General features: G+C 36.3%; 1 protein-coding gene and 2 long non-coding RNA genes across 3 annotated transcripts; 2 read left to right on the forward strand and 1 right to left on the reverse strand.

Moving 5' to 3' along the window:
• The first annotated feature begins 17,812 nt into the window (after positions 1-17,812).
• LOC128028739 (uncharacterized) lies at positions 17,813-20,659 on the forward strand. Its single transcript, XR_008187240.1, has 3 exons — positions 17,813-18,077; positions 18,447-18,512; positions 19,423-20,659. It is a non-coding gene; the product is annotated as an uncharacterized LOC128028739 (long non-coding RNA).
• Positions 20,660-39,634: 18,975 nt separating this feature from the next.
• LOC128028744 (uncharacterized) lies at positions 39,635-41,371 on the forward strand. Its single transcript, XR_008187244.1, has 3 exons — positions 39,635-39,685; positions 39,814-39,883; positions 40,590-41,371. It is a non-coding gene; the product is annotated as an uncharacterized LOC128028744 (long non-coding RNA).
• Positions 41,372-53,661: 12,290 nt separating this feature from the next.
• On the reverse strand, positions 53,662-63,707 carry LOC128028885 (olfactory receptor 51I2-like). Its single transcript, XM_052616202.1, has 3 exons — positions 62,812-63,707; positions 53,935-53,977; positions 53,662-53,724 (listed from the first exon to the last, which is right to left on the reverse strand). The coding sequence occupies exons 1-3, from the start codon at positions 63,705-63,707 to the stop codon at positions 53,662-53,664; spliced, it is 1,002 nt and encodes a 333-aa protein (XP_052472162.1).
• Positions 63,708-72,089: the final 8,382 nt, after the last annotated feature.

Below are 72,089 nucleotides of genomic sequence, written 5' to 3' on the forward strand. Positions count from 1 at the left end.
CATGGTTATGTCCAGTATCAGTGCAGCGAACCAGACCGTAAACTCCTTGAAACCACTGTTTACTGTCTTCTGTTTACAGCAATAACAACAGACATGCTGTGGGAGGTTAGCTCCTCCAATGACAGCCTAACCACGAGTAAAACCCCACCATACATGATACCCTTATGCCTTGTGTTAACTGTGCTGGCTTACGCCATCACCATACCAGCTGACCTGCTACAAATACACCTGGCCAACTCTCTGGATAGTGCCATCCTACTGCACGTCAACCCCAAACAGAGAGAAGTGAATGTGCTCCTGAACCAACCCATCAGAGAGTCAAGCCAGGTCTACAGACCTAAAGACATTGTCAGTGTCAGGATGTGGAAAAGCAACACCCACACCAAGACACACATTCCAGATGTGGTGGCTTACCACGACAGCGACACACAGCTGTACCGGGCCCCAAACAGGCACATGTGTACTTTGACCAAAGACATTCATTATCTCTGCCTTAGCAAACCCTTCCTCAGACACAACGCTGAAGGAATCTGCGAGTTGCAACCCTGGGTCAGCGATACGCGCTGTCCTGCCGAAGCCAAGCCTCGTACACAAGTCACAGAAACGCAAGCAGAGATTCTGGGTAACAGATGGCTCGTCAACACTCCTGTGCGCTCAGCTACACTGACCTACGACCAGCATTACTCCCGTCGACACAGCCCTCCAAGCACTGTCTCGACAGCCCGTTCTGAACCCGTCATCTGCGGTCCGAGCTTAGACTGCTGCCGACACTGCACGGTGCATCTCCACTGTCATTGGTCACACCCTGACACTTGGCGTGACCTTCATCCTATGCAGGATACTCAACGAGATGCAAACCTCTACAGCCAAATTCACGACAACTGTGGCTGGAGGTCTCCGATGGAACCCCCGGAAAGGGGGTGCCAAGTCAAAGACAACACCAAACCTCATCAAGCTGAATCCTCAGCTCCAGGAAACACCTGCCATCATGATCCACTTGCTACATGACCATCACGATTCACCTGTCATCTGCCCATCCTGATAATTGCCGTCCGATGATGTCCACACAGAGACTTCATCTGACGAAAAGGGGGAGGTGTAACGCATATGCAGGTCATCGATTCATCGGTTAAATCCAGGCATATAACATGAAACCTTTTTACACTAAATGCCTGGCCTGGCGCCAGCCTGGCTGGACTTAAATTATTTACGATACCCGTGCGAGCCTCAAAGGAGACACTAAACCCCCAACATTCCACACACACAAAAAGAAACCTTTTTAAAGTTCCTTACTTTCGTCATTTTATTATTAATATGTATTTTGAATGTTTGTGTATTGCATAAAAATGGTTAGTCCTGTGTAAATGGTTAAAGTTCCTGACTTATAAATTGGAAATGTGCCTCCTAGTTAATGTTCTCAAATAGAACCATAGGTTGTAACTCTACTCCGTTGCAGCTCATAAAACTTTATGACCCCACTGGGAGACAGGACAGGAATGCTATCTCTTACAAAAAGAATGGTAAAATGTACTCAGACGTAGTCTAAAGGTATATAGTATTGTTTTGTTGGTGCATTGATATGTTTCCCATATAAATTGGGACTATCTGCAATTTATTAGCGTGTGTTAATCTTTAAATGTGTGTAATTCTGCATTGGAATGTAACTTCGTGTTGCTATCAGTTAAATATGTACTGTTTGGTGTTTTTGGAATTGTCATGTTGTGACCCAACTATTCCCCTGTTTAAAATGTGTGTAAAGTCTATTAATCTTGAATTAAGAACTTGCTAGAATATCACTGCTGAAATCTAACAAGCCCCAAAGTTAGTAGGGTGCACAGCAAAATCCCCAGTGTTAATTTAACACTCTTGAGTGTGGACTCATATAAACACTAAAGCAGTGTTAAAACTAACACTGAAGCAGAGTTGAAGTTAATGAGATAATTAAGAAGTTAATTGAGTTATGATTGACCATTATTGAAGACACCTGATGTTAACAAGCAGAATCACCGAACGAGAAAATCACAATTTGTGTATCACCATTATAGTGGTCAATGTTTGCTTTAGTTGGGATCTTGACCCTTCAGTTATTATCTTTAGATTTTATGTGGCTGTGGTGACTGAATTATATCATACAGACAGACCACAGCAAAGGCAATCATGTGTGCCATTGATTGTGATTTGAGCTATTTGTTAAAGAGTGACCTGAATGCCTGAGTTTAAGTTTCTTTACTGCATACATAAATTAAGTGAAAAAGTAAAGTAAGCAACCCAGCATTTCTGACATAGTATGACATGTTTTTAATAGTTAGTTCTACGTAAAAAAAAAAAAAAAAAAACTTTTGTTTGGACACACAGACATCAGGAATCAGCGTGAGCATCACAACAACGGTGACCATCAAAAAAGCTTGTTGTAGCCAATAAAAACTCATCCATGGCTCCCATCATGCATTGCGGCATGAATAAATTATGAGCTGAACTGTCTTTTTAACTTTTTATTCTAACTATATTTTATTTTTGCTGTTTTTATGTTCATTTTTTTTGTATCTAGTTTTGTGATGTTCAGAGTTGGTCTGTTTATCTGAATATGTTGTTTGTCACCGTTGTTGAGATTCCTACATTGATTATTGTTATCTGTGTGTGCTTAAATTAGAATTCTTTAATAAAAAAAAAAATCAGAATCACTTGCAAGAGATACCTACAAAATGTATAGAAAATACAGATTTTTTCATTGTGGAATCAAAGCTGTGACAATCAATAATAGAAGTTTTACTTTGAGAAAAGACTGTAAATGAGTTCAGTGATTCATGTCAAACAACGATTACATTAAAACATAATCATCAACACGCGATGATTTTTGCTCTTGGTTTGTCAAACAAACTTTAAAAGTAAAAAGTTACAAGCCAAGATCCCAGCTAAAGCAAACACTGAACACTATAATGGTGATACACAAATTGTGATTTTTCTCATTTGTGATTCTGCTTGTTAACATCAGGTGTCTTCAATAATGCTTAATCATAACTCAATTAACTTCTTAATTATCTCATTAACTTCAACTCTGCTTCAGTGTTACTTTTAACACTGCTTAAGTGTTTATATGAGTCCACACTCAGAGTGTTAAATTAACACTGGGGAGTGTTAAATTAACACTGGGGATTTTGCTGTGTGGGTGTTTCCACAGAGACAAAGGAACTTTTCCCCGCTTCAGATCGCGGACGTTCATTGGTTGTTCACGCGAACATAGGCGTGAACCATCCCAAGCCATGAGAGCCGACCGAACAAGGTCCACTCTCTCGCTTCCTTCTCACACATGCTGCTCTCCTGTCGACCCTCGTCGCTCCCACGAGTCCCTCATATCGCCGTCCCCCTCAGCACAGCACATTCTCATAGCTTCTTCGGAAGCTTTCATTTTCGTTGTTTTGTTTTGTTTTCTTTACTAAGTTTATTCAACTATTCGTCTCTCCACACAAGGAAGACGAATTCTGGAACATTGTTTGTTGAACCTTTCAAATACCGCGCGATTCCGCTGCAGCCCCGGCCAGAAGACAAAGGACCACGCTGCTCCAGCACAGCTCACACGCGCATCAAACGGTCTCCGGCACACGCACGTTGTTTTCAAAAAGGATCAGCGCACAAAGCATCACAAAAAGACCACGCTTACGCACGCTGGGCCATGAAAGATTCTTTCTCTATGGAGATTTAAATGCTGCTTAAAGTGTGTCTATGATTTGAGTCATTGTTGGCTTCCAAAAAGTCACTGTCTATGATTTTCTTACCCGAGCTCATTCTGTGATCTCTTTCTCTTTCTCTTTCTCTTTCTCTTTCTCTTTCTCTTTCTCTCTCTCTCTCTCTCTCTCTCTCTCTCTCTCCCTCTCTCCCTTATTTGGATTCCGTTATGTCTTGTACAAAGTTTACTGTCTGTATTGTCGTACGCATATTTACTCTGTGTGATTTGTAGTTTGATTTATCATTAGTCAATTATTAAAAACCCATATATTCATGATTGCCTTGGCCTCCACCCCACTCACATTACGAGTCACTGAGATGTCTGATCTTTAGCTACAAACTTTAAATTTAGAAACTAAATTTATCATAATGATAGGATAATGTTTTCATGGCCAGAGAATATTTTCCTTGAATTATAAGAAGTGATAACTTTATTGAAATTTGATACGTTAATCTGCCAGCCGTTTGCGGGACAAACCACTGTTTGATTTGCAGTAATTTACAGTAAGAGATATCACTATAATTGATATGAAGAATGGAATATTGACATATTGACAATTGAGCTATTATTCATAATCAATATAATTTAGTGTAACTGTCATATGAGATATATATATTAATCAAATTCCCTATATATCATTTGAGTTAATTATTATGTACAACCCATTGTTGTTACACAAACAACTTTTAAGAAATTCATCAGATAGTATTTAAAATGCTGGAAATACTTTACTGAAGAATTATAGGGCTGCATTAATCAACAATGTAACTTTATCTCAGTAATTCAGGAATAACAAGTCTTTGCTTGTCCACCATCTTTATAACTCAGTTATAACAGCCAATTAAAATCTGACTTTAACATTTTAGGGGTCAAGAGCCCAACAAAAGCAAACACTGAACACTATAATGGTGACACCATGAAAATAGTGATTTTCATCTTCGTTGATTCTGCATGTTAACATCAAGTCTCGTCAATAATGGTCAATCATCCCTCAATTAATCAGTTAATTATCTCATTAATTTTAACTCTGCTTCAGTGTTAATTTAACACTCCTATTTTGACACTTTCACACTCTTGAGTGTGGTCTCACATGTACTCCCAGCAGAGTTAATTTCACTCAGATTTTTTTGCTCTGTAGAACTACATGTATGTGTACAATTAGGCATGGAAATGAACTATAATATTTTATATTAGGCATAGTGTCCTGCACATTAATCTAACTTCAAATTTTAAATATATAATTTAAAACTATCAAAAATACCTACCAAAAAATAAATAAATAGCATTTGTTACATATCCCTAATCTCTAATCCTACATTTTAACAGAAAATTATGTTTAAAATCCTGCAGAAATATTTTTATTTTGCATTTTTGTGTACAAACATTCTGTCTGTGATTTAAATACATTTATATAAAAATAAATCTATAACATTTGAGATGAAACACACATTTTAGTCATGACCCCATATTATCACTCCTGTTACACTAACACATTCTCCTTTCTCAAAAACTGGGAAAAATACACAATACACATTTTCAACATGATATTGCAACATGTGGATCTTCTGAAGGCAATTAAATGACCTAAAGTATGTTTTCACATTTTCTTTTTGGTATATTTGATGGTATTGTAATGATGACTGGTAGCAGCAATCATAACATCCCTTAGCAAAAAGTAGTATACTTCAAGTTTATTTTATAAAGTCTACTTAAGTAAAGTTCAAGTATACTTTTATGTAGCAAGTATACAAAGTGTTCCAGTGTTCTAGCCCACATACCAACATTGTGTCGGCCCAGATCCGGCCAACATCTGGCACCCGTGGAAAGATGATCTGGCAATGAATGATGGCACTTGGGTGGACCACTTCAGTTTGCCAGATTTGAGCCTCAAGCAGGCCATAGCAATGCCACGTCAGCCAAGAGTAAAGAAAGTAACCAGAGATCCAGCAGTATTATAACAAACAATTAAAATCTATTAACAAATATGAGCTCAAAAATCTTAACCTATGTTGACACACACACGGATATAAACTATCAGCACATGATTCTCAATAACGGTGACACTCAAAAATATTTAGATAAAGTGATTAATTCAGAACTTCACTGAAAAGCTGCTAAGGCACAACAAAACAACAGCGAAAAAATAAGCAAATATTTAGAATTAAACATTATAATAGGACAATTCAGATGCATAATTTATTCATGTTGCAATGCATGCTAGGAGTTTTGTACTATGCAAGTACCCAGAATGCATTGCAGCAAGGTACATATGATTGTCACCATTGTTGAGATTCATGTGCTGACTGTTGATGTCTGTGTGTATCATCATAGATTGACCTTTTCATGCTCGTTAAAATCTTCTAACTTATTGTTGTAATATTGCTGGACCCCATGCTGCAGAAAAGCATAGTTTGAATATATTAATAAAATAATTGTTACATAAAAGAAAGCAAATCAGCCTGTTTCATGCCGATTATAAAATCATCAACTGACAACCACAATCACCTGACCTCAATTCTCTTTAGCTTTTTTTGATGCCGCAAATGTGTTTAACAAACACACCATCACAGCAGCTGAAAAAGACAAAATATAGAATAAGAATTAAGAGCGCAACTAATGGAAACACTAATCACTGTTATGGTGACACACATTAGAGTTAAACCTCTGTTAATTCTCAATAAAAACTTTTGTAGATGTCTAACAGAAATAAAGTCAATCTGGTTAGTAATAAGTGAAGCTGGTAATGCAGTTTGTGGTGAGATCTCCAGAGATTTAATGTCTTCTTTTATCTTCAATTGATTTCATCTAAGGTTGTGGCTGAAGTCAGTTGTAGTTCTTGTGTTTCTGTTTACCTCTTTTTCTGTTCTTTTCTTCCCTTCAGTGATTCTGCTTGCTAACAGGCTTATTAAGGCTGAAATTACTTCATATTTAATTTATACAAAGGTTTTGTTGCTCAGATAAGGTCCAGTTCCTGTTAATGTCTTTACTCTTGGCTGACATGTGGCATTGCTATGGCCTGCTTGTGGCTCAAATCTGGCAAACAGGAGTGGTCCGCACAAGTGCCATCATTCCACACTGCATGTGGGCCACATCATATTTCCACGGGTGCCAGGTGTGGGCCAGATCTGGGCTGACAAAATGTTGCTATGTGGGAGTAGTATACTTGTAAGTGTACTGTTTAATACTCCTTGGGACTAAATCGGCCCACTTTCTAGTATATAAAATATACTTTTAAATATTATTTAAACATAACAGTAGCAAACTTTGAGTACACAACTAGTTTACCTCTATGTTTGTAGTATGTACTGCAATTATAATAAAAGTGAACTTGATTTGCTGATAGCTTACTAATTAAATACTTATACTTATACTTCAAGTATACTCATAAGTTTTCTTTAAGTGAAATTTATATCGTCACATAAAACATACATAAAAAATGGTGAAATGCATGGCAGTACATGTATTGCCTGCTTCACTTATTACTAACCAGTTTGCGTTTGTTTCTGTCAGATGTCTACAGAAGTTATTTTTGAGAATTTACAGAGGTTTAGATGTTGATGTTTTATTTGAAAATGTTTGGTCACCATTATTGTGATCAGTGTTTGCTTTAGTTGGGTAGTTTGACTCTTGGCTTAGTAAGTTTGTGGTTCCTGTAATAGTGTTTACCAAAATACATAATTTGTTATAAAAGGAGCCATATACAAAGATAAGGTGGTAGAGTTTTTATCACCATGAAGAATAAATATTTTTATCGTCATTGATCCAAAGTGGTTATTTATTATTAATGAACAATATTCAAGAGACACTACTTCCTTCCCTCAGATCAGACATTCAGAATTTTTATTTTTAAATACATTTTGGGGGAAAAAGCTTTTGAGACACATAGACATCAATAATCAGTATATGAATATCAACAATGGTGAAATGCTTCATGCAGCAATGCATGCTGGGAGCCACCATAGTATAAAACATATGGCTCCCAGCATGCTTGCCGCATGAAGCATGTCACCATTGTTGAGATTCATACACTTATTGTTGATCTGTGTGTGTGTCAGCGTAGATTTTACTTTTTATCCTTTCAATCATTCTTTGCTGAGATCTTGAGATATTTAATGTGCTGCCATGCATTTCACCCATTGTTGCAGTGTGGTGCTTATTCCAACCAAAATTTTACATCTGTCTGATGTCGGAGTTTGGCGTCAAACAAAGTTGGGTTTAGTTGTCAACCCGACTTTAATTTTCAACCAAAATATGACGTCTGACTGACGTTGGATTAGTTGGAGTCCAACGTCTTCCTGATGTCAAATTGATGTAATGTGCCTGGTGGGTGATGTTTCTTTTTCTTCTTCACTTGTGTATTTCTGAAAATTTTGTACAGAAGATGCATACTAGTACCCTCTACAATAAAACAATGAAAATGCAGATTCTAGGATTATAGCTCAAATATATTTAGACTTTTTGTAGGTATAAGTCAAGTATACTTAAACGCAATTTTAAGTATATTTCTGAGAAGTACATAAAAAGTAAACTAAAGGTATACTTTCCTATTTTTAGTTTAAAAGAAGTATACTAATAGCACACTTGAATAAACTTTTTTCGTAAGGGATATGTTCCTGTTGTCTAAATTATTTCTTATATGTTATTTGTTTATTTAAAAAATAAAAAATTTTTTGGTAAATTACTAGGATTTGCTGAGTATCTTCAAAATATTAGTATATACCCCATGTGGCTGTATTATGTATTTGCCCATTTTAATTTTGTAATAGGAGTGAGTGGAGTCCTTTGGTGTGTTTTAAGCCGATTCTTGAAGATGGCTAAGGACTCAGCTGTCCGGATTGAGTTGGGGAGGTCATTCCACCAGGAGGGAATATTTAATTTAAAAGTCCGTAAAAGTGACTTTGTGCTTCTTTGGGATGGCACAATCAATCGACGTTCAATTCGTTCAAGTGTTTTTGCAATGAAAGGAAGAAGGGAAACTGGTCTGTAATTCTCTAAAAGAGATGGATTGAGGTTGGGTTTCTTAAGTAGCGGAGTTATACGTGCCTGTCTAAATGATGAGGGAAAAACACCAGTGTGGAGGGATGTGTTGATGATGTGAGTGAGTGCAGGTACAACTGCAGGAGAAATGGCTTGAAGAAGATGAGATGGAATAGGATCAAGTGGGCAAGTTGTAGGGTGATTAGAAAGGATGAGTTTTGAGACCTCTGCCTCAGAGAGTGAAGAGAAGGATGTAAATGAGTGTAAGTTTGCTGGTGATATGAGCTTGACTGATTGTGGTGTGGAAAAATGTGCACTAATGTGTTTAATTTTATTAATGAAAAACGCTAAGTCGTCAGCTATTAGAGATGAAGCAGGAGGGGGAGGAGGAGGACAAAGAAGTGAGGAAAATTTTTTAAAAAGCATGCGAGAGTTAGACAAATTGTTAATTTTGTTATGGTAGTATGTTATTTTAGCAGTGGAGACATTAGCAGAGAAAGAAGATAGTAGTGACTGATACACAATAAGGTCAGTAGTATTTTTGGCCTTACGCCATACCCTTTTAGCAGCTCTAAGTTTAGAACGGTGTTCGCATAGAACATCAGATAACCAAGGGGCAGAAGGGGTGTTACGGGCTGGCCTGGAAGATAAGGGGCAAACAGTGTGTAAACAAGATGTAAGAGTGGAGCAGAAAGCATCAGTAGCACTGTTAGCATCCAAAGATGCAAACAGTTTAGGGGAAGGAAGTGAAGATGAAACCATAGCAGAAAGCCGGGAGGGTGAAAGTGTGCATAGGTTATGTCGAAAGATGACATGGGGAGGGGTAAGTGAAGTGTCAGGGACCATGTTGAGGTTAAGAGTGAGGAGGAAGTGATCCAACGTGTGCAGTGGAATAACCAGAATATGATCAGTAGAGCACTGTCGTGTATAAATAAGGTCCAGTTGGTTCCCTGATTTGTGAGTAGCAGTAGTTGACACTCGGTTGAGATCAAAAGAGGCAAGCAGAGAGGTTGAGAGCAACACATCTAATTCATCGAAAGAGTTACCCAGTGGTCCTGGGGGTCGATAGACAACTACAAAATGTATTTTGTAAAATGTAAAAGGGTAGGTAACAGTAACTTAATGAGATTCAAAGGAGTTGTTGATACCCAAAGATGGTAAAGGATTAAATTTCCATTCATTAGAGATGAGCAGACCAGTACCTCTACCTCTTCCAGTCAAACGGGGGGAGTGGGAATATATATATATATATATATATATATATATATGTAAAAATGCAACCATAAAAGATCACAGCACAAGCTATTCAAAATATAGGAAAAACACCTGTAAAAAAACAAAACAAAAAAACAATCAATACCAAAAATCCTTTTCGGTAAAAAAATTACATTTAAATTTTAATGAATAAATAAATAAATAATAATAATATTAATAATACAATCAGAAGCTACTGCAAACAAGTATATTTGATTTATCAATTATTTTTCATTAGAGAATTCCCTAATTTTATAAATTGTAAGAAATAAAAAAGCTACAATTTGAGTCCAGAAACCCATCATGTAACTGTAAGAGTTAAAAATATCTGTGCATGTATTTGTACGGACTCTGACCCAAAGACTCAGAGGGATGAACTAATCATTTCATGATGTCTTGATGTCTTGTCTAGTCTGACCACGAAGGTGACTCGATTAGATGCACATGTTCTGCTGCTTAAAATAATTTTGGGTATTTCTTGATGATGTAAGGAATAAGTCACACTTGTTAGGTGTTACTGACATTCTTAGAAAGTACTACATTTAATTAGTACTCAAGGTCTTAAGCTTATTAGCGAAACCCACTCCTACAAATGTCAATGCAAAAATGAAGGAGAAAGTGAAACTTCAAATACACCATCCAAATGCGAAAGGTGATGCAACAGATGACCTACCATTAAGCCAGTTACAGCAAAGCACAGGTACAGCAAAGCATCATTCAAATAATCAGACATTCATCAAAAGAAATAAAAGACATAGTAACATTTTTTATTTTTTTTTGGCAAAACGTTTTGCCGAAAATATCCCTATTGGCGAATATGGAGCCGATATGAATTTTTTACAAAACATATAATGCTAATTACAACCAGCTGCGGCCTGCAGATCGAGGTGGGGCACAGTGTTTTTAGCTTTTTAAACAACATACTCCGTCCTACACCAACTACGCACACATTTCCTAGCATGTATGTATATGAGAGGCGATCGAACCAATCAAAGTAGGTATGGGAGGGGCAACACGAAGTTGTCCAAATCACACAGAACCACGTAAGATGTCAAAACGAGATTTTGTTGGGCTACATTTGAAAATGCATACCCCTTTAAATAGGCACTTAATTTCAATAAGTGCTAACTTAAAGGGCTAGTTCACCCAAATATTAAAATTATGTCATTAATAACTCACAATCATGTTGTTCCAAACCCGTAAGACATCCATTCATCTTCAGAACACAGTTTAAGATATTTTAGATTTAGTCTGAGAGCTTTCTGTCTCTCCATTTAAAGTGTTAGTATGGAATACTGTCCATGTCCAGAAAAGAAATAAAAACATCTTCAAAGTAGTCCATGTGACATCAGAGGGTCAGGTAGAATTTGTTGAAGCATCGAAAATACATTTTGAATGAAATAAAGATATTGAATGAACAATTGACTCGTTCACAGCAGAAAGCAGATTTAATGCTTACAATGTTATTAGTTTGGAATGTGATAGGGAAAAAAGTTTACACACAATATGCCAGTTTGAATCTCTCCTGTTATTGAATTTTTTTATAGGCTATATTATGAACATAACATTTCAAACATACTGAAATACTTTATCCATGGAGTGAAGGCGGTGGTGTTTCTGGTATCAGTGAGCTCGGATCGGAGTGAATATTAAATGCTCTGAGCGCGCGGAGGGGAAGTTGTTACTGCTTCACTCTCACAGACTCTGCTGCCGAGTGAGAGAGATGTTTCACCCGACTAAATCAAGACGACTGCAGCAGCACAAGCACAGCATATCTGCCAAAAATCAACCTGCAGCAATGCTCGTTGCTCGGCTCGCCAAGCCTTACTTTTGTAGGTCGCATAGCAGTAAATAATACGATGAGATGATCATGCAGTCAATACAGATATTTAATAAAAACATTAAAAACTAGCAGGGCTGTAACATAAACTATTAAAAAATGCACGCCAGGTCTACACCGGACACAAGTGGCGTGATCCGACAAAAGACAACAGAACCCAGTGATGGATACACTGGACAAGATCCCCATCAGTGAACTGATGCTCGTTCTGTTTATGACGAAATGTACTGATACTGTGTTCAGATGATTTTACAGTATAGTGTGATGTCATCAAGTTTAGACACACTTTTAGTGCAGTGGGGCACAGATGACAACTCTCGCGTCCAGTGTAGATACAGACAGTGACTGCTTTATTTACAAATAGGTTATATAAGAAAAAAAAAAAAACCTTTGAAAAATGTCTTTGTCATTTGAATATTGATTTTATTTTAATCAAAAATGAGTTTTTTTATAGGCAATATGCTATAGCCCAGCACTAAAACTAAAAGCAAGTAAATAAGGCTCCCTTTAAAATCACTTATGTCTTATGTTGTCAGTTAATGAAGCTCTTTTTTTACATGTGCATTTTGTTGTTTATAATGAGAGAACATGAGTTTAATCATGAGGACGGTCTATTAAACTAGTCATTTTTTAGAGTTTCAAAGATTTAGCAAAATTGTGCAGGTTTAATTTATTTGTTTCTTGTTTTAGGCTAATAAGCATTAATAATTTGAACAAAATTATACAGAGCATTAACATTCAACAATTTCTTAATCAGTTTACAGACAAATATCTTTTTTCAAAAAAGTTATCTGTCAAAATAAAGGACAGGTAACAAATAACAAAAAATGCATGTTGTTTTATTAAAGGAATTTTAAAATATAAATTAAATTCAGCAAGAAACAAAGTTTGTTTGTTTTAAGAGAAACGTTCAAAATGTGCAGAGCAGTGGGGCGCGAGGACTGCAATTGAGAACCGCTTCTTTACGGGAAACACAGAATATACAGAACACTGGCGCAAGGCTGCTCACAGCGCTTAGTCACGTGTTGCGCCAGAACCGTTTTTGGAACCGAAAATTGCTCATGGTTCCGGTTCTTTGGTTCTGGTTAAATCTTCTCACATAAGATTTAACCAGTGAGTTTAGGTATGTTGGTGCCGTGCCAGTGGTCGTCTTGTATTCAAGCATCAGTACCTTGAATTTGATGTGAGCGGCTACTGGTAGCCAGTGTAACCTGATGAGGAGAGGAGTAACGTGAGCTTTTTTTGGCTTATTGAAGACAACCCTTGCTGCTGCATTCTGGAGAGAACAAGAGCTTGGACAAGAAGTTGGGTGGCTTGCTCTGATAGGAAGGGTCTAATCTTCCTAATGTTGTATAAGACAAACCTGCAGGACCGGGTCCTTGTAGCAATGTGGTCTGTGAAGCTTAACTGATGATCCATCATTACTTCTAGGTTTCTGGTTGTCCTCAAAGGAGTAATGGTTGACGAACCCAGCTGTATAGAGAAGTTGTGATGAAGCAATGGGTTAGCTGGAATCACCAGGAGTTCTGTCTTCGTAAGGTTAAGCTGAAGGTGATGGTCATTCATCCAGCTGGAAATGTCACTCAGACAGGCTGAAGTGCGAGCAGCTACTGTCGGGTCATCTGGTTGGAATGAGAAGTAGAGATGGGTGTCATCAGTATAGCAGCAGAGGTGGGACTTTCAAGTCACAAGCAAGTCTTCAAGTCATATTCAAGTCCTCAAAGGGTTAAAGTTAAAGAGATAATTAAGTGACTAATGAAATGATGATTGTGCATTAGTGATGAACATCTGCGGTTAACAATCAACATCACTGAAGTAAAGAGAAACACAAGAACTACAACTAAATTTAGCCACAGCCTTCAACTGAAAAAAAATAGTAAAAGAAAAAAAAACCACTATGCCACCATAATTGTGGTCAAGGTTTGTTTTAAGTAGTGTCTTGACCCTTCTACCAATTCAAACCAATTTGATTCAAAACAATTGCAATATTGTTTTTGCAACAAACATGTATGCATTGCTGAGTCGACCCTTGCAGTAACAAATGATCTTATGCTTTTTCTGCTTATAACTCATGATGACAGAACATCATGAAATGGTGTCTATCTTTGGATAGTAGACTGACACTCAGCCATTACTGAACTGAAGTAAAAAAATCTCAATGTTGAAAGATAAAAAGGAGACTGTCAGTTCAGGTTTTAAGACAAACACACTTATCACACGATCCTTAACAGTGGTGACAATTTTATAATTTGTATAATTTATGCTTGTTCTTGATGTCTGTGTGTGTCTACAGTGTATAGTTTTTAAAATTTAGTATGCACTTAATAGATTTAAAATTCACTTACTGTAATTTTTTTCCATAGTGTAGTTTTACTGGGTTGATTATGCAAAACTTAAGTAGAACTAATGTCAATTTGATTGAATGACCATTTATCACATACAGATTAATTTCTTCTCTCTGCTTTACAGCACCTCATGCAATGCTACATAAAGAGATCTAACACGACAGTCAAGGGTCAAGAGCCCAACTAAAGCAAACACTGATCTCCATTATGGTTGCATCACTTTAACCAATAAAACATCAACATCTGATCATCTGTAGTTCTCAATAACAACAGGTGTTCATCACTAATGCACAATCATCAAATTATCTCATTAATTTTAACCCTTTGAGGACTTGGGATATGACTTGAAGACTTGCTTGTGACTTGAAAGTCCCACCTCTGCATAGCAGTGATAAGAAAAGCCATGCTTCTGAATGACAGATCCTAATGGCGTCATGTAGATGGAGAAGAGAAGTGGTCCAAGTACTGAGCCTTGAGGAACCCCAGTAGCAAGGTGTTTAGACTTAGAAACATCACCCCTCCAAGACACACTGAATGATCTGTCAGAGAGGTAGGACTTAACCCACAGGAGTGCGGTTCCAGAGATGCCCATCTTTCTGAGGGTGGGCAGGAGTGTCTGGTGATTAACAGTGTCAAAAGAAGCAGACAGGTCCAGTAAGATGAGTACTGAGGATTTTGAAGCTGCTCTTGCTAGTCGCTGGGCTTCAGTAACCGAGAGCAAAGCAGTCTCAGTTGAGTGGCCACTTTTGAAGCCAGATTGGTTTCGGTCCAGGAGGTTGTTCTGTACAAGGAACATAGAAAGCTGGTTGAACACAGCTCACTCAAGTGTCTTTGCAATGAATGGAAAAAGGGATACCGGTCTGTAGTTTTCAAGAAGTGCTGGATTTAGAGATGGTTTCTTGAGCAGTGGGCTTACCCAAGCCTGATTGAATGCTGAGAGAAATGTTCAAGAGTGAAGAGAGGAGTTGATAATGTAAGTAAGTGAAGGTATGACTGAAGAAGAGATCGCTTGAAGGAGGTGAGTGGGGATCGGATCAAGTGGACAAGTAGTAGGATGATTGGACAGGAGAAGTTTGGAAACGTCCATCTCTGAGAGTGGGGAGAAGGAGGAGAAAGAGTGTGCGTCGGTCATTGTGAAGTTGTCCTCAGTCTGCGGAGTCGAGAATTGGTCACTGATGGTTCTTGTCTTATTTGTGAAGAAAACTGCAAAGTTGTCCGCTGGAAGAGTCAATGGAGGAGGTGGTGGCGACGGATTAAGAAGAGAAGAGAAAGTCTTGAAGAGTGTCCGAGCGTCACAACAGCTGTTAATTTTGTTGTGGTAGTAGGATGTTTTAGCCGTGAAGACATTTGCAGAGAAGAAAGAGAGGAGAGACTGATACACACTGAGGTCGGTAGAGTTTCTTGATTTCTACCATTTCCTCTCTGCAGCCCTGAGTTTAGAACGATACTCACGGAGAACCTTAGACAGCCAGGGGGCAGATGGGGTGGTGCGTGCTGGTCTAGTCAACAGTGGGCAAAAGTTGTCCGAGCAAGATGATAAAGTAGAGCAAAGAGTGTCTGTAGCACTGTTTGTGTCCAGAGCTGAAAACCGAGAGAGTGCAGGAAGCGAGGATGAAACCACAGAAGATAGGCGAGATGGAAAGAGTGAGCATAGGTTCCGTCGAAAGGAGACTTGCGTTGGAGTGTGAGCCGCTTCAGGAGTACGTGATAAGTTAGCAGTAATGAGGAAGTGGTCTGAGGTGTGCAGTGGAGCAACTGAAGAGTTGTCCACAGAGCAACAGCGCGTGTAGATGAGGTCCAGTTGGTTGCCTGATTTTTGAGTCGCCGTAGTACTTGCTTGAGATCAAATGAGGTGAGCAGAGTTTTGAATTCAGCAGCCTGGGGTTTATCTAGGTGGATGTTGAAGTCATTAAGCAGTACCAGAGGAGTACCATCTTCAGTAAAGTTTGATAGCAGCACATCCAACTCCTCCAAGAAGTTTCCCAATTGCCCTGGGGGATGATAAATGACCACAAAGTGGATATTAACAGGGTGGGTTACAGTAATGGCTTGTGATTCAAATGAACCAAATTTCCATTCTTTTGATATAAGGAGACCAGTACCTCCACCCCTCACAGTGGTACAAGGAGTGTGGGAACAAGTGAGATTAGTGGAGAGGGCTGCAGGGGTGGCAGTGTCTTCAGGTTTGATCCAAGTCTCAGTCAGTGCCATGAGGTTGAGACCGGAATGAGTAGCAATAGAAGAAATTAAGTCTGCTTTGTTAACTGCAGACTGGCAGTTCCAGAGACCAACTGGAATAGAGAGAGTAGTAGTAGAAGTCAGAGGGTCAGGCCATAGGTTTGTCAGACAGGCCTTCCTGCATTTTACGTAGCATGCTCTTCGAGTGTTAGTAGTGATAGCAGAGATCTGAAAGCACATAGTGACTACAAGTGTAAGAAATATTTGAGAACAAGGTATACAAACAGTAAAGAAAGATGAAAAATAGCAATACTTAAGTGCCCTGTCGATGTCCTTGCTCGGTGGAGTCGTGCAGGTAGAGTCGATTGTCTTTACACTCGTCCGTCTTCACACTCGTCGATTCACGAGGGCTGCCGCGGTGAAACCTAACGCTTTTGTATTTGCCTTAATACCTGTGATTGAAGTCAGCTGGTCACTTTTCACTATTTAGCAGATCGAAACTGGGCAATCCCGCGAATGGCAAATGCAAAACCAAGCACCACTTTCAGCACGTATTTACCAGGGTAAGACACAATTTAAACCAAAAACTTTCCTAGCAATGACGATCACACAGTAGTCTAATGAGAAAACAAAACAAAACACTTCTGACAAGTGCTTTCAAAACAGCGAATTAACTACTTTCTCTGGCTTTGGCCATGCCTCACTGTTAAGCAGATCGAAACAGGGCAGTCCCGCGATAGGCAAACGCAAAACAAAGCGCCACTTTCAGCATGTATTTACCAGGGTAAGACACATAAAAATTAACCCTCTGAAGTCGATTAACGCATATATGCGTTTTGATTCATTTTTTCCTGATAACCCCGAAAAGAACTTAAATTACACTTTCAGTTTTAATCATACAGATAAGAGCAATACATCAATCGAATCTATAAAGGGTCTACTTTTTTTTGGATACAGACATAATAACAACAAAACTTTGTGCACTTATAAAATAAAGATAACAAACAAGGTGCGCTGTCTGCAGCTTTTGTCTGCGCTGATCTTCTTTTACAAACACGTCATTAACCCTCTGGAGTCTAAGGGTATTTTTGGGGCCTGGAGAAGTTTTGTCATGCCCTGACATTTGTGCTTTTTCCAGTTTCTTATAAATATCTAAATGGGTAAAGTCTAATCTCACTGTAATCAGCACAAACTGGGTTATAATAATATGTGAAATGCATTTATGTACATGATTGTGTTTTTGAGAAAAATATTATGCGTGGTAAGTGAAAAACTAAAAATGTTAAAACACTTGAAAAGGCCATAAAACACATAAAGAACAATGGTTCCCGGGATTTTTGAGAACTGGAGCTTGTAGCCTAGAATTTTTCTTTCTAAATTATGTGAAAATCATCTTGTTTACTCACTCACAGAAAACAATATATTGATTTAAATTTTCGAACACACTTTTTGTTGGTAAAAGTCATATGTGAGTAGGCGTCAACTACCATGAATATCATTAGCCGCGTCCGAAATCGCATACTTCCATACTATATAGTAGGCGAAAAACAGTATGCGAAGCAAGTAGTATGTCCGAATTCTCAGTATTCGAAAAACAGTAGGCGAGATGTACCCGGATGGCCTACTACTTCCGGCCGAATTCCGTAGTATGCATAGGATGGACACTTCTCTATCCCATGAGGCACCGGGAGAGGGCTCGTCATACTCATATTCGAAAATAACGGAAAATCGGAGGATCGTGACGCCGCTGTTTTGAAGTGTAAGTACCTTATGGATAAACGCTGTTCATTGTGGTTAAAGTGTACTTGTTTAACATAATCCAAGTAAACGACTGATTTGTTAAAGCTTTACACATTGTAAACTGATGAGACTGTTTTGTAAATTGAGTTTAAAAATATGTTTAATAATCATTATCAATCAGAGGCTGTGCCTCAGCTTGTTAAGGCTGCTTTCTACAGACGGCTCGTTAAGTAATTTAATGATATAAAATTACAAAATTTTAAGTAATTGAAACGAGTTAATTTACATTTTACTAGTGTTGATATTTTGATAAAAAAAATGTTGGTTAACTTACAAGGCATAAATCATCAGTAATGTGTAATGTGTAAATCCTGTTCTGATGTTACAGAGACTGATGAACACAATCTTGTTCTCATCCACTGATGAAACCCTATTCACTGGAAAGCATAATTCAGTAAGTATATAAATTAAAATTAATCTTAACTACACACACTCTTTACATGTATTTATGTTAGGATCATCACTGATTTATGCTGTTTTTTTATATTATAATATGAATTTCCAGGTATTTCCAGTTGCTATTTTGTCAGTTGCAAAGTACTTAATAGCAAATAACTTTTGAAGCAGTTGTGTGCACTGATTTTGTAGCAGTTTCCAGTTGTTGTTTTTTTTTAACATCTGAAGAATGTTGTCTTGAGAATGGGTGCCACACTTTAGAGAAATACCCATACAAATTATTCTCTTTATGTATTTATTTATTTATTTTTCATTTCTACATGGATAAGAGCACAAAGCTTCAGACAAAACCATATTAACATTTTCATAAAGTAGTATAATAGAGCTTAAAGCAACAGCAAAAGGGAATTTCTTAAGACGTTTCTATAATAATGTCAGGAAAATAAACTTCAGCAGCTTCATTTCAGTAACTGTAGATGAGGACTTTAAATTTGGGTATCAAAAATGAGTGAAAAAAAGTGGAATTAAAAAATATAACCCAGGGATAAAGTAATACATATTTTAAAATTAAACTTGTAAATATGTTGGTATGATATGTTATGTGATATGTTTCTAGATTTTCAAATTGTAAAATTTTCATTTTCAACTGTAATATGAATTCCCAGTTATGAGTGTAATATATTTATGTGTATATATAAATACACACACGTTTAAATTTAAATACTTACATGTGTATTTATACATATTTATGTGATTTTATAGTATTTATATTTCTTAAATAACTAATATATGTATATCTTGATTTGACAGTCTTAAAATGACCTTCACAACTTACACAAGCTTAAACAATAGCACTATGAGAACATGAACTGATTCACAGAGGCTTAACCTGTTCGACTGTCCTACAGGTAATCTGCTCTTGAAGAGCTGCACACGGTCGTCTGCTGTGACACAGCTGTGGTCCGTTTGTCCCACACATGCTCTCCTGTGCTGACTTCTGTGTTTTGGGGTTCCAGTGTATCATCGTCATGATCCTCCACAACTTCTGGATCAGCAATGTCCGCATTCAGAAGACGGAGGTTGTGGAGCACTGCACAGCATGCAACAACATCTGACACAAAGGCAGGACTCACTTCCAGGGCCTTGAAGAAGAAGATGGAGCACAGCTGGTCTTCATCATCTGAAGGCTCTCTCAACAATGTTCTGTGCACGAGCATCATTGGTATTGAATCAAAGCTGTGCAGGATTGTGTTCAGACTCTCTGTCTGCTGTGATGAGGCAGATGAACACTCACACAAGGATACCCACCATCTCCCAGGATGTGTTTTCCTCCAGGTGGATAGGCCTCCAGAGTTCTTCAGCACCCTGGCATCATACACAGACCCGGGATACTCAACAAAGATATCAAGGTACTTACCATGGTGGTGACCTGCAGCTGAACAGAATGAAACCACTTCCTGTTGAAATAACATTGGGCTTCACTTGCTGGAGGTTCAGTTTGTATGTGACAGCAATCTATTGTTCCAGCTACCAGAAGAAAAGCTGCTTCCACTGCCTCCAGGTCATCTGTGGTGGAGAAGGCAATCAGCCTCCTCAAAATCCCCATGACAGACCTGCTCATTCTGTGCACAATGTTATGCAGCTCTTGGATGTCAAAGGCCAGTGACAGCAGCCTGTATGATGCTGTTCACAGTCTGTAAATATGTAGTTTTTGTTTTTTAGAATAAAATTTCAATAGGTTACACATTTTTTTGCTGATATATCTATATCTAACTATATATATTTATATATGTGTGTATATGGTCTATAATGTATATATTATGTATGTATTTATGTATATATTGTGATGTGTGTATTTATGTGTATATATGTGTGTGTGTGTGTGTGTATTTGCCTAAGCATTCATTCAAGTTTATTAATTTATGTTCGTTTTGTGTAATTTTATTTGTATTTATTAATTACAATAAATTACTTTATATCCTTACATAAAATCAGTCTGTCATTCTGTTCACAGCTGTAGCTGCTGTTATTCTGAGGTAGAAAATTAAAAGCTAAATTTATATTTAGTAAAGGATTTACAAGCTGTCAACGAAGGCATGATCTGCGAACAGCTGACCGACGCCTGCTTTGAATTGTTAATTCAAACGACATAAAAACACAGACGAAAGCGGTAAGAAAAACGAAAAACATCACCGATGTTCGCTCAGTAGATTGGGCTCTTTAAATTTACGCGCTGTTGTGACGACGTATGTCACGTGACAATGTCAACATGGCGGATGTAGTACGTCCGAATTCCATTCATACTACCCACATTCATACTATATAGAACGTACTTTTCTAACGGTCGAGTAGTACGTTCAAATTCAAATGTAGTATCCAGTACGCAGTATTCGATTTCGGACGCAGCTCTAGTGATTTACACCTGAGAAGACAAAGGCCCACATAATGAGCTGCATAATGAGCCTCTCATTCAGCTGTGCCACTGTGAAGAGTTACAAGAAAGAATGTGAGAACAAAATAAAAGTATATAATTTTATGTTTGTAGTTTATTAAGAATATATTTAATATTCCCACAACATAATTTAATATCCACTTGGGGGAGCAGTTAAACAGTTTATTAGAAAAAAATCAAAGGTGACTTTCAAACAAATTGTTTGGCATCATTACTCCAGTCACACAATCCTTCAGAAATCCTTTTAACAATCTTATTTTCTTAAAAAAAAAAAAAAAACATTTATTGTTATTATTATTATCATTATTATTAATGTTGAAAAGAGCTGAGAATATTTTTCTGGGTTTTTAGGGGGAATAAATTGAAAGAAAAGCATTGTTTTTACATTTGTTACAGTTATCTATTTTTTACATTTATATTATTTACATCAAGCTTTTAAATTGTATAGTATTGTATATTGTTATTGAAACTTCATAATATTTCACTTGATTATACATTTAGTCAGGAATTAGTCTGACTAGTCTAACTAGTAAAATGTTTACATGTTATGTGTAAACTAGTACAAGTATTTAAATAAATACGAAAGAGACTTACTCATGTTTATGATCTCTGCTGAATAAAGTGCTTCATTCTTTTTTTTTCTAAGGAAATCCATTTCTCAAATCCTCAACCACATCACATCTTTTTGGGGTGATTTATGTCTTATTCCTCTCATCGTGAAGCAAAAAGTAAAATAAATAAACTTGAAAAGCCTGCATGCTTTTTCTTCTGTGTGGGCGTATTCAAGCCGCGCGCTTCAGTTTGAATCTGAATAGAGCATCACAGTCCCACCCACAGCCCGAGAGAGCTCTGGTGCCATAAGTAAATTTCCCATTCATTTCTCCTATTGACTTTCGGAAAAATCCGTATCTAAAGAGTTTTAGAGCATGCTACGGCTGAACTCGTAAGCATACAACATATAATTTCGAGTGAAAAAAGTAAGAGAAAATCCAAAAAAAGTCAAAGGTACAAGACTATGTACATATTTTCATTTCCGAGCAAAGGAACTACTCATCCCATAAACCACCACGCCCCATTGAATTTGACTGAAGCCACAACCGCAAACGAGGCAACGAGCCTTTTGAGCGACTTCCAAATCTGATGACGGCCGCTCACGCGAACTTTTTCCCCCAGTGAATTTTATTTTATATAGTGAATGTAGTTTATTTACAATCGTGTAAATAAATAGTGTTTTATATAGGTATTGTGTATTGATTTTTATATTTATCATCGTGTATTTTATATTGTGTGCGTGTGTGAAAGTGGTTAACAATAAAGTCAGCAACATGGTGCAGTGCTTTGTACCTGACTGCAATCACCGCTCAGTCGTCAACACGTCGTTGCCATTAGACAAATGTTCAGTAAATGCACAAAAAGGTATGCCTAGACTAAATATTGTTTTGACAGTGGCATTATAAAATGCTTGATATGACTCATACCATATGAAGTCTACAGTAGCCTAGCTAAGTTACTAACCTCCCTGCAAAACTCTCATGGCAGCCAAGGAGATCATGATTGCACTGATAAGTCTACCGTGCAAAAATATGGCTTACTTTATCACAGAATATCTGTTTTCGGCGGCACTTGTCTAGTTTAAAAATAGACATGTCAAGATATCTCTCTCATGTCTCTTCGTTGAGTATTCATGGAGTTACAGTTCATTTTAATGACGTGTTTGTCAAAGAAGATCAGCGCAGACAAAGGCTGCAGACAGCACAACTTGTTATCTTTATTTTATAAGTGCACAAAGTTTTGTTGTTATTATGTCTGTATCCAAAAAAAGTAGACCCTTTACAGATTCGATTGATGTATTGCTCTTATCTGTATGATTAAAACTGAAAGTGTAATTTAAGTTCTTTTCGGGGTTATCGGGAGATAATGACTCAAAACGCATATATGCGTTAATCGACTCGAAAGGGTTAAAATTAACTGTAACTCCGTGAATACTCAACGAAAAGACATGAGAGAGATATATATAGAAAATTTGACATGTCTAGCTTTTTTATTAAAACACTACAAACTGCAAAGTTTAATTTTAAATGACATCAATCGACATCAAATCCAGTTGATCACAGTTCATTCTTTCTTCCCCTTCTATGAACTTAAAACTCCAATGTGTTTCCTGCAGCCAAAAAACAGTCCTGGGAGCAAAATCCTGTACAAACATCCGAGTAAAAGCCCAGAAGTTCACCACGTCGTCCTCTTCCCCTGTACCCTGGTGGGTATGACTTGAAAAGGTCTCTGCACTGCAAGCATTCCCTTATGATGTACATCTGACGGAACTTGTTCCGGTAGACGGGAGAGAAATTCTTCCAGTTGACTACAGAAAAAATACAGGAAAGAGAAATAAAAAAATTTAACTGCCTCATACTATAAAATTCAATTGGAGAATGTGCATTGAACAGGGCGAAAAAATTCTTACTGTCTAGCCAAACATAGTGTGCTGCTTTCTGAAAAACTTCTCGAGTGACCACATCCCTAAAACATCTGCACACCAGCGAAAGTCTCAAATTTGCAGTGTCACCCTTTGACAATATAACTTCACGAAGGATTTTGGAAAGGATTTCCAGGGGAAGCTGTTAAAACAAAAACATATATTTATACTTGTATATAAAAGTTATTAAAAATTATATAAACACTGACTACAGACAACCATAGTTTAAACAAACCTGACAGATTGTTGTCACAACTGCGTACTCTGAATAAGAAAAAAAAAGAATAATATTATTTTATAATACTAATAATAAAATATTAATATATACAGTACTTTGCATAAGTCTTAGGCATGTTAGTATTTTCAAAATGGTTCTAAGCCAATTATTTATATCTTTTGCTGTACTGTGTCAGTAGGAAATATCGATATTTAATGCTGATGTTAACTGATAGCTATATATGAAATGATCCGCGATGCTAACCAATATGGTACTTGTACATAATCCCTTCAATTTCATAACTGAACAACTATGTAGCTGTAACAACTAGAAAAAAAAAAAACATCTCTGCATTTACACACATATGTAATTATTAGTTCTTAAAGGGGGGGGGGGGGGTGAAATGCTCGTTTTCACTCAATATCCTGTTAATCTTGAGTACCTATAAAGTAGTACTGCATCCTTCATAACTCCAAAAAGTCTTTATTTTTATTATATTTATAAGAGAAAGATAGTCTGTACCGATTTTTCCCGGAAAAACACGAGTGCCTAGAGGCGTGACGTGTGGGCGGAGTTAAAGAATCACGAGCGCCAGTAGGCTTTTGCGTTGAGAGCATGTGGAAGCTGTGACACAGATCCAGAGGCTGAAATTTAACAAGAGCAGCATCAGCAAAGGCAGTATGCTATGTGGTATGTACTGAAACTGTATATATTTGCTTAGCGGTTTTGGAAAATGACTAAGTTCCACTTTATGTCGTCTTTTTTTTTTTATTTTTTTTTTTAAGCTTTACACATGGAAAGTGCAGTTTGATGACAACATCGCATGTTGTTTACTTGATGTGCTTATGCGCTGATAGCTAAGTTAACAACACAGAGATATTTGAAGCAGTTTTACTCACTGCATGTGGTTCCAACACACAATCGTGACCCTTTTCCGTTGGGACTGCATTATCCTTCAGAAATAAACGATGTGCAATCCGAAATGCAGGGAACAAACAAAAACACTTGCACAACTCTGTTGATGCTCTGTAAAAATAAACTCCATCCACTGGTCCCTTAATGCTGTTTCTCTTTTGGTAATCTGTGCAGGGTTGTCTTGCCCTGGCAACCAAAAACACACTTCTTTTGTGACTTTTAAAAACTCAGTATGCATGAAATAGCATTTCACCCCCCCTTTAATGAATGTATGTGCACAAATAACCTGGTTCGCTGGACTGTGCCTGAAGACATTGCCTTTTGAATGGTGAAGCTCCTTGTGGTTGAGCGCTAAAAGAAAAAATGACAAGAGGTAGGTATATTGGAAGATATAGTACAAAGTAATGTTTCATGTAAGAACATTCAAACAGCTACATACATTTTGTAATGATAATAGTAATTGGAACCAGGTGTGATTTTGGTGATATATGTCTGAACATGTGCAGTATGGGGCAGATGCCCTGAGAGTGTGCGTAGTGACAGCACGTCACAGTTGTAACCGCTAATAAACACCAGCGTTACCTTTCAGTTGTGAAGGTGTTTTTATTTAATGAACTCACAAGATCATTACATGGTGTCAGAAGTGGGATTTGAACCCACGCCTCCATCTGGAGTTGGGTTGTACATCTACAAATTAAGACTGGATTGTACATCTACAAATTAATGATTGCACAATTGACTGTAAGCTGGATACAGGAGCTCAAATTAATATAATGCCTGAAGTGGAGTTTAACAAGTTGAAACCAAGGCCAAAATTGCACCCTGTTAAAGTAAAAGTAACTGGATATTCTGGAACAGATATACCAGTGAAAGGAAAATGTGTTGTGAAAGTGCAATATAAGGATAAGACGCATCATTTGTCATTTGTGGTGGTGCCAAAGGACGTTCCAGCACATTTAGGCTGGGCTACATGTGAGAGATTGAATTTGGTGAGAAGAGTGCTAGTTGTGGAAGAGACCAATAATAATGAATATGACTCCATCTTAAGAGAATATGAGGATGTGTTTAAAGGCTTGGATTGTTTGCCAGGAGTGCAGTAGATGAAACTGTCCCACCAGTTGTCCATCCATGTCAAAAAGTACCGTTTCCACTTAAACATCAATTAAAGGAAGAACTGGACAGAATGGAGAGTCTGGGTGTAATCCGGAAAATTGATGAGCCCACGGAATGGGTTAGTTCCTAGGTAATTGCTGATAAAAAGAATGGAAAGTTGAGGATTTGTCTTGATCCCAGAGATTTGAATAGGGCTATTAGGAGAGAGCATTTTAAGCTTCTGAAACGTGAAGAGATTATGGCACAATTTGCAAATGCTAAATATTTCAGCAAACTTGATGCATCTTCATGATTTTGGCAGATGAAGTTGGATGATGTTAGCTCGAAGTTATGCACTTTTAATACACCACATGGAAGATATTGTTTTTTGAGGCTTCCTTTTGGAGTTGCTTCAGCTCCTGAGGTATATCATAAAACTGTACATATGATATATGAACACATGGATGGTGTGGATACATCAATGGATGATATAATTGTTTGGGGAGCTTCAAAAAAAGAGCATGACGCAAGGCTAAAGAAAGTTTTATAAGCAACAAGAAGTGCAAATTTGAAGTTGAACAGAGAAAAGTGCCAATTTGGAGTAACAGAGATAACTTTTCTTGGTGATATTGTCAGTAGTGAAGGAGTGCGACCAGATCCCATGAAGGTTTCTGCAATTGAACATATGCCTAGACCACAATGTAAGAAGGATGTACAGAGGTTCATGGGGATGCTGAATAACATGAGTAAATTTATCCCTAATCTGTGTGAAAAAAATAGCACCACTGAGATGGCTGATAGAAAAAAAAAATTATTGGGAGTGGAGTTATAGTCAAGAATCTGCATGGCAAGATTTGAAGGTGATTTTAACAAAAGAGCAGATTTTGAAATTTTATGATCCTGAACACTCCATTAAAATTTCAGCTAATGCCTCACAGACAGGACTGGGAGCAGTATTGCTTCAGAATTATGATGGAGCCTGGCAGCCTGTTGCATATGCCTCGCGTTCAATGAATGATGTGGAATGCAGTTATGCACAAATTGAAAAAGAATTGCTTAGCATTGCCTTTGCTTGTGAGAGGTTTCATCAGTTTGTGGCAGGACAATCCGTTTATGTGGAGACTGATCATAAGCCATTGATTGCATTGTTTAAAAAATCGTTGAACAACTGCCCTTTAAGAATTCAAAGGATGATGATTAAATTACAACGTTATGCATTAACTGTGTGTCATACACCAGGTAAATTAATGTTTGTGGTGGACACCCTGTCCAGAGCTGTTGAACTAACTTCTTCATTTTGTGGAAAATTGACTGAGGATATTCAGGTATATGTGAACATGGTTCTGGAAACCTTGCCTGTCGATCACTCCAAGTTGAAGTTAATTGGTAAAGAGACGGAACGAGATCAAGTGCTCCAACGGGTGAAACAGTATGTTATGGATGGTTGGCCGGATAAAAAAAAAAAAAGCTTGTGTTGCAGAGGTGTACGAGTTTTGGAACTGTAAGGCTGAAATGTCTGTTTGTGGTGACATTCTGTATAAAAGAAATAAAATAGGGATTCCCAGAAGTCTCAGGGATAAGATGTTGGAGAAAGTCCATGAAGGCCATTTAGGCATTGAGAAGTGTAAGAAGAGAGCTCGTGAGGTCATGTATTGGCCTGGAATCAATCAAGATATTATAACTGTTGTATCAAAATGCCAGACGTGTGTTAAACATCAATATAATAATCCAAGAGAGCCTCTACAATCACATGCAGTACCTGAAAGACCATATCAAAAAGTAGGTGCGGACATCTTTACATGTCATGGAAAAAATTACCTTTTGGTTACTGACTATTACTCCTTGTACCCTGAGGTGTGTATGTTAAGTACAACTACAGCAGAAAATGTTATCTCATGCTTGAAGTCAATCTTTGCTCGACATACATCAACACATGTTGTTTGGGAGGGTTTCAAGAAAAATTCTCCTAGCTCATCCAAAAACAAACTAAAGCATATTCAGTTATCAGACACGACTGGAGCTTCAAATGGGACTGGCTTCTACACAGCAAAATCCCCAGTGTTAATTTAACACTCTTGAGTGTGGACTCATATAAACATTAAAACAGTGTTAAAAGTAACACTGAAGCAGAGTTGAAGTTAATGAGATAATTAAGAAGTTAATTGAGTTATGATTGACCATTATTGAAGACACCTGATGTTAACAAGCAGAATCACCAAACGAGAAAATCACAATTTGTGTATCACCATTATAGTGGTCAATGTTTGCTTTAGTTGGGATCTTGACCCTTCAGTTGTTATCTTTAGATTTTATGTGGCTGTGGTGACTGAATTATATCATACAGACAGACCACAGCAAAGGCAATCATGTGTGCCATTGATTGTGATTTGAGCTATTTGTTATAGAGTGACCTGAGTTTAAGTTTCTTTACTGCATACATAAATTAAGTGAAAAAGAAAAGTAAGCAACCCAGAATTTCTGACATAGTATGACATGTTTTTAATAGTTAGTTCTACATAAAAAAAAATAATCTTTTGTTTGGACACACAGACATCAGGAATCAGTGTGAGCATTACAACAATGGTGACCATCAAAAAAGCATGTTGTAGCCAATAAAAACTCATCCATGGCTCCCATCATGCATTGCGGCATGAATAAATTATGAGCTGAACTGTCTTTTTAACTTTTTATTCTAACTATATTTTATTTTTGCTGTTTTTATGTTCATTTTTTGTATCTAGTTTTGTGATGTTCAGAGTTGGTCTGTTTATCTGAATATGCTGTTTGTCACCGTTGTTGAGATTCATATGTTGATTATTGTTATCTGTGTGTTCCTAAAATTAGAATTCTTTAATAAAAAAAAAAATCTGAATCACTTGCGAGACATACCTACAAAATGTATAGAAAATACAGATTTTTTCATTGTGGAATCAAAGCTGTGACAATCAATAATGGAAGTTTTACTTTGAGAAAAGACTGTAAAGGAGTTGAGTGATTCATGTCAAACAACGATTACATTAAAACATAATCATCAACACACGATGATTTTTGCTTTTGGTTTGACAAACAAACTTTAAAAGTAACAAGTTACAAGCCAAGATCCCAGCTAAAGCAAACACTGAACACTATAATGGTGATACACAAATTGTGATTTTTCTCGTTTGTGATTCTGCTTGTTAAAATCAGGTGTCTTCAATAATGCTTAATCATAACTCAATTAACTTCTTAATTATCTCATTAACTTCAACTCTGCTTCAGTGTTACTTTTAACACTGCTTCAGTGTTTATATGAGTCCACACTCAGAGTGTTAAATTAACACTGGGGATTTTGCTGTGTATGATCAGATGAAACTAAAAATGAGCTTTTTTGCAGTAAACACTCAAGATGGGTTTGGTGAAAATGGATAAAAAGTACCCCATGTGTACAATGAAATATAGAGCTGTATTTTTGATGTTGTGGGCCTATATTTCTGCTGGAGGTCCTGGACATCTTGTTTAGACACATGGCATAATGGATTCTATTAAATACCAACAGATAAAAAATCAAAAAGTGACTGACTCTGTTAGAAATCTTATAATGGGCCATGTTTGGATCATTCAACCGTACAATAATCCAAACACAAACCTCAAAAACAACACCGAAATGGGTCACTGAGCTCAAAACCAAGCTTCTGCTATAGCCATTCCAGTCCTCTGACCTGAACGCTACAGAAAATGAGAGGAGTGAACTGAAGAGGAGAAGCTGGGAATCTGAAGGGTCTGGAGTGATTCTGGATGAAGGAATGGTCTCTGATCTCTTGTCAGGTGTTCTCTAACCTCATCAGGCATTATAGGAGACAGTTTTGAGCTGTTAAACTGGCAAATGGAGGTTTAAAAAATAATTAAATAAAAGGGTGCCATTAATTGTGGCCAATGTGTATTAGAGAAAAACATTTATTTCATAATGATATTTCCCCCCATTTTAAATTCTTATTATCCAATGAAAGGATACATTTTTTGAATTTTTCAAATAAAACATCAAAAGGATTATCAATGCTGAATTTTCACAGCCTTATTTGATCATATTTGCCAAGGGTGCCAATATTTGTGGGCATGAGTGTAAGCAAATACATTTAGATTCATTAATATCTTTATATATTTATATATCTAGCTATACACTTTATATATCTATAAACATATATACAGTGATAATACATTACCCAAAATGATCTTTCCATTCCAATCAAACTGTAATTCAGTGTTCTCGTCAGTAAGCTTTCTTAACTGCTTCACAACCTTATTGTTCCGTGCAACATTTTTATGGTGCAAAATGTTTCTTGCAAGGAAAATGTGGGATGATGGTTTCATCATGTTCAGGAAGTAGTTCTTTTTCTTCATATCTGAAAAGAGTTGCTCTGCTCTCTGGCTGTTTATCTTTCCTGCAAGTTCCGGGACCAAGCCAGTCTTCCTCAAGGAATCCTTAAGATCCTTACTATTATTTTGATGGAAAACATCACATAAAACATAATGTTCACATGAAGCAGTAACAGGGTGACCATCTTGACCAGCTGGTTCTTTTCGGTGGTTGAGCCATGGCAAACTGACTTCCAATTCATTTTCAGATGCCTTCTTGATATTTTCCTCCGATGGATGCAGTAATCAACCTTCAAAAAGATGAAAGAATTTTTCTGAACGATGGTTTGCATGTGAGGCCAGACCCCTTGGGTAGTCGTACACCGTAACATTTGGTACATGTTTCCATGAAAGCAGGAGGTCAGCATAATCGTGAGGGCTCTCTGCTCTGATATTAAATTTCACAGAGTACACAACTCCACACGGGCAGGTTATAACAGCCCAGCCACCTAAAGTGAAAGACATGTCAACTCAAAATCCACGAATACTCAATAAGTTTGTATCTATACATTTCTATCAAATTTTAAAATCGACAAAATCACTTCACATAAATTTGAAGAAATTTAAACAGCAAAATGGTTATGTAAACAATAAGTTTTATCGATATTTTTTATGCCACCCTAATTCACAATTGTACAGTTCAACTTACAAGATCCACCCCACACTTTTTCAAACGCCTTGTTGTAGGTGACTCTATTTGACATCCTTTCTTTAAGTCGGATGATTAAATCCATCTTAGATCCTTTATTATCTATTCCACACCCCTTACATAGGGCCCTTATTTCCTCAGTCTAGCCAAAAAGAAAAATGGCAACAAAATTATTATACACACTGAAAAAAGAAATAAGTAAATTTACTCATGTAGTAAGTACAATTTTCACCTATCATGTGTTCCCGGGGAATCAAACCCCCAAACTTGCACTTGCTAATGCAATGTTCTACCACTGGGCTACAGGAACACTTCAAGAGCTTGTGAAAAATAAGTGAAAATTTCACTTACTTACTTTTTTATTCTGGAAAAGTTTTTACACTAATAAAAAACCTGAAACAGATATTCTAGAAATTTCTAAATGTAAAATAATTTTTTTCAAAACAGACATAATGTGCATATGAGAATTTATGTCTTGTAGATATAAAGTAAATAAATTAGGTGTCATCAGCGCAGAAACCATGTTCCACTTACTAAACATAATCCATTGCGATGTTTTTGTTATTAAATGAATTTACGTTTTGCCAGATTGCCCTTCATCCAAGCCCTCGAAATACCCGCGCTCATAACATTAGTACAGAATCAGAATCAATCACCAAAAGAATCACTTCTGAATAAATCATTATTCATTTATGAATAAATAGGATATCTTGTAACATGCTGCATGGGTGGTGGTGTTGGCACAGTGGATAAGACACATGCCTTTGGTGTGAGAAACCTGGGTTCAAATCCACTGTGAGACACCAATGTGTCCCTGAGCAAGACACTTAAGCCCTAATTGCTCCAGAGGCGTGTGACCTCTGACATATGTAGCAATTGTAAGTCGCTTTGGATAAAAGCGTCAGCTAAATGTAATGTAATGATCCAAATATAGTATTATTTGATGAATTTTTAAAGGTTTCATTACATTTTGGCCATGAAATCCACGCTGAATCCACCCTTCTGGTTCAGTTTAATCCAGATTTTTTGGATCAAAGTGATCCAAATCCTACAAAAAAGTTCTAAAAAAAAAACAATCTAAATGTTTGATCCGGATCAAAACCAAGATTGGATTACGTGATCTAATCCAATAATGTAATCCGTTTTTTCTTTTGAAAAACACATTTTCAAGATTTGATCCAATCCATTATTCAAAATCTTACTGGATTACTTTTGAAAAACGGGGCCCTGGTGATCTGAAAACCGAAGCAACCGGTTCTTGACTCGAGAACGAGAACTGCTCCAGCAGTGGCCGTGTTCGTTCATTATCTGGCACAGCTCGGTGTTCATCTTCAGTTCGGTCTTCACAGCATTTAATTCAGTGTACTGTTTGAGTAAATGAATTACTCCGGGATATTGGTTTATTCTGACTCAGAGGGAGTGTCAGTCATGTTAAAAAAGTTAACAGCTTAAGTAATTTGTGGATTAATGCTTATTGGAGACGTGAACATTTTCAAATGATTCAGTTCGATTTGGTGAACTGGTTCAACCGGTTCACTAAGAAGAACCGGTTAAATTGAACGATTCGTTCACGAATCGGCCATAACTACTGGATGCACATGATAAATATTCTGCAATTAAGAAATCAGACAAAAGAAATTGCACTGTAAAACCTGATAAGTAACTTAACTCAAACCGTTTGAGTAAACAGATTGCCTTGATTTAAACCATGTAAATTTTAAAACTTTGCATTCAAGTAATTAAGTGATTACAAAGTGCTGATTGAGCATTAGTGATGAACAGCTGCTGTTAACAAACAGAATCACTGAAGAAAAGAGAAACACAAGAACTACAACTGACTTCAGATACAGTCTTAGATGAAATCAACTGAAATAAAATACATGAAATCTCTCAAGTTCTGATTAAACAACCCCACAAACAGCATCACCAGCTCCACTTATTAATAACCAGACTGACTTTATTTCTGTCAGACGTCTACAGAAGATCTTATTGAGAATGAACTAAGATTTAGATGTTGATTTATTGTTTCATTTGAAGTAACCATGTTAGAGATCAGTGTTTGCTTTAGTTGGGCTCTTGACCCTTGACTTCTGTCTTAGTTTTTTCTCTGGCTGTTATAACCATGTGTTTCTAAAACCCTTTTGTTGTAACTCAATAGCCCAGAAGATATATCATCAGGTGCTAACATGTACCTAGGTGTAGGTTTGTATATGTTATATCGGTGATGAGAATCAACAATTATTAATCTGTACGGAGTCTAATCTCTGATGAAGTAGGTGTAGTGTAATTAGTTGAAGTGATTCTGTGATATCCAGTTAATATAAAAATGACTTTCTAAATATTTTGTACACATACATTTTTCTTCTATGCCAGCAGTTGGTCAAACACAGACATTAATAATCAGAATATGAACCTCTACAATGGTGACGAAAAAAACATGCTGCAATGCATTCTGGGTACTATTATAGTACAAAACTCATCCATGGCTCCCAGCATGCTCTGCAGGAATTTTTTTATGGTCACCATTGTTGAGGTTCATATTCTGATTATTGATGTCTTTAGCACTATTCGGATGGGACAAGTTTTCTAAACTATGTTTGAGTTTGATTCTTACCACCTGATGTCTGTGATTTTCATGTACTGGATGGGACTAACATCTCTGATTTGTGCATCTGAGTGTCACAGAGATCACGCGCTCTGTATGCGTTAGTGGTGGAAATTATGATTCTTTCTAGAGATATGTTCATTTTCAGTTCGTTCACCAAAATGATTCGTTCAGAATCGTTCACTGATTCATTCAGTGACCATATCTTCGTATTACACAAAATAAGCCAGCAGATGGCAAAAAAAAAGTGTATTATGTCTTATGTCTTAAGTCAACGAACGTATTCACTTGTTACAAAAACTGATCTGGCTTTATTAAAATGTGTTTATAATCGCATTCAATAGCTATATAAAGTCTAATTTAGTTGTTCAGATGAACAAAGCACAAGGTTTTCTTGCCTAATTAGCATTTTATTTGTTTGGTCAGACAGTTTGTATATTATATATTCACATTCATAAATCGGGGATTAAACGTGGAGTTGCTAAATATCAAAACGAGCATATGTGCACAGTACAGTACCTATAACTGAGCTTTGCATTTTTGCGAGATTGACATGCTAAATAGCAGACTGACCCGGTTTACTCTCATTCATTTCGTTCACGAACGAGATAAGCTATGTAACAGTTCATTTCATTCACGAACGACATGTATCCGTTCATTCAGCTCGTTCACGAATGACATGTGTGCCAGTTCAGTCATTTCATTCACGAACGAGATTTACTAAATAATTCAACTCATGCACGAACGACGTGCTTTGCCGATTGAGAAACGTGATTGGTAAACGGTTTGCCAGAATATACCCTGACCATCAGGTCAGTTATTTCATTCACGAACGAGATGTATCAGCTCATTCAACTCATTCACGAACGACATGGGTACCAGTTCAGTCATTTCGTTCATGAACGATAAGTTCTCTAGATCTCGTTCAGACAGGTTGTTACCCGGTTCACTGAGCTGTGCATGCGCTGCTTATAGCGCCGCGCTGCTGTGGAGGGAGGAACTTCACTGAACGAGAAATATGAGTCAGTGGATTACGTGAACGAGAACGATTCGTTCACCCAAAAGATTCGTTCACGAACGACACATCACTAGTATGCGTGCATTGCGTTCATTCAGAATGATTGCCTTAGTATTATTACACAATAATTACTAAATGGCTAGTATAGCAACACCATTTTAATGTGTGGTTCCTTTAGTTTAACTTGTTTTTCTGTTTTTCTTTTTTTTATTAAATGTAATTAAAACATTATGTAACTGAGTACATAAATGAACGTGAGTAATCTTTCCTGATGCTGATATTACAATAGCCGGTATTAACAGTTTACGTGATCTTGCTCTTGATTTTATTATTTTTATTATTTTTTATTATTATTTATTTGCCGCTAAGCAAATATATCAAACATCCGCGCGGTAAGAGCATCTACGGTAATTCACGTTGGCCAAAACACACATGGAAATGCGTTGTGAAATAAAATATCACCGGCAATCACAGACATTCGCATTTGGCCTGGATTAGTTTTCTCAGAAGATCACTGAGTTTGCTGAAAAACAGTAGGTAATTTGTTCTGGAATTATCACAGAGGTTGTGTGAGAAAAACACAGACGTGGCAGATTCGGACGAGATTAAAATCACCAAGTACGTCTGTGAAACGCAGATTTCTCTAACGACCCCCTGTAAAACTAGTCCCGTCCGAATAGGGCTTTTGTGTGACTGGTTGACACCGTAGAAGACCACACTATTAGTCATTCAGATTAACTGATTATCACAGAACCACTGGCTCTTAGAATCACTTTTACCATAATCAATCAAATTACACAACACTTATTTCATCAGAGATTAGACTCCGTACAGATCTACATGGTTTAAATCAAGGCAATCTGTTTACTCAAACGGTTTGAGTTAAGTTACTTGTCGGGTTTTACAGTGCTATTTCTTTTGTCTGTTTTCTTAATTGCAGAATATTTATCACGTGAATCCAGTCCTTTGTGCTGTCTTTGCTGTAAACTGGTTTAAAGGGACAGAAGTGAGAGACTTATTTACCCTCATTTGATAAAACTGTTTTGAAAAAAAAAAAATTTACATTTAGAAATTTCTAGAATCTCTGTTTCGGGTTTTTTATTATTGTAAAAACTTTTCCAAAATAAAAAAGTAAGTAAGTGAAATTTTCACTTATTTTTCACAAGATCTTGAAGTGTTCCTGTAGCTCAGTGGTAGAACATTGCATTAGCAAGTGCAAGTTTGGGGGGTTCGATTCCCCAGGAACACATGATAGGTGAAAATTGTTAGCCTGAATGCACTGTAAGATGCTTTGGATAAAAGTGTCTGTTAAATACATTAATTGAATATTATTTAATTAAAATTTACTCAATAAAATATACTTTTTTGTTTTTTTGTTTTTTACTTAACTTAGTTAAGTAGATTTACTTAATTTCCAAATGTGTTAAATTTACTTGAAAAATGCTTGTGCAAAAACTTGCCAAATAAAAATTAAGTAAATTTACTTATTGCTTTTTTCAGTGCATGACAGAACAAAATATCTTAATTACTATATTAGCAAGATAAAACCATACCCGGAGATTCAGTAGCTCATCAGCAAGCCTTTCTTCTGTAAGTGGTATGTCATCCTCAGTTGAGTCTTGTGAAACATGAAGCTTAGCATACTCTGTATTGAGAACCATGTTGGATGACCTAGTATGAATGCCAATCCATGGAGCCCAAAAGCTGTAGCTTGGGTGCACAATGAAGGGGTACTTTTTCCCACCTAATAATGAAAGGGAAAGAAGCTAAACTACAGTAAAGAAATAAGTAAAAGTCTGTATATCTGAAAAGTGATGCTAGACATAGCCTACTTGTATAAAAACCTCGGCTTATCATCTCTACTGTCACTGCCTCCCAAAACTTCTCACTATCCACAAGGCCATCATAATTTGGTGGAGGGGGTCAATTTCACTCACTACAATCAATCAATAAAATAAAAATATAGAACATGATATTTAAAAGTAGGATACATTTAGATTAGATTCAGTTACATTGCAATTTATGAATTAATGCAATATATGTCAATGAAATATAAGGTTTATGTAAATATTTCTTTATATATATATATATATATATATATATATATATATATATATATATATATATATATATATATATATAACAATGTGTTCTTGATTGGATAAAAATATTTTCTAAATAAATCTAAGAAAATAGTTATAAATAAACATTTTTATATATAAACTAATCTATAATGTATAAATTTCAATTAAAAGGTATACATACGAGGCATGCCGAAGGCTCCCTTCTTGTGCAGATCCATTACGACTACACTAGGGTAGTGCCCACAGGTAATACAATTGTAACTATAATCTAGTTCTGTCATGGCCTCAAAGTGCAAATAAGCTTGTGGACAAGTTCATATTTAGGGAAAGGCCCACCTTCAGTTGCATGTATTATTTCCATTACCCTACTTACAGCAGTACTATTCTGAAATTAAACAAGTAAAAAAATAGAACACTGAAGGAATTAAATAAATAAAAATGACTTGGAAAGTTCATGTAAAATTCATAGGAAAACAATGCATTGGGATTATGACATATCTGTATTGAGTTTCTAAGGAACATGCACAAGTGCAATGATAAAAGAATGTGATCATTGAAATTATGTATCCCATCGGACCACTCTTGGTACCTATATGTCATTCCACAGTTTGGGCACTGTCTGTAGTAAGTAGATATTCCTAATAAAGTAAATAAATGCATGAATCTAAAATATCCATTGCATATCCAAGCACATTAATGTAACAAAACAATAATCATACATACCTTCGATTACACCAGAAAACGTCAGTATCTTGGCATCTTTAGTGATGAGTCTTGGCTCACATAAGCTTTGGGTTCTGCACTTCGTACATTTCAATTCTGTGGGCACCAGATGTCTTGGAAAGGACTGGTTGGACTTTACATCTCTTGAATGATCTAGTAAGGTCTTGGGAAGCTCACCAGGAAGTTTTCTTGTGTGCCATCATGTAGTGGATCATTTCTTTGATGTTAGAGTCAGATGGTGGATAGCTGTCGTCATATTTTTTTTCCTTCAGGTGATTCAGGAGGAACTTCCTCCACACTTTTCACCTTCTTGAACAACTCTTTGTGATGGTGAAAGAGATGCCGCTTTGAAACAGCCTTGTGAATACAGGATTTCCTTGGCATTGAGCAAGGGCAGTGCCAGGAGTTTTTCTTAACATCATAAGAGACCATTACTCGGCCATGTCTGCTGTAATATGAGCGGGGTTTTTTTTTTCAAACACAGACATGCACAATTTGTTAAGCTGGTCTCCTAGTTGTACAGAAACTGACAATGGAACTCCTTCTGCCTGAGATTCCTTCTTCAGATTAATTAACTGGTGCTTCCTTGCTTCTCCAAACCACTCATCCAATTCACACTCAGACCTTTGTAATTGTCACCAATTATAGATACACCATGGAAAGTAGATACACCATGGAAAGACTTTTCAACAGCAAAAATTCAATTTTTGTCGTCAACACACTGGCATCTTAAATACCTTGTGGATGATACAGTCTCTCTGCATTCAGTGTGTCGTCTTTGGATATGCTTTCTTAAGTTGTTTTTTAATAGTGTCAAATTGCAGTGCACACACACAACTGTTTTAGGCTTCACAGCAGAAGTCCTCTGACCTTTTTTTTCTTTTACTGGACAAGTTGCTGGAAACAACAACATAGTTGAAGTTCAGTCTTTACTTCTGCACACTAATGATCACTGTGCATACTGCCTACAGCAGGATTAGGATTGCAGCAGTATAAAAGTTTCATGGTTAAAAGTGAATTATCATATCTCGTACATTTGCAGTAATCTACCATTGCTCCATATCAAATTTTAAATCCTAAAATCAATATTTTAGCCAATATTTTCAGTAGAGACCCGACCACAACTTTACTGAACACTATTAATATTACATGCCTTCCATCCAGCAACTGTGATGAGCTTTGTTTCTAATCTGAAAAAGCACAAAGACTTCTAGTCAAAGTACCTCTAGAAATAATTACACTCTAAAAAACGCTGGGTTGTTTTTTCAACCCAACTGCTGGGTTGAGGCCGTTGGATAGGACTTTGGGATGTTTTAACCCAAGTTTGGGTTGAAAATAACTCTCTTTTTTAACCCAGCGGACTGGAGGAGAGCACGCACGTCACGTCAAAATCGTACGTCTCCAGTGCGAGCAGCCGCCATTTTCTCAGCGTGATAGAAGCGAGAAGCGAGTGAAAGACTATGGTAAGTAAATATTCAAAATGTAAAGTTATCTTTTATTGTTTACCCGGTTGTATGAAAGGCGGAAGGTTTTATGAAAGGCGGAAACAAAGGAGCTTAACGTTATATATATTTAAAAAAAAACGGACGCGGTTTTCGCCTCAGACACGGAGGTCTTAACTGCCTCATATAACGTTACTGAACGGAGGATGTACTTTTAATATAACGTCTGTGAATGTATTTTGTCATATTTACATAAGATTTTACATTATCTGTACTTTTTGAGGCGTTAACAGACGGTTATGGTCACGGTTACGCTCATGTGAATTTGTCTTTTTTTTCGCGGTTAAACTGAATGTATGTTTGTCTCCTAAAAGAAACGGCATTGTGTAGTAAAGACTAGCATAATTATTTTGAGGCTGTTGAAGTTGTAACTGTTAAAAGTATGTTTTACATGTAATATTTCTTGTCGAGCTCCTGTCTTCATTGTCCTTGCGCTGAGAGTTAAAGACACAGAAGCTGTTTGTGTGAGGAGTCACAGACCTGTGTGAGGATGAGGAGGAGGAGGTGTTCTTCTGAAGAGAGGGACAGACGGTTTAAGGAGAGTAAACTTCAGAATAACATCAAGTTATCTTTATTTTTACTAAGACTAAAATAATGTGTGTTTTTTTTTTTTTTAGATGTTGGAATCCAGAGACAAGATAACTTCTTTCTTTTGAGACTGATGTAAGTTAAATTATTACTTTTTTTTTTTTTAGAAAATTAATGTTTCTGTTGTGTCCTGCCTGTTAACTTCACATTTTGATGCAAAAACAGTGTGATTTTATATATGTATGTATGTATATGTTCATATTTTATTGAAACCATTGATGTCCCTCTTTGCAGAACTCAAACTAACTGGAGTTAAGGACACACAAGTCTGCTTGTGTGAGGAGGTGGTTTTCTCAGCTTCTTCTAAAGAGAGGGAAAGATCGTTTAAGGCAAGTAAACTTCATATTTCATGTTATCAGTTGTTGTTGTGTTTTACTAAGAGTAAAATAATGTTTGTTTTTTGTTTTTGTAGATGTTAAAAGCAAGAGACATGGGAGAGCATCATTCCTTTGAGATTTTATGTAAGTTATTTTTAGAAAATAAATTTTTCTGTTGTCTCCTGCCAATTTACTTCACATTTTGATGCAACAACAGTGTGATTACGTGCTCATTTCATTAAGACCATTGATGTCTGTGTTTTTTATTGCAGAACTCAAACCAAGTTTGGATTTGTCTTGTCTGATTTGGAGAGTCATTATTCTTGGTCTTCGCTCTTAAAGGTAAAGTTCACACAAAAAATCATTTACTTGCCCTCAAGTCATTCCAAACCTATAAGACTTTTGTCTGTCTTTACAACATAAATTAATATATTTTTAGTTTTCTCATAATATTTGTTAATCCATTTATAGTCTAGATAATCAGTATTTTCAAGCTTCATAAATATAGAGTTATTGTAGAAGTAAATTCTGATATTTATATATGAATACATCTTAAATTATATGATAGCAAACATGTATGTTCAAAATAAAATACTGGTCTCCCAGACCAGCAATGGAGGACACAAAAAGAGAATATTAAATATATTCATACGTTTTCCAAAAAATGAGCAGAGTTTGTATGAGTCTGGAAAAACATGGGGAGAGTAAATTATGACCATTTTAATTATTTGTTGAACTAACGGTTTGAAGAGCAGCCCTCCATGTACATGAATATTGTGAGGTATGTGAAGGTCATGTCTGTTTTAATGTTTCAGTAAAGAAGCTTTCTGAAAGCAATATTTATTCAAACAATATCACCTGCCCTCACACTAGTGCTGCCATTATAGACTTCATGAGAGCTGTGGTGGACTGAGACATTAAACAACCACACAAAGTGTTGAAACTTTAAAACCGATTATTTACCTATCCTTACGGATGTGAATACACCTCTACCTGAAAATGGATAGTTTAATTAAATGTTTAATTTTTTCAAATGTGTTTCTCTTAGGCCACTGATGAAGAACAGGCGGTGTTTGGGATGAATCCTGGTCAGAGAGGAGAATCTTCTTTCTCCTAAACTGATGCAGCGGTGGTTTTAAAGGAGGACGCTGCCCTGGATGATGTAGAAGATGTCACATGCTGTGCTGATGGGGTTTCTTCATGATTACATCAGTTATGCTAAAGAGATCATGAAAATTGACCGTGATGCATGATCTGTATTCATGGACTATGAAACAAACTGTAAGTGTATAATTTGTTTAAAAAAAAAAAAAAAAAGTTAAATGCTTTTTCTGTGTTGTTTAGTAGAAGAGTTTACACTCTGTCATTCATACACCTGTCACTTTCTTTCACACACACACACACACACACACATGCGTCTGTTAAATGTTATAATATCAAAGTTAATGTTGTGATTTATTTGTGTACTGTCATGCCAGAATAGTTGGAAACAAACCTAACTAATTGTAAATTTATTGTATGTGTTTTCGTATATTTTTATACAATATATACAATTGAACAAAGTCCAATTTGATCTTAAGTTATATTCATCAAATGTTCAATGCTTTGTTTATGAACTCTGTAGCTGTTAATGCCATCCTTTTCTGCATTTCTTCTAACATGTTACTTTTTGACTTTTCTCTTGTTTTTAATAAATATTTTCCTTTTGGTAATTATTATTTGTGTGTAAAAGTGATATTTAAAATGAACAACATTTGTAGGTTTAATGCCTAGCTCAATTTGGGTTAATTTTAACGTAGAAATGCATTGTTTCCCCACATGGCTGCACTCTGCGAGTTTTTTTTATGCCAGCAGGAGGCGCTAAGAGCGGGAGAGGTAGGTTTCTCTGGTAACGGCTGCAGAGCGGTGCTGAGCTCACAAACGCTGCCTTATCAAGCACATGCGAAATGATATCGAACATTTTCTAAATACAGTAGTTTTCCTTCTGAAATACAGTGATAAAAAACACCCGCTCTGTTTTTTTAAACCTTGCAATATAGTCATTTTAAACCATAAAAAAGGCAACCCAGCAGGCTGGGTTAAATATGATAACCCAACGGGTTCGTCCCTTTTTGACCCAGCGCTGGGTTGTCAAAATAACCCAAATTGGGTTGTTTTCAACCCAGCAGTTTTTAGAGTGTACTGAAGGCAAAGTAATAATCTTTATAGATACTGGAGTAAGAGTAAAAAAATATCCATTAAAAGAACTAGAAATAGTTTGTTTTTTTCCTGAAGAAAAATGTGCATTTACCAAAAATATTTGTTAATGCCTCAATACCATATTTCATTGTGCACCATTAAACCATGATATTTTCCGACACTGAAAATCTCATACCACTGCAACCCGGAGTAGTACAAGTTTACTTACTCTTGACATTTCCACACTGAAGTTCTGATTCAGCTGTAACTGCTGGCTTGTTCATATCATCCATCAGGTTTTCAGTCTCCATGTTTGGAAGAGACCCTTAAAGCAATAAAAGTATTTACCAGATAGAAAAGATCACTCCACATGCAGAGGATTAACAAATATGTGATATGTTATTTTTGTCAAGAAGTCTGACCTCTGTTTGAAGAAGCTGAAGATATCGATGTGGGATCTTTTCTTTTTGCTGTGTCACAAATCCTATCTGCTTTCAAGGCAGGGTTCTCTGGAATGCAGGTTTCAGCTCCAGACCTCTTTGCTCCAGAGTTGTAGACACTGTACTTGTGCTGTTCGCTCAGACCCACTAGATACACAATCAACAAATATTAATAAAAATTATTGGAAAAATATAAATTGATTCAAACATTGAGAATTCAGCAATTTATTGCTCAAATCTCTAATTGAAATATTTAAACATAGCTTTAAGATATAAAAAGACATTGCTATTGTCTAACAGAAATGGGTCAAGATTCAATTACCTGCAGTTTCTTTATTCATGACATTCTCAATATGTTTGTCGGATGTAGTGACTGTAGTAACCCCTGGTTCACCAACATCACGAGGCTCAGGGTGGGTTAATATGTGAGTCATTAATTGGGACCTATTAATAACAGTCTTCTCACAAATGCAGCAGTGAAAATGCGGCCTTTCTCGGCACTGGCCACTGCATTTGACAATGAGGAAATCTGAAAATGTATGAAATAAGCACATTACCATGCCAACTTAATTTAATATAATGTTAGTTATAGCAATTATTTAATACCAATCATACCTTCATACTAAATACATACAAATAATACAAACCTTTGTATTTTACTGCGGCTTCAAAATGTCTATGAACATGGATCTGTACCATGTGCGAAATACAGTTCATAAAGTGACAAAATGGACACAGTTTAAGAGTGGACTTCATATAAACCTCTTGTTCTGCTCTGGTTATGACGGTGTGGTGCTTCATGTTTGTTGGAAAATATAAAATCTCACATTTTCTACAATAGGAAAATAAAAGAACAGTTAATTTTATCACCTGAAAGAAACTGGGACATGCTTAAGCCATTATTCCACATTCGATTCTCGAACATCGCGTAAAATGTTAACATATATGTACACAATCAATTTTACTCACCTCATGCAATTAAAATCTGACTTTAACATGTTAGGGGTCAAGAGCCCAACTAAAGCAAACACTGACCACTATAATGGTGACACCAATAAAATAGTGATTTTCGTCTTTGTTGATTCTGCATGTTAACATCAGGTCTCGGCAATAATGGTCAGTCATCACTCAATTTATCACTTAATTATCTCATTAACTTCAACTCTGCCTCAGTCTTAATTTAACACTACTATTTTTACACTTTCACACTCTTCAGTGTGGTCTCACATGTACTCTAAGCAGAGTTAATTTTACTCAGATTTTTTTGCTGTGTAGAAGTTTTGGGATTTCTTCAGAGAGATTTCATTGTTTGGAAGACTTCGAAGATTCTTGGCAGTCACAAAGTTTCAACGGAGTGGTTTTGAGCTCTTGTTGACAAGAACATTAGCAGTGTGTTGGAGTAGGTATTTCTAGCCATGGGGAAGAAGGAAGCGAACTGAATTAGTTCAGGCATTGGGGTAAGCTGATTTGGTCCATCCCACAATGCGATCTTCCAAACGACTTCCTTAACATAACGCTTCAACTTATCACATGGGACAATATCTTTGCAGGCTTTTGTTTAATAACTTCTATAACCAGATGTGGGTAATCCAGGGGCCAAAGATTAGAAGTCCTGCCATATTTTTGCTCCACCCATGAACTCAGCAGCCAATTTCATCAGAGGAGGAACCAAGTCATTCCTTCCAAATCACAAACTAGTCTTGAGTCAAATCCTCAAATAGTTAAAGTTAATGAGATAATTAAGTGACTAATTATATAAAGATTGTTCATTAGTGATGAACACCTGCTGTTAACAATCAACATTACTGAAGAGAAGAGAAACACAAGAACTACAACTTACTTTTACACAAGTTCATCAAACAACTGTGGAAAGAATATTTCATCAAGCACAGTGAGTAATGGCTTCTCCTGCTATTGTTATTTGCACCTCTTGTCACATGTACAGTTTATCTATCTCTGTCACAGATGAGGGATTCACATGTGATAAATGCAGGGAAATAGTTAGGCTGACAGAGATTTCAGAATTCGAGACACACATCCAAACTTTAATTGAGAACAGTTGGAATGTTAGGCCTCTAGATACGGCTTTGGATGCATCTAGCTCAGGGATTCCTGTATATTGCTCGGTTCCAGCAACAGAACCCCTGCAGCATGGCAACTGGGTGACAGTGAGGCAGCATAGTCGTGGGTCAAAACACTGCTCTTCTGTTCTGATCAAAACATTAAACAGGTTCTCCCCATTCAGTGATGCACCCACTGAGAAACCTGATGAAAGTGCTCTAGTTATTGGTGATTCTATTGAATGGAACGTGAATATAGAGACACCAGCCACCATAGTCAAATGTTTACCGGGAACCAGAGCACCTGACATCTTGGCAAATTTAAAAGTGCTGTCTAATGCTAAACGTAAATACAGTAAGATTGTTATTCATGCCAGGGCTAATGATGTTCGACTTTGCCAGTCGGAGATCACAAAAAAAAAAAAAAAAAACATTAATTATCTATGAAACCCATGTTATTCTGTGGGCACCATTTAGACATCCAGCCATTGAGTCATGGCAATCTGTTATGCATCTCGTCACAACAGTAAGCAGGGAGGGGACCAGAGCATATTACAGTGTATGACATTGTGCTTGCAAGTTCACACACCTCTTTAATGTATTTATTATTATATTTTTTGTTATCTCCGACTGGCAAAGTCGAACATCATTAGCCCTGGCATGAATAACAATCTTACTGTATTTACGTTTAGCATTAGCCAGCACTTTTAAATTTGCCAAGATGTCAGGTGCTCTGGTTCCCGGTAAACATTTGACTATGGTGGCTGGTGTCTCTATATTCACGGTCCATTCAATAGAATCACCAATAACTGAATGGAACTAATTCAGTAATTAGGGCTAATGATGTTCGACTTTGCCAGTCTTACAGCATTGCAGAAAACATTGTACTTCATAAGGCATAAGCTTGTTTCAGTTTGGCAAGATTTGCACTGAATATTGAATGAAACAGCTTTCTCTAATAGAGAGAAAAGCTTTTGAGCAGATTTGGGCTTGATTTCACTTCATTTGAACAGAAACACTATTTCAACATTACTGGACTCAGAAAGCTGTAAACTGACAATCTTGATCATTGCAGTCCTAACATTAGTTTTTGTGCATATAACTTCTAACACATTAAAAACTGTCTTACAGCATTGCAGAAAACATTGTACTTCATAAGGCATAAGCTTGTTTCACTTTGGCAAGATTTGCACTGAATATTGAATGAAACAGCTTTCTCTAATAGAGAGAAAAGCTTTTGAGCAGATTTGGGCTAAAAAAAAAAATAAAAAAAAACATTAAAGAGGTGTGTGAACTTGCAAGCACAATGTCAGACACTGTAATATGCTCTGGTCCCCTCCCTGCTTACTGTTGTGACGAGATGCATAACAGATTGCCATGACTCAATGGCTGGATGTCTAAATGGTGCCCACAGAATAACATGGGTTTCATAGACAATTGGACGAGCTTTTAGGGCAGACCTGACCTGTTGAAAAGAGATTTTCTTCATCCCTCCTGGGGTGGTGCCACTCTTCTCTTTAGAAATATGGCAAATAGTCTTAGTGTTTATACTTGACTAACTGTGGCCCAGGTCAGGAAGTAGACAGACTGGCTAAACCGACCGTCTGCTAGCTGCCTCACGTCACAGAGGTCAGCTAATTCTCAGCACATAGAGACTCTTTCACCTAGATATCACACTATAGAGACTGTGTCTGTTCCCCAAACTAAAAAAAAACAACAAGAAAAACGTCCAAACCAAGTTAAGATTAACAATTAATTGAGGTTCAACAAATAAAAAACAGATGCAATACGTATAAACAAATGATAAAGCTTGGCTTATTGAATATCAGATCCCTTTCTAAGAAAACACTTTTTCTAAATAATATGATCACTGATCATAAACTAGATTTGCTCTGTTTGACAGAAACCTGGCTAAAACCTGATGATTACATTACTTTAAATTAGTCCACCCCCCAAGATTACTGTTATAAACATGAGCCGCATCTAAAAGGCGAAGGGGGAGGTGTTGCTTCAATTTATAACAACGGTTTCAGAATTTCTCAGAGGGCAGGCTTCAAGTATAACTCGTTTAAAGTAATGGTGCTTCATATAGCATTATCCAGAGAAACAAATGTTAATGATATATCCCCTGTTATGTTTGTACTGGCTACTGTATACAGGCCACCAGGGCACCATACAGACTTTATTAAAGAGTTTGGTGAATTTTTTTTTTTTTTTTTTTTCATCAGAGTTAGTTTTAATAGTTGGTGATTTTAATATCCATGTTAATAATGAAATAGATGCATTGGGGTCAGCATTCTGAACTCTATTGGGGTTAGACAATACGTTTCAGGACCTACTCATTTTTTAAAATCATACTCTGGATTTAATACTGTCACATGGAATTGATGTTGATAGTGTTGAATTTAGGCAGCCAAGTGATGATATTTCAGATCATTATTTTGTTTTGTGCAAACTTCATATAGCCAAAATTACTAATTCTACTTCTTGTTACAATTATGGAAGAACCATCACTTCTACCACAAAAGACTGCTTTTTAAGTTATCTTCCTGATGTATCCGAATTCCTTAGCATATCCAAAACCTCAGAACAACTTGATGATGTAACAGAAACTATGTACTCTTATATTTTCTAGCATTTTAAATGAAGTTGCTCATTTACGCTTTAAGAAGGTTAAGGAAACCAGTATGACACCATGGTATAATGAGCATACTCGCACCTTAAAGAGAGCAGCCCGAAAAATGGAGTGCAGCTGGAGGAAAACAAAACTAGAGGTATTTCGTATTGCTTGGCGGGAAAGTTACCTATCCTACAGAAAACCATTTAAAAATGCTAGATCCGAATACTTTTCTTCTCTTTTAGAAGAAAACAAACATAACCCCAGGTATTTATTCAATACATTGGCTAAATTAACGAAAAATAAAGCCTCAACAAGTGTTGACATTTCCCAACATCACAGCAGTAATGACTTTATGAACTACTTTACTTCTAAAATCGATACTATTAGAGATAAAATTGCAACCATTCAGCTGTCAGCTACAGCATCACATCAGACAGTGCACTATAGACCCCCTGAGGAACAGTTCCACACATTCTCTACTATAGGAGAGGAAGAATTGTATAAAATTGTTAAATCATCTAAACCAACAACGTTAGACCCTATACCATCTAAGCTCCTAAAAGAGGTGCTTCCAGAAGTCATAGATCCTCTTCTGACTATTATTAATTCCTCATTGTCATAAGGATATGTTCCCAAAACCTTCAAACTGGCTGTTATTAAGCCTCTCATCAAAACTAGAACTAGTTAATTATAGACCAATCTCTAATCTCCCTTTTCTGTCCAAGATACTAGAAAAGGTGTTATCCTCACGATTATATTCCTTCTTAGAGAAAAATGGTATATGTGAGGATTTGGTATATGTGAGGATTGTCAGGATTTAGACTGTATCATAGTACTGAGTAGAGTTGTGACGTTCGTGAACGAACCAATTCTTTCTTTCGTTCTTTTTTCCTATGCATGTTTCACACAGATGCACACAAATGAGCTCCTCCGCGAGACAGAACAGTTATCGGGGGAGGGGCGCACCCAGCGCAGGCCAACCCTTTATAGTTTGATGATATTAGTTATTAGTTGTGCACTCATCCTTCATGTGAGTACTCCAGTGGAAAAAAACCCTGCGTGCCTCTGTCATTGGGTAGGAGCAGAGCCATTACGTGTGCATGCTGCCGTCACATGCTTACTCCAGTTAAAAAAAAAAAAAAAAGTGTTTGTAGTAAAAGCTGTTTTGCACAGAAAATCATTGCAACCGCCTTTTTTATGTTTATTTGTGAGTATTGTGTTGTATTGTATGAATAACATAAGTCAACGTAGCTTTACATACACACACACTTTGTACTAAAGGTAAATCCAAAATAGTGATGTCACTGTCTAAGCAGAGGGATTTGTGCAACCCTATGGAATATAGTCCACACATGACAAATGAGGTAATAATCAATATTTCTTTTGAACGGCTCTTTGAAAGGAACGGAACGCGAAGATCCGGATCCCCTCAAAGAGCCATAAATCCCATCACAAGTACAGAGACTGCTCTCCTTAGAGTTACAAATGACCTGCTCTTATCATCTGATAGTGGTTGTATCTCTTTTTATTTGATCTTATTGCTACATTTGACACAGTTGACCACAACATTCTTTTGCATAGACTTGAACACTTTGTTGGCATTAATGGAAGTGCATTAGCATGGTTTAAATCATACTTGTATGACCGCCATCAGTTCATAGCAGTGAATGAAGATGTATCATATCGATCACAAGTGTAGTATGGAGTACCTCAAGGCTAAGTTCTAGGGCCGCTACTCTTCATGCTTTATATTTTACCCTTGGGAGATATCATCAGGAAGCTTTCACTGTTATGCTGATGATACTCAGCTCTATATTTCTTTGCGGCCCGGTGAAACACACCAATTTTAAAAATGAATGGAATGCATAATCGATATAAAAAACTGGATGACAAGTAATTTCTTACTGCTAAATTCTGAAAAAACAGAGGTGTTAATTATAGGACCTAAAAACTCTGTAAATTCTTCGGCATCAGTTAGGAACATAGGTGTGCTATTTGATCGCAATCTTTCCTTAGAAAGCCAAGTTTCTAGCATTTGTAAAACTGCATGTTTCCATTTCAAAAATATATCTAAATTACGGCCTATGCTCTCAATGTCAAATGCAGAAATGTTAATCCATGCATTTATGACCTCAAGGTTAGATTATTGTAATGCATTATTGGGTGGTTGTTCTGCATGCTTAGTAAACAAACTACAGCTAGTCCAAAATGCAGCAGCAAGAGTTCTTACTAGAACCAGGAAGTATGACCATATTAGCCTGGTCCTGTCAACACTGCACTGGCTCCCTATCAAACATCATATAGATTTTAAAATATTGCTTATTACTTATAAAGCCCTGAATGGTTTACCACCTCAGTATTTGAATGAGCTCCTTTTACATTATAATCCTCTACGTCCGCTACGTTCTCCAAACTCGAATTTCAAAATCAACTGCGGGCGGCAGATCCTTTTCCTATTTGGCGCCTAAACTCTGGAATAACCTACCTAACGTTGTTTGGGAGGCAGACATACTCTTGCATTCTGGATTAATGACCCATCTCTTTAACCTGGCTTACACATAACATACTAATATGCTTTTAATATCCAAATCCGTTAAAGGATTTTTAGGCTGCGTTAATTAGGTAAACCCGGAACCGGGAACACTTCCCTTACCACCCGATGTACTTGCTACATCATTAGAAGAATTAGTCTGTTTCGCTCTTATTCCGATGTCACCGTAGCCACCAGATCCAGTCTGTATCCAGATCAGAGGGTCACTGCAGTCACCCGGATCCAGTACGTATCCAGACCAGATGGTGTATCAGCACCTAGCCCCAGATACGGATCCCCTGTAAAGACCTTGTTTCAGATGACCACCAGGACAAGACCACAGGAAACAGATGATTCTTTTGCACAATCTGACTCTGACCAGACGAAACCAGTACTTCAATTCCAGGCTGTTTCGGTTCCTTGCCGCTGTCGCCTCTGGCTTGCTTAGTTGGGGTCACTTCATCTACAGCGATATCGTTGACTTGATTGCAAATAAATGCACAGACACTATTTAAACTGAACAGAGATGACATCACTGAACTCAATGATGAACTGCCTTTAACTGTCATTTTGCATTATTGACACACTGTTTTCCCAATGAATGTTGTTCAGTTGCTTTAACACAATGTATTTTGTTTAAAGCGCTATATAAATAAAGGTGACTTGACTTGACTTAAGCACATCCTTGGATGAAATCAACTGAAAGGAAAAAAAAACGTGCCACCATAATTGTGAAGAGTATTTGCTTCAGTGGAGCTCTTGAGCCTTTAAGCAGTTTCTATAAATTTGCCACTAAGCAATTGCATTATTGTTTTACAGCTAACATTTTTGTGATGCTGATATAAATCTTAATCTAGCAGATAATTTATGCTTTTGATGACAGTATGATCTCAATTTAAATTTCTTGATTATACTCTTAGATAAAATAATTTGTTCCTTAGTGGTTAGAGAGGAACTGTATGTCACTTTCACAAAAAAGAGAGCTAATCTCATTACGTAAATGTCACCATAATGCTTCAATATTAAGGAATAAAAAAATAAACTGAGTTTAGGATTAGGCATTTAGCCATGACCAATTATTTTCACCACTAATGAGGATCATATGATAAATAGTGGTGAAAATAATTGATCATGCTGCAGTGCATTTTGAGAGTTGTAGCGATTGTACCATACAGACTTTATTAAAGAGTTTGGTGAATTTTTTTTTCTTTTCTTTTTTTTTGGAGAGATTCATATGATGGTTCTTGATATCTGTGTGTGTCTAAAAAGCACTGGAGTTTAAACTTATATATGTGTTACAGAAATTTAAAATTAACTCCCTGTACATGTTGGAGCAATGTCTTTTTTTGTGTATGCTGTTCAAGGTAATCTCTGCAACTTTAACCAATGTTTTATAATCCAGAGAGTGTTATTAAATGTGTGAAGATATGGAAAGTTTAATGTTGAACAAATGGCAGTGATCTTTGCAAGACTGAGAAATGAATGAAAATATGGTATTTTGAATGGTGTGTGTTTTATGACACGTTATAGACAGAGGTGGGTAATCCAGGGGCCAAAGAGTAAAAGTCCTGCCATATTTTTGTTCCACCCATAAAGTCAGCAGCTGATTTCACCAGTGGAAGAAAAGTCATTCATTCCAAGTTACAAACTAGTTTTGAGTCAAATCCCAAGTCCTCAAAGAGTTAAAGTTAATGAGATAATTAAGTGACTAATTAAATGATTGTGTATTAATGATTAACACCTGCTGTTATTGAGAACTACAGAGGATCAGATGTTGATGTTTTATTAGTTAAAATGATGCCACCATCATGGAGATCAGTGTTTGAATTAGTTGTGTTCTTGACCCTTGACTTGTTGTGTGAGATCTCTTGCCGTATGTAATATTGTGGAGAAAAGAGATCTCTAATTTATGAAGAACATATAATCACAATGAGCTGGTTTATGTCTGAAATAATATTCTTTCTTTTTTTTCACATATTTAGGTTTTGAATAATCCCAGTGAAACTACAGCATACACAAAAAAGGCATTGTTCTAATACATACAGCGATTTAATTTTACATTTATGTAACACATAGAGAAGTTTAAACTCCAGTGTTTTTTAGACACACAGAGATATCAAGAACCAGCATATGAATCTCTGCAATGGTGACAATCAACAAAATGCTTCATGTTGCAATACATGAAAACCTCCCATAATGCACTGCAGTATGAATTAGTGATGTGTCGTTCGTGAACGAATCGTTCTTTTTGAATGAATCTTTTAGGTGAACGAATCGTTCTCGTTCACGTAATCCTCTGACTCATATTTCTCGTTAAGTGAATTTCGTCCCTCACTGTTAAAAATCGCTGTAAAAAAACGGCCAAATTTCGACAGTAAAATACTGTTTTTCATTTAAACAGTGCATTCTGGGTAATATCGTTTTCGAGAAGTAGCCTGCTGCTATATATCGTAAAATAACAACGTTCAAATTCGACACTCAGCGGCTGTGTTTCAAATCACACCCTACACCCTCATTCACTATTCCCTACATGAGTTTACTAATATAGTCCACCTGACAGAGAGAATGAACACTAATGAGTGAATTCAGACAATGATCAACAGCTGCTGTTAATGAGTAAAATCACTGAAGAAAAAAAAAACATAACAAGACAAACACATGAAATACAACTGACTTCAGCCACAGCCTTAGATGAAATCAACTGAAGATTTAAACGATCAACAAACAGCTTCACCAACTTCACACATTACTAACCAGACTGACTTTATTTCTGTCAGATCAGAGAACAGAGATCAAAAGATCTTATTGAGAATTAAAGAGATTTAGATGAGAATGTTACTGTTTCGTTTAGCGTCACCATTGTGGAGATCAGTGTTTGCTTTAGTTGGGCTCCTGACCATTGACTTTTACACTTTACATTTTGTTTTATTGCTGTATTTGTATCTTTATGATACATCTGTTATAGCAGTATTAATTTTGATAGTCAAGTGATTATGGTTGTTTCTAACAGGCATGATCTACTAGACTGACTTAAAGTGTTACTATAATAATCAAATATTAATTTGGTGTTGAAATATTTGAGTCAATGACACTTCAATTTAGTATAGTGATGTTACGTTCGTGAACGAATCGTTCTTTTTGAACGAATCTTTTAGGTGAACGAATCGTTCTCGTTCACACAGTCAATTGACTCATATTTCTCGTTCACTGAAGTTCCTCCCACCACATCAGCGCGGCGCTGTTAGTAGCGCATGCGCAGATCAGTGAACCGGGTAGCTGTGAACTGTCAAAGAATGATTAAACCTGGAGCCAATAGCCTTCGAGTTTGAGATGTGACCGAGCATGTGATTTGTTCAATTTACTGAACGAATACGCCCTTCTCTGAACGAGTCGCTGCTTTGAAATTTGAATCTGAGAGAGAGATCATCTCGTTCGTGAACGATTTGAACGAACGAAGGTGCATGTCGTTCGTGACGTTAATGAAAAGAACCCGTTGTTGAACGATAGAATTCAGCTCATGTTGGTACATTTGCAGAAAAGTAATGTACACTTAATCATTGTAATGAAACGTTTTTTACTTGGTTTGAGCTAAGTGAGGGGCATCAAACTACTGATAGTCACAGCAGCATTTGACGGCTGATTTAAAAATGAGTGGCACCAGAAGGAGAAGTGTAGTATGGAGTTATTTTAATGAGGTGTCTCCAACACAAGCTGTGTGTACAATTTGTAAAGGACATTTGTCATTTAAAGGAGGATCTACAGCTAATCTTAACAGGCATCTAAAGGTGAAGCATCCATCTGTGCAGCTGACACAAAGGGAAACTGAACAAGCTGAGGAGCCTGGAACATCCAGCAGTACCAGCACTGCACAACCTCCTTCTACATCAACTGCCACTACCAGCACTCCTCATATGACTGTCCCACGCAGACGACGAGCAGGGCAGACCACTCTAACACACTTTGTGGCTCGGCCACTTGACCCACTTAGACAAAAGACAGTGGATGAGGACCTGGCAAGGTTGTTTGCATTGGATCTGCAACCTTTTTCTATTGTGGAGGACAGAGGATTCAGAGCATTTACAAAGGCCTTAAACCCCTCCTATATATTGCCCAGCAGGCAAACCCTGTCAAAATCAATAATTCCAGAAATGTTTTCGAAGATTCGTGAACAAGTTATGGAAAAAGTTGGCAAGGCATCAGCTGTGTGCCTCACAACAGACTGCTGGACATCTAGGGCCACATGTGGTTTTATGTCAGTTACATGCCACTTCATTGAAAATTTTAAAATGGAGTCATGTCTGCTGGATTGTTTTGAATTTGCTGAAAGGCACACTGCAGACAATCTTGCAGACAGTCTTTTAAGAATTGCCAGGGAGTGGAACATAACTGACAAAATAGTAGCTTGTGTTACTGACAATGCTCACAACATAAGCCTGGCCATTCACAAAACCTCATGGAAGCATCTCCCATGCTTTGCTCATACAATTAACTTGATTGTGAGGGGTGGACTCAGTGTAATCCAAAATACACTGAATAAGATCAAAGCAATTGTGGAGTACATGCACCGTAGCACAGTGGCAGCTGAAAAACTTAAGGCAACTCAGCAGCAGATGGGTTTGCCGGAGTTAAAACTGAAACAAGACTGCCCAACACGATGGAACTCAACCTTTTATATGTTACAGAGATTTCTTGATAACAAGGATGCCATCAACACCACACTTGCACTGGTAAGTGCCAGACTGGAAACCCTGACACAGGAGGAGTGGAAAGAAATGGAAGAAGCCTGTGAGGTTTTAAGACCATTTGAAGAAGTCACAGTGGAAATAAGTGGTGAGAGGTATGTAAAAATACTCTTACAACAATTATTGTTTTATAACAGATTTGATTTAATTTTATAATTTTATTGTACTTTTAAAACATTATTTACATTTAAAAACATTATAAAAACTGTGTTGTGAAAACAGCTTTTGCAGACTGTAAAATGTAAAGATAAATTAGTGTAAGTGGCATTGTTATTGCCACAGTAATGCAGGACATTTCATATTATTAATTATTTATTATTATACTGCATTTATTAAATGTAATTGTTGTTTTTGCTCACAACAGCTATGTGACTGCCTCTAAGGTGATCCTGCTGTCACGCAGTCTCCAAAAAATAAGCACAAGATACCTGAGGTCAGGAGGGTTCAGAAAACCTATCATGGACATGCTTGAGACAATGACCAAAGACATGGCTACCAGGTTCCACAAGGTGGAATTTCACCATCTGTTCTCAGAAGCATCTGCACTGGACCCAAGGTTCAAAAAAAGGGCCTTTTCAGATGACCATGCAGCAAATGAAGCCTTCCAGAGACTCAAAAATGCCGCTGGGAGAGTAAGATTGTCCTCCTCAGCACATCAAACAGAGCAGCAACAGGCAGCAGAAGCATCATCTCAGCCACTACAAGAAACACAAGAAAGCTTGGTGTGGGGTGATTTTGATGAACAAGTTGCAGGTCTAGTGACAAGAACAAGTTCTTCAGCAGAGGCTGTTTTGGAAATGCGGTCGTATTCAGAGGAGCCCCTGCTAGCAAGGTCCTCCAACCCACTACTCTGGTGGCAAAACCGGGCACTGATTTACCCCAGACTGACCCAACTTATGCTGGAAAGGCTTTGCCTTGTGGCAACATCTGTTCCATCAGAAAGAATTTTCAGCAAGATGGGACAGATAATATCTGAAAGAAGAAGCAGAATCAGCCCCTCTAAGGCCCGACAACTGATATTTTTAAATGCCAACCTAAAATAATCATGTTGTTGGTAACCCTGCTTATGTGTCAGGGTCTTTTTTCATGCAGCTCTGTTTTGAGATTTTGAAACTCTGTTTTGTATTTTTGCACTGCTGTGTTTTGGCATTTTTTCGTATATTTTTGCACTTTAAATACTGTTTAGTTTTAATATTTGCACTACTGTTTACGTGCTGCTCTTACATTCTCAGAGAAACTTAAAAAGTGAATTTGTTAACTTGATTCAACTTTACACTACTCTTTACCAGTGTATCTTATAATTATTTTTGCACTACTGTGTTTTAGACTTGGTTTGTTTTGCACTTCGAGCAATTTACTTGACTATTGTACAGTCAGAGTACTGTAAGCACTGGTGTTTTTTCTGCATTTTGTAATATTTATTTTTATTGTTGTTTTATTTTTGAACAGTTCTTTTAAATAAATAAATAGAAGTAATTAAATTACTTAATTACGTTTGAGTCATGTCATGCACTCCTCTAAAAAAAAACAAAACAAACAAATGTGACAGTATTGGTTAAGTCGGTTAGGTCTCATTTGCAATACGTCGGCAAATAGCAATCCAGTTCGTGCTGTGAAGGGGCATGTTGAATCTAATGAGCGAATACGCCCATCACTGACTCAGTCACTGCTTTGAGTCTGAACGAGAGAGACATCTCGTTCGTGAACGAACTACATGTCGTTCGTGAATGAATACGTGTACCGCGTAGGTCGGTCATTCAGCATGTCAGTCTCGTTCAGCAATGATCAGAAAGCGGTTGCAAAGCGCAACAGTTAGGATACTATGCACATAAGCTAGTTCATACATATTCATATTTAACATACAGAACATAAGTGTACGATTTATTAATGTGTAAATGTCTGACCAAACAATTAAAATGTTTATATGCAAGAAAACCTTGTTTTGGTCATCTGAACCTTATTTTATTTTTCAACGACTACATTACACATTTTAATTATGTCAAATCAGTTTTCTGTTAACAAGTAATTAGTAATAGAGTACAATCGTTGACTTTTTCGTGCACTTGGTGGCTTATATATGTAATTTAAAGAACTTGTAACTGAACGAATCAGTGAACGAATCTGAACGAATCGTTTTGGTGAACGAACTGAAAACGAACGAATCTCTCAAAAGAATCAAAATTTCCATCACTAATTTAGTAAGATTGAAAAGTAGTGAGATAACCAGTATTTATGGATTTAACGACTAGTTTTAGTTAAAAAGTATTTCGGGCAGCAGTCCCCACAACACTCAAAGAGAGAAATCAACAATCAGCATATGAATCTCAACAATGGTGACAATCAAAAGGTTCATGATGCAATGCATGCTGGGTACCAGCACAGGATAAAACTCATCCATGATTCCCAGCATGCATTGCGGCATGAATAAATTATGCCCCTGATTTGTTCACTTATTTTCTTGAATTCTTATGTGCTTATAATTTTGCATTTGTTTTAAGTTTTAGTAGCATGTGTTGTGATGTTCAGAACTGATCTGTTCATTTATTTTGTGGATTGTCACCATTGTTGTGATTCATACGCTGATTCTTGATATTTCTGTCTAAATTTCAGCAAAGGTTTTTTTTTATTTATTATGAGTGACATTTTCTTAACAGTCTTTCATAACTTATGGCTCAGCAGTGTTCCTTCTCATGCTGTAGTATCAATATTCAATAAGAGAAGAGATATGGGATTAGATCAGAAATAATAGTATTTGTTCTTGTCAATCTAAACAAAGATTTTTTTTCTTCTGTGTACTTTTGTTTTGCTATAACAGGTTCCAAAGGCGCATTGTTACAGCATGAAAAAAAAAAAAAAAACCTTAGTTGTTGAAAAGTCACGTTCAAGAGCCCAACTAAAGTAAACACTGATCTCCATCATGGTAGTGAAAAAAACACCTAAACCTATTTAACTCTCCATAAGTTCTTCTGTAGACATCTGACAGAAATAAAGTCAGTCTGGTTAGTAATGTGAATCTGGTGAAGCTGTTTTAGTAGTTGTTTAATCAGATCTTGAGAGATTTGATGTATTCTTTTATTCAGTTGATTTCATCTAAGGCTGTGGCTGAAGTCATTTGTAGTTCTTGTGTTTCTCTTTCCTTCAGTGATTCTGCAGGTGTTTATCACTAATGCTCAATCATCAATTAATCACCGAATTATCTCATTAACTTCACTGATTCAGTGTTACTCTAACACTCTGTAGTGTGCACACATTATAAGTGTTCATTTAAAACTGAGGATTTTCTTGTGGGGTTTAAAGGGTTAAAGATTTAAGTTGAAGAAAAAACAGAATGAAACATAATTTAACAGTAATAAACTGTAATTAATTTACAGGAAACAAACTGTAGAAAAACAGTTATTTACTGGCACCCCTACTGCTGTAAATTAATTGTTGCCAGCAAAAAAAAAGTGTTTTTCTACAGTTTTTTGCCGTCAAGTCAAGGAAAAACAGTAATATACTGTAAAATGTAAACGTCAGATTGACCAAATGAAAAATAAGTTAATTTAACTAAAATATTTGTGAACATCCATAGAAAAAAAATTAGGCAAAGTCATACACTGATAATGAGAGTAAATACTGAACTTGACTGTATTAATGTGTGTTTGCACAAGAGAGATCGTTTAGTTTAATGTAGTTTGGTTGTTCACCATTGTGCTGTAGAGTAGAGCCGGTGCTTCAGTCAATGATGAGCCACAAATTCTGATTTTCTGCTGCTTTATATAAAGGCAGTAAATGTGGAGTCGCTGATACAGTGGTGATCTCTGTGTTAAGTACTTCAGCACATACATGTGTAATACAGCTGACAATGAGCTGCAGTGATTTGAGTAAAAGTCATGTATTTAGTTACTTTATTACTGCACATTAAGTGTAAGAAATATTCCTTCTCAGTGGACTCAAATGAAATAAGTTCATAGTACTAACATCGTAGGAATGCTAGTTTAAAAACTCGAACTGTTTGAAGCAGTGGGAGTGGAGTTAATTTCCATGGTAGAATTTACGGTAAAATACTGTTAAAAAATAAGAGTGGTAAATTAATGGTTAAGAGCTGTAAATTAACAGTACTTTACTGGCACCCCTGCTGCCAGAAAATTACTGTTATTTAACGGCAAATTTTTTTACAGTGCTCCACAGCAGCACGGCGCTATTAGTACACTGTAAAAAATTTTGCCGTTAAATAACAGTAATTTTCTGGCAGCAGGGGTGCCAGTAAAGTACTGTTAATTTACAGCTCTTAACCATTAATTTACCGCTCTTATTTTTTAACAGTATTTTACCGTAAATTCTACCATGGAAATTAACTCCACTCCCACTGCTTCAAACAGTTCGAGTTTTTAAAACTAGCATTCCTACGATGTTAGTACTATGAACTTATTTCATTTGAGTCCACTGAGAAGGAATTTTTCTTAATATAACGATGCAAACACTTAATGTGCAGTAATAAAGTAACTAAATACATCACTTTTACTCAAATCACTGCAGCTCATTGTCAGCTATAGCACACATGTATGTGCTGAAGTGCTTAACACAGAGATCACCACTGTATCAGCAACTCCACATTTACTGCCTTTATATAAAGCAGCAGAAGATCAGAATTTGTGGCTCATCATTGACTGAAGCACAGGCTCTACTCTCCAGCACAATGGTGAACAACCAAACTACATTAAACTAAACGATCTCTCTTGTGCAAACACACATTAATACAGTCAAGTTCAGTATTTACTCTCATTATCAGTGTATGACTTTGCCTAATTTTTTTTCTATGGATGTTCACAAATATTTTAGGTAAATTAACTTTTTTTTTCATTTGGTAAATCTGACGTTTACATTTTACAGTATATTACTGTTTTTCCTTGACTTAACGGCAACAAACTGTAGAAAAACACTTTTTTTGCTGGAAAACATTTATTTACGGCAAGAAACAGTAGAAAAACAGTAATTTACTGGCAGCAGGGGTGCCAGTAAATAACTGTTTTTCTACAGTTTGTTTCCTGTAAATTAATTACAGTTTATTACTGTTAAATTATGTTCAATGCTGTTTTTTCTTCATCTTAAATCTTTAACCCTTTAAACCCTTTAAAATGAACACGTATAATGTGTGCACACTACAGAGTGTTAGAGTAACACCGAATCAGTGAAGTTAATGAGATAATTCGGTGATTAATTGATGATTGAGCATTAGTGACAAACACCTGCAGAATCACTGAAGCAAAGAGAAACACAAGAACTACAAATTACTTCAACCACAGCCTTAGATGAAATCAACTGAATAAAAGAATACATCAAATATCTCAAGATCTGATTAAACAACTACTAAAACAGCTTCACCAGATTCACATTACTTACCAGACTGACTTTATTTCTGTCAGATGTCTACAGAAGAACTTATGGAGAGTTAAATAAGTTTAGGTGTTTTTTTCACTACCATGATGGAGATCAGTGTTTACTTTAGTTAGGCTCTTGAACGTGACTTTTCAACAATTAAGGTTTTTTTTTTTTTTTTAACATGCTGTAACAATGCGCCTTTGGAACCTGTTATAGCAAAACAAAAGTACACAGAAGAAAAAAAATCTGATGTTGTTTATAGATTGACAAGAACAAATACTATTATTTCTGATCTAATCCCATGTCTCTTCTCTTATTGATACTACAGCATAAGAAGGAACACTGCTGAGCCATAAGTTATAAAAGACTGTTAAGAAAATTTCACTCATAATAAAAAAAGAAAAAAACCTTTGCTGAAATTTAAACAGAAACATCAAGAATCAGCGTATGAATCACAGCAATGGTGACAATCCACAAAATAAATGAACAGATCAGTTCTGAACATCACAACACATGCTACTAAAACTTAAAACAAATGCAAAATGATAAGCACATAAGAATTCAAGAAAATAAGTGAACAATTCAGTGGCATAATTTATTCATGCCGCAATGCATGCTGGGAATCATGGATGAGTTTTATCCTGTACTGGTACCCAGCATGCATTGCATCATAAACCTTTTGATTGTCACCATTGTTGAGATTCATATGCTGATTGTTGATGTCTCTCTTTCAGTGTTGTGAGGACTGCTGCCCAAAATATTTAAAGCTCAAAAATCCATATCCAGATAATCACATTACCGTTCAATCTTATAAATTTGAAGAAACAAACAAAAGAAAAGTATTATTCACTCACATATTTCAACACCAAATTATTATTTGACTATTTTAACAAGTCAGTCTAGTAGATCATGCCTGACAGAAACAGTCATAATCACTTGATCATCAAGATTAATATTGCTGTAATAGATGTATCATAAAGATACAAATATAGCAATGAAACAAAATTTAAAGTACAAAAGTCAAGGGTCAGGAGCCCAACTAAAGCAAACACTGATCTCCGCAATGGTGATGCTAAACGAAACTAACATTATCATCTACATCTCTGTAATTCTCAATAAGATCTTTTGATCTCTGATCTCTGATCTGATAGAAATAAAGTCAGTCCGGTTAGTAATGAGTGAAGTTGATAAAGCTGTTTGTTGATTGTTTAAATCTTCAGTTGATTTCATCTAAAGCTGTGGCTGAAGTCAGTTGTATTTCTTGTGTTTGTCTTGTTTCTTTTTTCTTCAGTGATTCTACTCATTAACAGCAGCTGTTGATCATTGTCTGAATTCACCCATTAGTTTTCATTCTCTCTGTTAGGTGGACTATATTAGTAAACTCATGTAGGGAATAGTGAATGAGGGAGAAGGGTGTGATTTGAAACACAGCCGCTGAGTGTCGACTTTGAACGTTGTTAATTTACGATATATAGCAGCAGGCTACCTTCTCGAAAACGATGAATATTACCCAGAATGCACTGTTTTACTGAAAAACAGTATGTTACTGTCGAAATTTGGCCGTTTTTTTACAGCGATTTTTAACAGTGTAGTGCAAGCACAGCTCGGTGAACCGGGTAACTGAACCATTTCATCCTGTCAAAGAATTACTCAACCTTGAACCAATAGCCTTTGAGTATGAGATGCAACAGAGTATGTGATTTGTTCAATGTAGTGAACGAATACGCCCTTCAATGAACGAGTTTCATATGAGTCTGAACTAGATCAGGAGATCTTATCGTTCGTGAACGAAATGACTGAACTGATACCCATGTCGCTCTTCCACGAGTTGAATGATTTAGTACATCTCATTTGTGAATGAAATGACTGAACTGAAACATGTCATTCGTGAACGAGCTGAAAGAACGGATAAATGTCATTCGTGAATGAAATGAACTGTTACATAGCTTATTTCGTTCGTGAACTTAATGAATGAGAGTAAACTGGGTAAGTCTGCCATTTAACATGTCAATCTTGGAAAATGCAAAGGTACAGTACTGTGCATATACGCTTGTTTTGATATTTAGCAACTCCCATTTAATCCCAGATTTATGAATGTGAATATATAATATACAAACTGTCTGACCAAACAATTAAAATGCTAATTAGGCAAGAAAACCTTGTGTTTTGTTCATCTAAACAACTTAATTAGACTTTAAATATTGAATGCGATTATGCACACATTTTAATAAAGCCAGATCAGTTTTTGTAACAAGTGAATACGTTCGTTGACTAAAGACATAACACATAATACACTCTTTTTTTGCCACCTACTGGCATATTTTGTGTAATATGAAGAAATGTTAACTGAACGAATCATTTTGGTGAACCAACTGAAAATGAACGAATCTCTAGAAAGAATCATAATTTCTACCACTAGTATGAATAATTCTTTTCACCACTATTAAGAATCATATGATAAATGGTCATGGCTAAATGCCTAATCCCAAATTCAGTTTATTTTTTTATTCCTTAATATTGAAGCATTATGGTGGCATTTACATACTGAGATTTCATCTCTTTTTTTGTGACCCAAACATGGAATTCATACTCTGCATTTAACCCATCTGAAGTGCACACACAGAGCAGTGAACAGACAGCAGGCTCAAGGCTCAAGAGCTCGACTGAAGCAAATGCTCACCACAATTATGGTGGCACAGTTTTTTTTTTTCTTCCAGTTGATTTCATCCAAGGCTGTGCTTAAAGTCAGTTGTAGTTCTTGAGTTTCTCTTTTCTTCAGTGATGTTGACTGTTAACAGCAGGTGTTCATCACTAATGCACAATCTTAATTTAATTAGTCACTTAATTATCTCTTTAACTTTTACTCTTTGGCCCCTGGATTACCCACCTCTGATCATCAGCTTTTTTAGTTTACACTCAAAGTAGATTGGTCTATCGAAGCAAGATCCTAAATTCGTCGTTCACCGACATGACATTGAGAGCGACCAACTAAAAAAGGGAATTATAATTACATGAAAAAATATACATGCAGCAGTTCTCAGAAGCTGAAGTTGTTTTATTTTAGTACAATTCTACAGAGATAAATGGGAGATAACAACAAATATAATAGTAATACTTGTATTTGCTTTAAAGGATTAGTTCACTTCCAGAATAAAACATTAAAGATAATTTACTGACCCCAATGTCATTCAAGTTGTTCATGAAAACTTCATATTAAAACAACAATCATATTAAGCTGATTGATTGCTTTATTAAACAATTATCTTTAAATGTATTTAAACTTTGCTATCTGTGTATCAGTATCACAACAAAGCAGGCTATGTGGAGGCTTTTATAAGATGTCTAATTTTTTTGCGGATACCAGGAAAGTTTAGACCATAAACAATAGGGTTTACAAAGGGTGGTATAACAATAAATTCCAGTGAAAGGATAACAGCTAGCTCTATAGGAATTTCCCCATTCACAAACCGACTCAAAGTGAGCTCACAAAAAAGAGCAACTGAGAAATTAACAAGGATAACTATGTGTGGAATACAAGTTTGATACGCTTTGCTCCTAAACTCTTTTGAGCTTCTTTGACAAATTATAATAATTTTGACATAAGAATATAAAATAAAACTCAAAGGGATACAAATTGTTGTAAATGTTATAGTAAGTCCATAAATATTATTAATATTATGGTTCACACAAGATAGTTTGACAATTTCGTAGTTGTGGCAGTATACCTTAAACAACTTGTTATCACACATTTTCAGCCTGGCAGTCAAAATACCAGCAAAACCAACAAAAATCATTGGATAAAGCCATGCTATAACTATTAAAATAGCTAGAAAACGTGTGGTAATTATGCTGTTGTAATGCAAAGGTTTATTAATTGCAACAAGCCTATCAAATGCCATTAGCATTAATATTGTAAGCTCATAAGCTGCATATGAGTAAATGACAAAACTCTGTATGAGGCAAGCTTCATATGAGATTATGTGTGTATCATACAGCAGGTCTGTCAGTAACCTTGGGAAAAAACCAGTTGTACCATATACAGAGTTGATGGACAAACATGAAATCAAAATGTACATGGGTTGGTGCAATGTCTTTTCCAGAAATACAGCAAGAATAATAAGAACATTGGAATATATGACAACACAGTAAAAAATAAACCCCAAACTGAAAAAAACATATTTTATGCACCCAAGGTTTTCAAACAACATGAAGTAAAAATATGTGTCATTTCCCATTTTCCTTACACAAGGGATACTTTCACTGACCTGAGAAAGAGAGAAAACAATATCATTAAATTTTTACACCAAAAAACAAACACTGCTCATCACCTTGGAATATGATTAGCCACAGTGTTTGACGTAGAATTCAATGTGAAGAAATGTAAAGTCTGTTTAGATTTTAGAAGTCAGTTGGATTAGTGAATTAATAATTAAATAAATGGCTAGCACAATAATAATTCAACAGTCTCATAAACACACTTTAAAGAAATTACCAACAATGTAAGCAATAACTTCTGATATATTTTGTGAAATGACTGTCATGGCATCTTCATTAAAATTTCAAGCAATGAGTTCTGTTTATTTTCTGCCACTAGTGCCTGTGGGTTTTTATAGTATCTAATATGTCTCAAGAGGCCTGCTGTGGCATAATCACAGCAGCATTAAAAAAAAACCCTGCCTTGCTCTTCTGCACATCCGATCTTGACATCAAATTTTGTCAATAATCTGTAACAAGAATCAGAATCCAGCTACACAGCAAAAAATCCAGAGTGAAATTAACTCCGCAGGGAGTACATGTGAGACCACACTCAAGAGTGTGAAAGTGTTAAAATAGGAGTGTTAAATTAACACTGAAGCTGAGTTAAAGTTAATGAGATAGTTATGTGATTAATTGAGGGATGATTGACCATTATTGACTAGAGCTAATGTTAACATGCAGAATCAACAAAGATGAAAATCACTATTTGTATATCACCATTATAGTGGTCAGTGTTTGGTTCAATTGGGCTCTTGAGCCTTAGATTTTTAAAGACAGATTTGGTTTGGCTGTTACAACTGAATTGTAACAAACAGAAAAGAAAAAAATTAAAACATGGTCATTTGACCTGAATCACCAAACTCAATTACAGCCTAAACAGATTTGATTGATCTCATTGATTATAACAATCCTGTGATTGTGCAGTACCTGCTTATTAAAAGGATTTCTTGAAAGTTGTTCTGATAATACGAAAATGCTTGATTTAGGTACACACATACATCAAAAATTAGTGTAGGAATCTCAACAATGGTGACTTATTCAGAAAAACAGAACAACTCTAAACATTAGAAAACAAACTAGCAGAGTTAATTTCATTCAGATTTTTTTGCTGTGTACTTTTTTCTAAATGTGTATGACGCTGCTCCCATTAAGTACTATTATAAGTGAATGAATTTATTCAGTATTTCGACACTTCTTTAACCTGGGTACGCTCCTCATTTGGTAGTAATATATTACATTTGTTCAAGAATATAATAATAATAATAATAATAAGGATTTTCCCCATTTAAAAAAATGCATATATAGAAAAAATATTTTTAAATTAATGCAGTATTGCAGATTACAATAGAGAATAGGCCTTTAAAGTTACATCTGTCTTACGGCAGAAAAAAAAGACAAAAGGTTTGTGAATTCTCCAGTTGTTTTTATACAAAATTGTTTACTTTTAATAGGTTGTGGATTTAAATGTATACAAAGACATTCTCAAAGACTACTTACATTACATTTACATTTATACATTTAGCAGATGCTTTTATCCAAAGTGACTTACAAATGAAGACAGTGGAAGCAATCAAAAACAACAAAAAGAGCAATGATATATAAGTGCTATAACAAGTCTCAGTTAGGTTAACAGTACGTGCAGCATGGGAAATAATAATATAATATATATAATATAATAAATAAAAAGAAAACAGAATAAAAAAATAAAAAAAGAATAGAGCAAGCTATAGAGGTCTTTACACATACACACACACACACACACACACACACACACACACACACACACACACATAAAATTGCATAATAAATGAAAAGAAAATAGAATACAAAAAGATTAGAAAGGTAGTTAGATTTTTTTTTTAAGAATAGAATATGAATAGTGAATGTTAAAGTCAGAGGGTCAAATAAAGATGGAAGAGATGTGTTTTAAGCCGATTCTTGAAGATGCCTATATTTATACAAAGTCTTGCCTGTCACACAGGGGCTACCACTTGCTCTCACATAAGCTTGGAGTAAGCTACCTAGTATCGCTAGACTGTATTGCTGAATCACATCCCTCAGGACCTGCTTATCTTCTTGTGACCCGTGATTCCTCTAACCTCTGCCCAGAGGTGGGGGAGGAGTGTGAGCCACGACACTAGCCTTCTGCACCTGTCTTTGATCCTCAGATCGAGACGGGCCAGGACCCCTATGTTGTTTGCGCTCGGACCTGGACCTTCATGGAATTAAGGATTTAAAGGCAGCTGAGCACGCCCTTGCCTCCCTGAACTTCTCGACCACAAAATTCTCAACAGAGGTACCAAAAAGTTTGGAAGGAAAGATCGGAGCATCGAGAAGAAAGACCTTTTTTTTCTTTGCTTTTCTTTGCTGCCTGCTTGGTAGCACAGAGAGAGAGGGGTCTGTGGTGCAGTGCAGCTTGGCTACCTGGTCAGCTGAAAGGCCCTTGCCTTTATCCAGGTCCATCAGCATATCAGCCTGATAAGCCTGCAGCACTGCCATCATGTGCAATGAAGCCACAGCCTAACCTGCTGCTGCTTATGCTCTGCCATGTAAATAGGATGTATCCTGGAGGGGCTTAGATGGCAAAGAGCGAGATTTAAGAGAGGACATTTCCCCCACAGAGAGATAGCTAGCCAGCATCTCTTCTACAGGGGGCATTAGCTGTTTTCGCATATCACCTTGATGTTGGCATAACTCTTATATGTTGAAATCGATGGATGTGAGAAAAAAACGGCTTCTTCCATTTTTTTTTTTTTATACTTCTGCATGTAAATCAGGCAAGAATGGAAGGCTCACCTGGGCTGGAGGGCTATGATCAAATAAAAAATGCTCGTCGAGGCGACCTCGTCCCACATAGCAACATTATTTCGGTCCAGATACGGCCTACATCTGGCACCCATGCAGCATGGAATGATGGCACTTGGGTGGACCGATTCTGTTTGCCAGATTTGAGCCACAAGCAGGCCATACACATCAAAATCCCCAGTGTTAATTTAACACTCTGAGTGTGGACTCATATAAACACTGAAGCAGTGTTAAAAGTAACACTGAAGCAGAGTTGAAGTTAATTAGATAATTAAGAAGTTAATTGAGTTATGATTGACCATTATTGAAGACACCTGATGTTAACAAGCAGAATCACAAACGAGAAAAATCACAATTTGTGTATCACCATCATAGTGGTCAGTGTTTGCTTTAGCTGGGATCTTGGCTTGTAACTTTTTACTTTTAAAGTTTGTTTGTCAAACCAAGATCAAAAATCATCGCGTGTTGATGATTATGTTTTAATGTAATCGTTGTTTGACATGAATCACTGAACTCATTTACAGTCTTTTCTCAAAGTAAAACTTCCATTATTGATTGTCACCGCTTTGATTCCACAATGAAAAAATCTGTATTTTCTATACATTTTGTAGGTATCTCTTGCAAGTGATTCTGATTTTTTTTTATTAAAGAGTTCTAATTTTAGGCACACATAGATAACAATAATCAACGTATGAATCTCAACAACGGTGACAAACAACATATTCAGATAAACAGACCAACTCTGAACATCACAAAACTAGATACAAAATGAACATAAAAACAGCAAAAATAAAATATAGTTAGAATAAAAAGTTAAAAAGACAGTTCAGCTCATAATTTATTCATGCCGCAATGCATGATGGGAGCCATGGATGAGTTTTTATTGGCTACAACATGCTTTTTTGATGCTCACGCTGATTCCTGATGTCTGTGTGTCCAAACAAAAGATTACTTTTTTACGTAGAACTAACTATTAAAAACATGTCATACTATGTCAGAAATGCTGGGTTGCTTATTTTTCTTTTTCACTTAATTTATGTATGCAGTAAAGAAACTTAAACTCAGGCATTCAGGTCACTCTATAACAAATAGCTCAAATCACAATCAATAGCACACATGATTGCCTTTGCTGTGGTCTGTCTGTATGATATAATTCAGTCACCACAGCCACATAAAATCTTAATTATCTCATTAACTTCAACTCCGCTTCAGTGTTACTTTTAACACTGCTTCAGTGTTTATATGAGTCCACACTCAAGAGTGTTAAATTAATACTGGGGATTTTGCTGTGTAGCAATGCCACATGTCAGCCAAGAGTAAAGAAATTACCCAGAAATGGACCTGATCTGAGCCACAAAATCTGTGTATATTGAATATGAAGTAATTTCAGCATTAATAAGCCTGTTAACAAGCAGAATCACTGAAGGAAAGAGAGCAGAAAAAGAGATGAGCAGAAACACAAGAACTACAACTGACTTCAGCCACAACCTTAGATGAAATCAATTGAAGATAAAAGAAGACATTAAATCGCTCAAGATCTCAGCAGAGGAGGATTAAACAACTCCACAAAAAGCTTTACCAGCTTCACTTATTACTAACCAGACTGACTTTATTTCTGTTACACATCTACAAGTTTTAATTGAGAATTAACAGAGGTTTACCTCTAATGTGTTTCACCATGATAGTGATTAGTGTTTTCATTAGTTGGGCTCTTAACTCTTATTATGATTTTGTCAGCTCTGAAGGTGTGTTTGTTAAACGCATTTGCCGGTTCAAAGAAACCTAGAGTAACATGATATCAAGTGATGGCTGTTATCTGTTGATGGTTTTGCAATCATCATGAAGTACACTGGTTCACTGATGTTTTTTTTTTTTATCTAACAATTACATTTTTCCAATGATACATTCATATTATTAACCCTGTGTTTCTGCCGCATGAGATCCAGCAGTATTCTAACAATCCACTCCAGAGCCAGTGGTAGTTTTGTAGGCAAACATCAATGCCTTGAATTTTATGTGAGCAGCTATTGGAAGCCAGTGCAAATTGATAAAGAGGTGTGACATGTATTCTTTTTGGCTCATTAATAATTAATCTTGTTGCCGCGTTCTGAATTACCCAGCCAACATTTCCATGTGGGCCCCATGTGGGTTTTTGGTGGGCTGTCAGCTGGGCCCTGCATGGGCAACCCAAATGGGACCCATACATTTTTGTCCATCGGCTCCACTTGGGCCCCGTTTGTGTTAACCCATAGGGGCCCATGATGGTTCCATAGTGGGCTCCAAGTGGGACCCATGTGGGTGTTCATTAGAGGGGCCCACATGGGTCCCAAATGGGTTCTAATAACTGGGGCCAAGGTGGGCCACATACAAAACCCTTATGGGGCCCAGATGGGTGATTACACTAGACCCACAAATGGCCCTTATATGGGGTTTTAGTGGGACCACACTGGGTCAGAACTGGGCCCCATTTATATTTCTTTATTAATTCCGCTGGATAAAGTTAATGTGCTAATATGCAATAAAACTCTAAATTAAAATGTTTTATTTATCTAAAAAATTGGTGCTTAATACATTTTAAATTACATGTTAAAATATTTCAAATGTGAAGAAAATGACTTCAACTCAGAATCTCTAAATCACATTTTTTATTGAGTAAAACAAAATAAAACAAAACAGGATTTTTTAGTGGATAAAAATATGGTAACGCTTTCTATGAAGCCCATATTTAAAATACAGTATAAGGGTACTCTTAAGCCATTATAATGAATGCATAATGCATTATTTAAAAAAAAACATATAATATGTTATATCAACTCATGAATAATCATAACAATTATAATACATCATAATGAAATACATATATAATTCATCATGGTTATAAGTTTAAGAGTATGATTATTTATAAGACAATGAACACCATATTAAATCTACTTAATTTACAGTATAATGGACTGTATCATATCTTGACATTGTTTAAGAGCTGCACAGTATCTTACTACAGCTTGTGAGTGGTTAGATGTTGAGTGTTGCTTGAGTGTTTCCTTTGGAGCTACTGTTAGTTGATGTGAGCTTAATACTCTTAACTGAAAAAAAAGCCATCTTTTATATGGTTACATTTTTTTTGATGGTCCCCTTAATCAATCGATTATAAGCAACTTTGCCTCTACATCCCAACTAACTCTCATTAGAGTATCAGTATGCTCAAGAATGGTAGAATCTAGTTTGGTAGAATAAGTTGACGTACTTGCAAAGACACCTACTGTATGTTAGTTTATCTGTTGGTTAACCATCAAAATAAGTGTTAGCATATATTTACAGTAGCAAACATAGTAATACTCCAATGACCGCTAGTTGATATGTAGTTGCAGAGTTACCCAACAGCTGTCTAAGGGGTACCATCAAAATAATCAAACTATTATTACAATAGTTTTTTAATATAACTATTTAACAATAAAAAATGTTCAAAGCAAATGTGTCATATTACAAATTCATCTGATCTGATATATGATCTCATGGCTGTTTGATTGAAAACATTTTTTTTATTATTATTACTATTACTACTTATAAGTGGTCTTTGACCGCTTTAAGTAAAGTAGTATCAGACAAATGGTAAGATATGAGACTTATAATACATTATAACTATGACAAATATAATCATTTTAAAAGTGGATGTAACGTGTTCATTATGTTATAAATAGTCATACTCTTAAAAGCTATAACCACAAATAAGTAAATATATTAAACCTGTTCATATGAATATTCATGAGATGATCCAACATATTATAAATTGTATTATAATGCATTCCTTATAATGCTTTAAGAATACCCTTATAATGTATATGTGCTTCATAGAAAGTGTTAATACAAAAATACTTTAAAAATACAAAAATTCAAAAATACTACAGAACAGGATGAAATGGTATTATTCCTGGGCCTGTGCCGTCTTCTCAGCTTCATACCTAAAAAAAAAAACAGTAAAGAAAGAAAAACAGAAAAGGCAATTATTTTAAAGTACTACTAAAACCTTTAGAAAAGCATTAAAAAGCATGCATGGTTATAATTAAGTTGTGCCAGTACTTCATATTTTTGCCCAAGTTATATTACTAAAGGTAATATGAACAAGTTAAAAGTGACACTATTCAGTTTAGAAATGTAATTTTAAAAGTACTATTATTTTATTATTTTGTTATATATTCAATAACACAAGTTATTGCTTCACACCAACAGCTTTATTCATGATTCATCTTTTATTTTTCAGAGCTGAACTTTAACAACACAGAAATACCAGAATATTAACCATATTTCATCAATAAACATACATATAGCCTACAAGTAAAATCATAGATAACACATTGTGCCAGTGGAGAATAAATGGTGTAAATATAAAAATAAACGTTTGAAGAGTTCATATACTTAATTAGTAAGACTATACAACAATATTCAGAGAACACATTATCTCAAAACATATAAAATGGTCTTCTTTACAGCGACGACTCTTCCCGTCTGCCTCATGATGGTCCAGCTGGTCAGTCAGCACCACTGTGGTAGGGAAATGCTAGTTAGCACGGCTTAACTGATAAAACAAACAAGACTTCGAGTGTTTTAAAGTTCACCTACCTGTATCTACATAATGTACTCGTACGACTTTTAGATCTTCACGAGTCTCCCTATTGGTCTGCTGGTGCCACTGTGGGAGGAAAATACTAGTTTACTGGGAAAGTGAGCAAGTAAAAGGACTATTCGAAGAGTCTCCCCACTGGTCTGACAGCCGCGCTGCGGGAGGAAAAGGACAGTTTGCACAGCTTGACAGAGTTTGTAATAATGTAGCTTTATATCTAGCAAACATCATCAGACTAAAAGGTATAAGTTAAAGTTAACTTACCACACTCTTATGAGCTTTCATCTTCACAATAAATCTGTCATGGTGCCATGCCATCGCACGGAGAGATGTTTGTTAACACCTAAAAATGACTAACACCTAAATTGCAACTCATTACACTCTCTGTGCTGTCGGTTGGGGGGGGGGGGTGGACATTTATAAATCAGACATTATTTTAGTTTATCCCAATTTGATACTTTACTACATGTTAGGTGTGGATAAATGTATTATTCATGCAACAATGCTTATTACTGTAATAACGTTCGTTAAAAAGCATTGCTATATGGATGATAAGAACTTGCTCTCATTAATGTTTTTATCAGGATTTTTGTAAAAGGTTTAATACCAAACTGAATGAAATAGCATAGCATTCTTCGTGACCAAAGTTGGCATATTTAATTCTGTAACCTATACATTTTATGCTATCCAAAAAAAGACACTTATAATATCTGGATCTGGCAACATGACGGAGAAGCAACTCTCTATCAAGGCCCGTTCGGTGAACAAATAAAGTAACTGCCATTAAAACACCTGGAGTCGTCTCGTTTGTTTTATCAGTTAAGCCGTGCTACCAGCATTTCCCTCCCGCAGTGGAGCTGGCTGACCATCGTTACCCAGACAGCACATGTACGTCTGGCCGACGTCGGCCCAATATCGAAACGTCGGCCTCTATACC

Source organism: Carassius gibelio, chromosome A15, assembly GCF_023724105.1.
Source record: "Carassius gibelio isolate Cgi1373 ecotype wild population from Czech Republic chromosome A15, carGib1.2-hapl.c, whole genome shotgun sequence".
In the NCBI taxonomy this organism is placed as follows: Eukaryota; Metazoa; Chordata; class Actinopteri; order Cypriniformes; family Cyprinidae; genus Carassius; species Carassius gibelio.

Coding starts and splice junctions, on each gene's coding strand:
- LOC128028885 (XM_052616202.1), bottom strand. CDS start 63,707: ATGGGAAATGACACATATTTTTACTTCATGTTGTTTGAAAACCTTGGG. Junction 53,978..62,811: donor ATCCGCAAAAAAATTAGACA/TCTTATAAAAGC, acceptor GCAAACCCATCT/GCTGCTGAGTTGCCTTAAGT. Junction 53,725..53,934: donor TCAGCTGCCACTGTGCTACG/GTGCATGTACTC, acceptor AATTCTTAAAAG/ACTGTCTGCAAGATTGTCTG.